The sequence below is a fragment of the Papaver somniferum genome, unplaced genomic scaffold (genome assembly GCF_003573695.1).
Source record: "Papaver somniferum cultivar HN1 unplaced genomic scaffold, ASM357369v1 unplaced-scaffold_137, whole genome shotgun sequence".
NCBI classification, from domain to species: domain Eukaryota; kingdom Viridiplantae; phylum Streptophyta; class Magnoliopsida; order Ranunculales; family Papaveraceae; genus Papaver; species Papaver somniferum.
The window spans coordinates 614,302-686,390 of record NW_020622934.1 but is presented as its reverse complement, the minus strand read 5'-3'; the positions used below and the strand labels follow the sequence as shown (position 1 = coordinate 686,390).

Here is a 72,089-nt window from a genome sequence, read left to right as displayed (position 1 = left end):
GCCAAAGGTTAGTCGAATCTTTCCTGACAACCTCTCCATGTCTTGCCCTTTTGATTTTATCCTTGTCTGCCACCATCTCATGCTTACCCCGCAACAATGCTACTGTTACGAGCTAAGTAGGGGACTTAATGTTGATGGTGGTTTTTAGTTCAGGGATAAATTTGTAAAACCCTGCATTTAATAGGCCGTCGCGCTGCAAAGAGACAGAGTCATGTGAAAGTGATGAGTGTTTAACCTCTTCACTGGCGCATTTATTGAGAAACTCAATATATATATGTGAAATTTATCCAGAATGGTGCATGTAGCAACAATCCCAGATATTCTGTAAATTTTGGCACCTTGCATGTATTATTCAATTTATATAAGTTCCTTTGAATGCCTTCTATGCTATGTTCCCCAGCTGAACCCTTAATGTTGATATGGCATGACAATTTGTGTTCACTCGCAGCAGAGTAGCACGAATTTCCAAGTATCAAGGATAAGGTATTTGCATAAAGTATTCAATCGGAAAGCATACTGCTCTCTGGCAATGAACTTAAAGAACTATGTGTCAACACATAAAATTCAATCAATTTTGTGATAATTCACAAGATTCAGATATTACCCTGATTAGTTTGCAAAAATTAGGGTTTTGCGCCTCGCGAAGTATATCAGACCTTTCCCGTCGAAATTAATCCTAGGCAAACTAGGTAATTAAATCCGCCATGGATTAGTGGGCGCAAAAGCTTTCCCGGGATCAGAAAACAAGAAATAAAGGAGCAGCATCAAAGGGAGTCGTGGCCATGCCTTAGGCCAGCCGGCGCCATTTGCCATTGGCCACTCCCCATGTTGCCAAAACCGGCCCTATTTCCCTCGACCAATCAGGTCGCCTTAAATACGCCACACACACATAAGTTGTGGTTGGCCCATACTTGCTGGCTCTATTTCCCATCGACCAATCATGTCGCTTTAAACTTGACACACCCACGTTAGAAGTGTGGCCACGCCCATGCTTGGCCGACCCTCTCTTTTATTGACCAATCGGGTTGCTATAAACCTGCCACAACATTAAGAGAGGTGGTATTGCATCAAGTGGCCGCCATACCAAATTGGCTTCACAAAGCCAGTGCCTGCGCCAACATGCCAATGGCGTACCAAACGAGCATGCCAATGGCGTGCCAAACGAGCATGCCAAACAAACATGCCAAAAGCGCATGCCAAACGAGCATGCCAAACGCACATGGAAAACGTGTCACTTTCCCGTAGTAGCACGCCAAACATGCCAACGTGCCATGAATAGCACACCTACGTGCCAACCCACCTTATGTTCGTGGCCAATGCCATAACATACTTGAACGTGGTTCCCCTAGCCGGTAGCACGACCTTTCTCTAGTAGCGATGGATGAAACCCTAATTTCCAGTCGTGGCATAAATTATGCCACTTCGGTCCTCACAACATGCCACGAGCCATGTGGATTTGGGAAACCCTAATAAAGGCGCCATACCATAACCACTCGTGGCAATACTTTCTCATGTGGCCATTTCCACATGATGGCCTGGCTATGGTTCCTTTGGCATGGCTCTGGCATCACTTGCACAAAACGACATTGTGCCACAGTCACATGTCGCATGCGCTAATTAGGGTTTCGGCATGCCATACCCTAATTTAGTCAAAGTTGCTACGCCAACCAAGCCAAATAATATTCCACAGAACATTGTGATTGATGTGGATACTAGAACTGATGTTGCCACACCACATTTGAGTCCAACACCAATGTGCCAAAATCTAGCGTCCATGGCTATGCAAGGCGCCACTTGCACCATTGTGCTACTGGCATGCGCTGAACATACCAACCATGCCACCGTGCCACTGGCATGCGCTAAAAGCGCCACTACGCCATTAACATGTATCAATGGCGCCACTGTGCTATTCACAGGCGGCAACAGGCTGTGGCCATAATTAATGGCCACCCTTTCTCATGAGATATAATCTTAGCCGTCCAAATTCTCCATGGAATTGACAGACCTGTGGAAAGTTTCTGGCGACCAGCCAAGACAAGCCTAATAGCATCACGTGCTATTATCCTGTGGTAAGTATCTTGACTTTAACTTTCCACACGTAGCAGACTGCTACACGTTTTCCACGAAAACACTCGAGATATTAAACATGTCACAAACTGGGGGATACTCATCAGGGTATTGGTCTGGCGGTTTACAACGTGCGGCGTGCAACACGCCCATTATAAGAAAATGTCAAGAAACAGGGAAGTTAGTGGTGTCAAGAAGTAATGAGTGTAAAAACATCTGTTTACTTCATCGTGGAAGCGTGGTTTCTAGTGGTTACACATTACTCCACTCTTCCATCACTCAATAACTCCCACTTCCTACGAGACCATGGTGCGTTCAATTATGACTTGTATAAATAGGTTTCACCTATTTCCATAAAATGACAAGGTTTTGGTGAGAACACCAACACAGTATCCAGAAGAAAAAAAACCCAAAGAACTGATAGCTTTCATTCTGCAAGCCAGTTCCAAATTCTGATACAAGTCATAAAATAGCCACACCTTCAGAATTAACCATTCTGGTCTCAACACCGTCTTCGCCTCCCTCCCTAAGACCAACCCTTCTCCTTCACTTTGTGACCGAAGCAAGACTGGAACGGACATTTATTGGTTTAGGCCAGGATTGTACAGATTGATCTCTTGAATCTAAAAGTACTCCCGTGCAGTGCATTTGTTTTATGTTTAGACTCGTTTGTCATCCACACACCCAAATTACCAAAACCAGCACAAACCGTTTTTACCCATAAACATAATGCAATCTTTTTCAAACCACGGCTATGATGTTCATGAATTGATTCGAGTGAATCAAATAGATTTTGCTTCAATTGTTTCTTGTATACTTCTATGAGATCTAAGCAATTGTACAACTCTCTAACTAGATTCATTTGAACTAATTATGGTAAAGATGAATAAGGTTGATATGAAACTGCTCATATGGATAACCACTGGTTAACTATTGTTGAACCTACTAAGTGTACACGTTTAGGTACGGTTACTCAAACCTAAATGAAGTTACATTTAATTTGTGTATAACAAGCTAAGTTCGGTCTAACGGTTGAAAGATATTAGCTTGAATCTAATCAGGTTTTCATCTAACGGTGAATATTGAATGCTTTGTTACCAAGGTAACTTAGATTGCAAACCCTGATTTGAAATCTATATAAAGGAGAACTCTAGCAACTGGGAAAACTAATCCCCACATCTCCTGTGTGATACTAGTTGCATAAGCTACAGTCGATTCTCCTTTAACATTAGGTTTTTCACGAAACCATGTAGGTTAATGACTTAAAGACTTCATTGGGATTGTGAATCCAGACCCAACTATTTTCTTTGTAGTTGCGTGTTCTGATCTTGTTATTTTCTATCGTGATTGAGTACTATATTCTTTAAGATTTGCTCGAGATTTTATCTTCGATAGGAAAGATTGAAAAGTAGTCACAAACATCTTCGTCTCATCGTTTATGATTCCACAATATCTTGTTTCGTTAATCGATTAAGATTATTGTGAGATGATTGATAATACTAGGATTTTCTTCGGGAATATAAGTCTGGTTTATCAATTGGTTCATGTTGATATTGATTTATCAAAAGACGGAACAAAACTCGTAGGTATTTCTGTGGGAGACCGATTTATCTATTCAATAGACTTTTCTGTGTGATACAAATTTGTTTATAAAGTCTTCGACTTTGGGTCGTAACAACTCTTAGTTGTGGGTGAGATCAGCCAAGGGAATCAAGTGCGCAGAATCCGACGTGGTTCTTGAGGCGTAAGGAACACAACTGTACCTTGATTAGTGTGAGATTGATTAGAGCTCAACTACATTCCAGTCTGAAGTTAACTTGGAGTAGGCTAGTGTCTGTAGCGGCTTAATACAGTATGGTGTTCAAATCTGGACTAGGTCCCCGGGTTTTTATGCATTTGCGGTTTCCTCGTTAAGAAAACTTCTGGTGTCTGTGTTAATTATTTTCCGCATTATATTTTGTTATATAATTGAAATATCACAGGTTTTGCGTTGAATCGATCAATTGGTAAATCCAACCTTTGGTTGTTGATTGAAATTGATTGATCCTTGAACATTGGTCTTTGGTACCGTTCAAGTTATTTCTTTTATATTCAATCAGGCTCGCAAATTCCTATTTGTTTGATTGCGGATTGAATTGAGAAATTGAGATATAACTCTTTGATATACTTTTTCTTAAGATTGAGTCTGATTGTCTAGTTGATTCTCTTGAAAGTATTGGAGGTAGTCCATACAGGTTGCTAAGTGAAATATTGGGTGAGGTTGTTAGACCCCCGCTTTTTCAGGTAGCATGTTCTTGGGTTCACTATTCTCCAATTTAGATTCCTTGGTCATAGATTCCAGTATTTTCAATGGATTTATGAAAGTTGAAACTATCCAAGATTTACTGCGGGAAGGCTTCAAGAGTTATGCACAAAAATTTTTGTAGGGTCTTGCATGGACCAAATTTTGATACTCGTCATGCTTTCTCCGAGACGGATAATGCCAGGATTATGCACTGGTCTATAAATCAGCCTCGACTCAAGACACATCTCAGTAGTGTCTTAGACAATGAGTCTGAGATTAATTTCCGTCCTTGGGTGTCGATTCCTTTCTTTGTCTCACAGTCGATCACTTTTAATAATGCTGAAGAAAATGTCACTTTGGAATCCGGTACAGACCTGAATGATGGTGAGAGATCCTTTTGTTTATGGGTGAAAACTGTTTCTGCTGGCTTTGGTAAATTTGGGTGTGTCGGGATGAGAAACGAATCTAAAACCTAAACAAATGCACTGCACGAGGGTGCTTTTGATTCGAGAGATCAATATATACAATTCCGGCCTAAACCAAGAAATGGCCGTTCCAGACTTGCTTCGGTCACAAAGTGAAAGAGATGGGGTTGATCTTAGGGAGGGAAGAGAAGAATGTGTTGAGATTGTGAAGGTGTTGGCTGATTATGACTTGTATCAGAATGATAAACTGGCTTGCAATAATGTAAGCAATTAGATCTGGATGTTTTCTGGATATGGATTACAACACTTGGTTTTTCTGTGTTTGTTCGTCCTTTTTTGGAAATAGGCGAAGGACTTATTTATACAAGTCATTGAGCGCAAACCTCATCTCTTAGGAAGTGGAGGAAGTGGAGTGACGGAGTAGTGGGGTCGTGCAAGTGATTGTCACACGATCACGTTTTTGCCCACTTTTCCCATCATCGTTAACCGTCCATACCTCCTGACACATTCTTGTGATGGTGTGTTGCATGCTGCATGCTGTAAACCTCCAGATCAATACCCCATTAAGTATCCCCCAGTTTGTGACATGCTTGATGTCTCGAATGAGTGCATCGTGGGACCCACAAGAAGTAGCATACGGTGCTAGGTTAAATAACTGAGTTATTTAGGAAATCGATATTCATGAAATATCGTGTATACTCTATGCATGTAATGCATCGAATACAATCAATATGTATGAAGCATCGCTGTTTTAAAGCTAAACGGAGTAAGTCGCAGATTAAGCGTCTTAAAATAGTTGCATGCCCAACCATCTTTGAGTGATCGTTTGGAGCCGCATGGGCGGGCCATCCCTTGGCCGATCACTCCTAGTGGTAGAGTGACAGACGGTGATTACCAAGGTGCCTTATTGGCCGTTTAACTCTTAGCCTAGGCTGTCCGACCAAGTTGGAAAAATTGGACGGACGAGATGATCTGCGACACATGTTTGCGACCGATGGATTTTAGGGTTTTAAAGAGGTGCGCAAGCATCACTCTGTAGCTTAACCGAAATCAAGCATGGACAAAGTTTTTGGTGGGACCGACCGGGCATGCATGTAGACGGCCTTCCGGTGTGCATGTCTGTACCACTTTGTCTCATGAAGGTGCGATCTAGGCCACTCATTTGACCGGCAAAGATGAGTGGTCGTGATCAGTTTGCGATACAAATCCATTGCCGCAAAGGATTTGGAAGCCGCGTGACATGCCACCTTTGGGCGCGCGTTTCGGGGCGCTCAGCCATGGTTGGCCCAGACCGGTTGGTCACACGCATAGGTGGGCCCACGCTGATCATGTTGATGCTCTCCGGACCTCCTTCGTCTATATATATACCCTCCATCCGAGCTGGCGAAGATGGATGGTCATGATCAAACTGCGACATATATGTAATGCCACAAACCCTAATTAGAGTTTTGGATCAGTCACGCGTGCGCAACTTTGGCCAAACGGTTTGGCAGGCTATGCCCCTCCTTTGGGGAGACCGACCGTGCGGGTCCCATGTTGGGACGACGGTTAACTTATGTGTTCCTGCCCTATGGTCCTAGGCGTGATCTAAACCATCCAAACATGCTGGTGAAGTTGGATGGTTGTGATCGATTTAAGACGCTAGTGGGATTTCCGTGACCCTTTAAGCATCACGTCAGCCATACTTCGAGAAAGTGTTCATTGCTCTAGGGCTAGGTCGTGAGAAAACCGATCAGGTGGGTGAGGAGTGGTCCCGCTAATGTGTGAATTATCGCTTCAGTGATCAATCGTGGGATGATTTAATCTGTCCAACCAGGCTGGTGAAGTTGGACGATCATAATGATTTTAAGACTGCTTTGAGAGGTCTTGCTCGTTTGAGACTTCCACAAAGCAACGCGGCCATCCCTCTTTGTGGCCGGCGTTTGGCAGACGTTAGGGGTATAGCGTGGTGTTCGACCGGCTACGGCATAGGCGGCTGATGGTAATTTTTAATGATGTTGTAGTAAAAGGTTAGTTGAGACTTGTGAAGGAAGATTTTTTTGGACTTAATTTTTATAAATAAAAATAACAAACTCAATTAAAAAGTGTTGTAAAAAAATATGGAGGGGCTAGGATTCCACCAATTTCCACACTCATATGGTTCATATATCAATTCTAAACAATAAAAGCTCAAATGATAAAGTTTTATTGACTCTAATTCATTACCTAAGGTAGATTTCGAAAGTAATTGGTGTAAAACTAAAGCATGGGACATCAAAACATCTAAGCTAAGCATGACCCATCAATTATAATCACAACCATTCAATGAAACTCATAAATCAATTGAATAATAGTGCAAATAGTCGTAACAAGAATTGATAGAGTTACCACATTTGTGAAACTTGGCCTCCTCCGTCGCCCCAGAGGATGGGTTTAGCTCATCATAATGGAAACACGCTCAGAAGTTGATTTCGTAGTTCAAAAGGTGTTCAAACATAATGAAATGAGAGAAAATAATGATTAAACCGGGTTGTAACACTTATATTTGTTACAAATTCAGATGTTACCAAGAACGATATAGATGTACTGTCGCTGACACTGTAGCATGAACGACTGTCACAGGGGGTCTTATGTTCTTCATGTTCTTCCCATGCAGCAGCAGAAAATTTTTCTCTGCAACTCGGTTCTCGCCTCTGTGTTCTCCCAATTCTCCCCCAAACTCCCTGTCGTCCCTCACTGATATCCCAACACCTATTTATAACCCAGAAGTAGCAAAATATCATGTAATAACTTCATATAATTCTCCATTACTCGGCATTATTCCTCACGGCCAGTTTAGGAAATAATTCAGATTTTTGATCTCTACACGCGTTCTGAAGCTGACAAATTACCATATTTAACTCCTTCGTACTCCAAATAGTTGTTAGGGCCTTCCAAACACGTGCGAACTCCTCTGCTTCTCGCGAAATCTTGTGAATATCTCCTCCGGTGCAGATGCTCCTATGTTTTCTTCTCACCGAGAATCTAACCAAATTTATCCGACGAAATCAACCATACCAAGCCTGTTAAGACTAGTCACGTCATCCCAGCAAATATCAGCCATTGAATCTCTTCATAAGATGTCCAAAAATCGAACCCTAAATCTGGTCGTATGCTGCAATATTTTCCCGTCCAAAACAAAATTTGAATGATGAAGATGGTGTCCCCCTAACCAAACTGGGAGTGCGAATAGCAGGTTCCTTGAGGGTTGCCCCTTATCCAAACTGAGGGTGCCTTTAGTACTTTTCTCCGGGGTCCAAATAGCACTTTTTGAGCAACTTTAACTTTTTCGACACAAGTGTATTTCTCCAAAAACACCTACACAAACATAAAAACACCATAATAAGTACAAAATCAAGCACTAACAATAGAAACACAGAGGACAATTCAGACACATAAATGTGTCTATCACGGGCCCGTCGGTGAACATCACGGTGATTGCATGCTCTTGTTAGGGTTCGTCTAGGCTAGTTAAATTATGCGACCAACTTGCGTGGCCTCGATCGTTTCTGAGACTGACATCGACATTCCAGATTTCCCTTAGGGAATTAAACATGCTCGATCGGGCTAATATAAGCGCACCGACACAGGGTCTTCTTGGTTAGAGAATGGTACGGACTGCGGGTATTTCGTGCATACCTCATTATTGACACTTGGATATTCGTGTTACTCTGCTGAGAGTAAACACTCAGTCGTCATGCCGCACCAATAACGAGAGTCCTGCTGAGAACAACACAGGAAATACAAGGCAACTCATGCATTAATTAATAATGCTATAAATACACAAAATATTTGGGATTGTTGCTACATGCACCATTCTGGGTGAATTTTTTATATTTAATGAATTGATTCAAATAAATAAAGCGAGAGGTTTTCTGCGCTCATCGCTTATCAAATGGCTTTACCCTTTGCAGGATGTCAGCACATTATTTTTGGTTTTACAATTTTAGCCTTAAACTAAAATCCACCATCAACATGAAGTCCCCTGCCTAGCACATAATGGTTGCACTATTGTGGGGTAGGCATTAGATGGTGACAAATAAAGATAAAACTTATGAGATAAAGTTAGATGTTACCAGGAGAGATGGTCGTCCTGTCCTTGGAACATGTCACGTTCAAGAGGCGTCCAGGTAAGCGTTCCCCTAGCATGATGTCGGTTTATGTCATAATCCTCGACTCTGATGTGGACGAGCCCTATCATGAGGAATATCCTTAAAAGGATGCTGATGCAATTTCTGAAAAGATGTTGAAGCATTTTCCAAAGAGAATGTTGTTGTAGCTTCCGGAAGGCGTGTTGAAGCGGCTTCTGAAGAGAGCGTTGAAGCGGCTTATGGAGCGAGCATCGAACCGGATCCTAAAGAGAGTGTTGACGCAGCTTCTGAAGCGAACGTCGAGGCAGACCCTGGAGAGAGTGTTGAAGCAGCTTCTGAAGCGAACGTCGAGGCGGACCCTGGAGATAGCGTTGAAGCAGCTTCTGAAGCGAACGTCGAGGCGGACCCTGAAGAGAGTGTTGAAGCAGCTTCTGAAGCGAACGTCGAGGTGGACCCTGGAGAGAGCGTTGAAGCGGCTTCCGCTGAAGAGAGCATTGAAGCGGCTTCCTCTGGCGAGCATTGAAGCGACTTCCTTTGAAGAGAGCATTGAAAAGGATTCTTCTGGAGACCGTTGAAGCGGCTTCCTCTGAAGAGATCATTGAAAAGGCTTCTTCTTCAGTTTAATTTTCCCTTGCTAAATACATGCTCCTTGATTGACCATCTTTCTTGTGTTGCCCTTGACTCTGTCCATAGTGGTTGTTGCTATGGTGAAGCTCAGAATGGTATCAATCGACGAGCAACAACGGTTCTTGGCAGCAGCTGTGATCAGAAGAGACTAGTAGGGAGAGGTGTGTTGGCAACTTGCACGAACTTGGAAATCTTCATACAATGGTAGAGATCGTCTCGTTATTAGAGGGAGAAGCTGGAACCGATGGATTTCTTGATGTTTCTTCATGGAATAGAGAAGAGGGAGACAGTCCCCTGCCCACGAGTATCCACTGAGCTCTCGACTTGATAGATGTTGTCACGCTAGGTTGATGAGGCCGTATTTACGTCTGTTCTCTTGAGTATATCCTCGTCCTTGAACATATTGGAATCATAATGATAGCGTGCTTGCATCTCTCTGAATTCACCATCTTTGAGATGGGTAGTGCTAAGCAGTCCCCAGTCATACTCCTTTGTCATTATCATCTTTGGATCGTGTCTTTGAGGAGTAGGGAAGTTCCTCTTGAGTCCTAGGTGCAATCTCCTTTGGTAACGCAACTACTTCTTCTACGGGAGACGAAATTCTGAAAGCGTCTCTCATTGATGTAATTATCGTTCATCCATACATGGAACATCTTGGACGTTGTTTCATCATTGTGGCAGTCGTGCATATGGTACTGGAGTTGGAGTTGGCGATTTTAGACGCGCAGGATGTTGTATCTTGGTGGTTTTCCTCTTGCTGCTTCAGCGAAACTGCTTACAGGAGGATGAAGCTTGTATTTCCTGTTGGTGAGATGTATGCTTCCACGAACATCATGAGGCTCTTCATTACTGGCAGGCTTGTTCTTTCTAGCAGGGCAGGTGTTGTTGCAACTTGAGCATTTAGCAGCTTCACGGAGTTCAGAGGATGTCTGAAAGCGCGGGTTCTTCGACAAAGCACGATTGACAGTTACCATCCTATTGATGCACAATTACACCACTTGTTGTTCAGTCACATTTGGATCGTGACCCTTTAATTCCTGAATTCGGGACCTCTTGACATAATCATTTGGATGTTCGATGTTTTGCTGAAGCATTCTTATTAAGTCTGACAGAGTGATTCACCCAAGCTGAGGATTCTTTATCGACATGATGATGCGGACAACGCTATATTCTTGAGGTTGCTCCCTTGAGGTGTCGGCTCCAGTAGATCTGAAGATGTCCCAGGCTCGCTCTCGTCCGGGATGACATAATAGGCGAACTCTTTATGATGATTTGGAGATGAAAATATTCGTTGAATCTTCCGAAACGCTTCCTGTTGTAGTGTAGTCCACACGAAGCTTGCTCCTTTCTTCGGAAATAGAGTGAATGAAGCAACGAGCTGGGCCAAACCAGGTATAAAACGTCGAATGTAGTTCACCTTTCCCATGAAGCTTTGGATCTACTTCACAGTCCGCGGCGGCGGTATCGTGAGGATATCTTGAGTCTTGGATGGGTCCACCTTGATCCCATCAGCAGTTAACTGGAATCCCAGAAACTTTCCTGAAGAAACGCCGAAAGCGCATTTCTTAGGATTCATCTTCAATAAATATTCACGGTACCTTTCGAACACTTTCCGTAGGACTCCTGTGTGATCTGCCCGAGCTTTCGATTTGACTACTATATTATCCACATAGTCTTCGACTTGCTTATGCATCATGTCGTGGAATATTGTCGTCATAACGCGTTGATACATTGCACCGGCATTCTTCAAACCAAATGGCATTACAATATAATAAAATTTCCGAGAGGAGTTCGAAAAGCTGTCTTACTTGCGTCATGATCGTGCATCCTTATCTGATTGTACCCGCTATATCCATCCATGAAGGAGAACATGCCGTATCCGCTGGTGGCATCTACTAACATGTCAATGTTAGGTAGAGGAAAATCGTCTTTTGGGAAGCATCTGTTCAAGTATCTGAAATCTACGCAGCACCTGATCTGTCTGTTTTCTTTTTCACCGGAACTACATTAGACAACCAGGTCGGATGATGGATGGGATTAATGAAGCCAGCAGCTAGCAGCTTCTGAATCTCGGTCTTGATTTGCTCTTCTACCTCGTGCCTGAATTTCCTCAGAGATTACTTGATAATCTTGAATCCAGGTATGACATGTAGATGATGGATGACCAATTTTTCATCTAGACCGGACATTTATTCTTACGTCCAAGAGAATATGTCCTGGTATTCTTTGAGAAGTTGCACGAGCTCCGTGTGTTCATCCGTGGACAAGGTTGAGCTGATGGAGATAGGCCTGGGAGATTCTTCATTCCTGATATTAACGATTTCGAGCTCATCGGTCGTGGAGTTGGTGTCGTCCTGCAGTTGTCGTGGAGCATCCAACACCTCTTCCTGTGGATCTTCGTTGTTGTAGAATTCCATTGGCGGGGAGACTGGGTAACAGTCTCCCCTGCTAATCACGACTTGCCACAAAGGTTCGCTCCCTCTTAGTGTGAATGTGGGTCGCGGCTTTACCAGATGAATAAGAACGCCTTGTCTGCCAATATGCATCGTGGGTCTTATCCCTCAATGATGCGAGTTGGTCCTCCTCCTGAATTGACACCCACGTGTAGAGTGGGATGCAATGAACTTTGTCTGATTCTTCCCGCGGAGCTTCTCTTGGTTCAAACAATTCCACTCCATATATCGGTGCATAAGGAGACAACGATGCAGGGATACGAATGACTTCCTTATTCAGCATAGTCTTCAGGCACTACGTCGAAGGGACAATCCTATTGTCATGAAGCCACGGTCTCCCAGTATCATATGGTAGTCTGGATCCTTTCTATGGCTTCTAATTTCTCCTTTGATTGGACGCGCCCTACAGATAAATTCAGATTGACATACCCGTACGTGTTGGTATGGTTTCCTTCGAAGTCTGTCATCGTGGTAGGCTACCGTACAATCTTTCCTGAGCGAACCTTGGTTGTCCTGGGAGTCTTCAGAGTAATCACATTCGAAGACGCTCCCGTGTAGATGAGGGCCCTCTTGAACTCTGAATCCTTGATGCGTGCAGTAACATGTAGGGCCCGGTTGTGACCTTCCTCTGCCATCATGTCTTCTTATGTAAATGTGACATTATTCACAGACATCTCTGGCGTTTTCGAGACTTCTGGACGCAAAGGAGTTAAGTGCACATCCAGGGCTATCTGTTTGATTGCAGCAAATGTCTCCGCCCGTTGATTCTTCAATAGGTGCAAAAGTTCGCATAAACTTTCCACTAAGAAGACGCTTCCTAATCCACCGGCCTCTGGTTCGTAGTGAAGCTACTGACTTGAGGAGGATCGTTGTGAGGATCAGTCCCCAGTGTAGAAATCTTGGTCACAGTAAAACCGCTCTTCTTTGATCAGGTCCATGTTCTTTGTGTGAATCCCATGCACTCGTGCCAACTCGATCAATGTTGGGATTCTTCCAGCCGCGCCGTCAGACATACCGTTGGAAAGAGGAGCATCTTCGTTGGAGGAACTCCGACCGGGATTTGAAGTTGTTGGGGCAGCCCTAAGACCAACCATTTTGAAATCAGCCAAATGGAATTGGGTATTGAAGAAATTGACTTCACAATAGAGAGATTAATCTCCCACTGTGGTCGCCAATTGTTTATGGGTGAAAACTGTTTCTGCTGGCTTTGGTAAATTTGGGTGTGTGCGGATGAGAAATGAATCTAAACCCTAAACAAATGCACTGCACGGGAGTGCTTTTGATTCGAGAGATCAATCTATACAATTCTGGCCTAAACCAAGAAATGGCCATTCCAAACTTGCTTCGGTCACAAAGTGAAAGATATGGGGTTGATCTTAGGGAGGGAAGCGAAGAAGGTGTTGAGATTGTGAAGGTGTTGGCTGATTATGACTTGTATCAGAATGATAAACTGGCTTGCAATAATGTAAGCAATCAGTTATGGATGTTTTCTGGATACGGATGACAACACTTGGTTTTTCCGTGTTTGTTCGTCCTTTTTTGGAAATATGTGAAGGACCTATTTATACAAGTCATTGAGCGCAAACCTCATCTCTTAGGAAGTGGAGGAAGTGGAATGACAGAGTAGTGGGGTCGTGCAAGTGATTTTCGCACGATCACGTTTTTGCCTACTTTTCCCATCATCGTTAACCGTCCATACCTCCTGACACGTTCTTGTGATGGCACGTTGCACGCTGTAAACCTCCAGACCAATACCCCAGTAAGTATCCCCCAGTTTGTGACATGCTTGATGTCTCGAATGAGTGGATCGTGGGACCCACATGAAGTAGTATACGGTGCTAGGTTAAATAACTGAGTTATTTAGGAAATCGATATTCATGAAATATCGTGTATACTCTATGCATGTAATGCATCGAATACAATCAGTATGTATGAAGCGTCGTTGTTTTAAAGCTTAACGGAGTAAGTCGCGGATTAAGCGTCTTAAAATAGTTGCATGCCCAACCATATTTGAGTGATCGTTTGGAGGCCGCATGGGCGGGCCATCCGTTGGAGTATCACTCCTTGTGGTAGAGTGACAGACGGTGATTACCGAGGTGCCTTATTGGCCGTTTAACTCTTAGCCTAGGATGTCCGACCAATCTGGCAAAGTTGGACGAAGGAGATGATCTGCAGCACATGTTTGCAACCGATGGATTTTAGGGTTTTAAAGAGGTGCGAAAGCATCACTCTTTAGCTTGTCCGAAATCAAGCATGGAAAAAGTTTTTGGTGGGACCGACCGGGCATGCGTGTAGACGTCCTGCCGATGTGCATATTTGTACCACTTTTTCTCATGAAGGTGCGATCTAGGCCACTCAATTTGACCATCAAAGATGAGTGGCCGTGATCGGTTTGCGATAGAAATCCATTGCCGCAAAGGATTTGGAAGCCGCGTGACATGCCACCTTTGGGCGCGCGTTTCGAGGCGCTCAGCCATGGTTGGCCCAGACCGGTCGGTCACACGCATAGGTGGGTCCACGGTGATCATGTTGATGCTCTCCTGACCTTCTTAGTCTATATCTATACCCTCCATCCGAGCTGGCGAAGATGGATGGTCATGATCAAACTGCGACATATATGTAATGCCACAAACCCTAATTAGAGTTTTGGATCAGTCACGCGTGCGCAACTTTGGCCAAACGGTTTGGCAGGCTATGCTCCTCCTTTGGGGAGACCGATCGTGCGGGTCCCATGTTGGGTCGACGGTGAACTTATGTGTTCCTGCCCGATGGTCCTAGGCGTGATCTAAACCATCCAAACATGCTGGCGAAGTTGGATGGTTGTGATCGATTTAAGACGCTAGTGGGATTTCCGCGACCCTTTAAGCATCACGTCAGCCATACTTCGAGAAAGCGTTCGTTGCTCTCGGGCTAGGTCGTGAGAAAAACGATGAGATGGGTGAGGAGTGGGCCCGCTAATGTGTGCATTAGCGCTTCACTGATCAATCGTGGGATGATCTAATCCGTCCAACTAGGATGGTGAAGTTGGACATTCATGATGATTTTAAGACTGCTTTGAGCGGTCTTGCTCGTTTGAGCCTTCCCCAAAGCAATGCGGCCATCCCTCTTTGGGGCCGGCGTTTGGCAGGCGTTAGGGTATACCGTAGTGTTCGACCGGCTACGACATAGGCGGGACCACCAGTGAACATCACGGTGATTGCCTGCTCTTTTTAGGGTTCGTCTAAGCTAGTTAAATTATGCGGCCAACTTGCGTGGCCTCGATCGTTTCTGAGACTGACATGGACAGTTCAGATTTCCCTTAGGGAATTAAACATGCTCGATCGGGATAATATAAGCGCACCGACACAGGGTCTTCTTGGTTAGAGAATGGTACAACCTGTGGGTATTTCGTGCATACCTCACTATTGACACTTGGAGATTCGTGTTACTCTGCTGAGAGTAAACACTCAGTCGTCATGCCGCACCAATAACGAGAGTCCTGCTGAGAACAACACATGAAATACAAGGCAACTCATGCAATAATTAATAATGCTATAAATACACGGAATATTTGGGATTGTTGCTACATGCACCATTCTGGGTGAATTTTGTATATTTATTGAATTGCTTCAAATAAATAAAGCGAGAGGTTTTCTGCGCTCATCGCTTATCAAATGGCTTTACCCTTTGCAGGATGTCAGCACATTATTTTTGGTTTTACAAGTTTAGCCCTGAACTAAAATCCACCATCAACACCTTCATACTGAGTTGTACTCCTGGTTACTTAATATCATTAATACATGGAAAGTTTCTGGTGGAGGAATATAACATCGATAGAGCAGATCGACAAATGGTTAATCAGTGTGTCCCGGATGTTCGGAAGAGAAAGCCATTAGTCGACCAACTTAAAGCTTCTTTAGATTGTACGCATTTGAATGGGCGTGAATATCTGTACCCTTGCTCTGACCGAGTTGCCTACGCAACTCCAGGTTACATAACTTTCTGGCATCAGCAACTTGAGCATTTACATGAATGGTTGTTCAAACCCTGGTACAAGAGCCTCCTTCTGTTGAGATGATTTCCGTTCGACCAAGATTGAAGTATCCCTCCAGTGGTGATAAAAGAAAAGTACTTCTAGGATGTTCACAAGTAAGTATTCTTCTCATGACTTCTATAGAGACATGATAATCGTATCTTAATTATTTCATTAATTTTACCATAGGATGATCGTGTAGTGAGGTCTCGGATCGATGTAGACTTCACGTAAATAGAAGAAAGCCCTCGGGGAGGAGAACCCATAAGTAAAGGTTATAGGATGTTACCAAATAGTGTACAGTCCCCAGTTGTTTCTTTGGTGAGTTGTCAATGCTTCTTCCATCATGAATTTTTCTTGTCTGGGTAATTAGTATCACAAAATAAATATTTGTTAATTTGCTTCAGTATTTTGCTCCGTAGAGCATCAATGGTCTCCATTTTTTCCTGGAAAAGTAATTCCCGAACCCAGTGTCGGTGAAGAAGAAACCCATGTACGTATCTCTTTTGTGCAAGCGATCATGGTATTTATTTGAATGAAATAATAATAATTGTTGTTGATGTATCCGGGAGGAGATTATCATGGATAAAAAAATATTGATGATAAACATTCTCCCTTGGAAAATGATGAGATGGAGAATCTTCAAAACCCAGAACCGAATGGAGGTAATAATGCTACTAATGGTGATTCCGGCAACATTAATCCTTCGAACGGCTTAGAGACTCCTCAAGTAAGTGTTATTCCCGTATTTTCTTCATAGAAGTATGAAATTTATGATTTGTGGATAAATGAATGAGAACCCATATGAATGAATGAAATTTTTTAGCGGAATACGTCGTCAGAAAATTCAGAATTCAGTCTTTTAGCAAAAACGTTGTAGAATCTTCGTCCGATGTCGGATTTTCGCGATGTACCCATGTTTTTTCATCCTCAGAAAATTTCCAAGCTTTAGTGAAGAAGCTTTTTGAGTTTTGAGCATGTTTAGGGGTCGAAATTTATGAAACAGTAAACTTCCAGGAAGTTTTCAAAAAAAATTCAACTGTCATGTTGTTCGATGTTTCAACCACATCTTTTTACTCGTTTATCCATTTTCTCTGAATTTTGTATATTGTTGTAAAAAACATCCATATGAAGAGAATGACATATGACTCAACCTTATATTCCTCACCAATTGTTCCCAGTTTGTCGTCTTATACAGGGCAGTGTAAAATCTCCTCAGATGAGTTTGTTGCAAAACGCCTTTTTATGACTTTTACACTATTTGCTCATGTATTGAATGCATAAGGAAGAAATTTAATTATGTTAGATCACTTACATTCTGAATTTAATGATTGCTTTTGATTTCCATGCTTGGAGCGTCTTAATCCCGTGTAATCTTCATATTAGGTGCCAAATGTTGAAGTGGAGAATAATGGAGCCAATAATGATTCGAACAATGTGACGAATCAAGATGATGATGTTAGTATTTCCAAATCTCAGGGTCATGAGAATGTTTCTACTGAAGTTTTTGAGGAGAATGATGCTCAAGTCGTCATTACTTCAGAGACGAAAGAAACCGGGCTAGGAATAGAAGAAACTATGATAGAAGAAACTGCTCCTGCTCCATCGATAGAAGAAATTACTCCAGAGATAGGAGAAGCCACTCCGATATCCGAGACTCGCATGGTGGTGCATAAATATTCTACTGCAGGGATTGCTTTCGTTCCTCCATTTGGTGAGTCACTCATGTATCATGAACTAGTTGGTGGATTTAGCGTTCCTACAATATATGCCGACATATATGAGGAATTATGAAAGAGATATAGTGATATTTTCGTTACCAAAGAACCCAAACGAAGTTACTTCTTGACAATGCAAGTGGTAGATATATTACGGGTTATAGACGATATACTAACCATAGATAAAAGTTACTTCTAGATGTACTCTTTAATTGGGAGTGAAACTTGAAGAATTCTGAGGAACTGGGTTTCAATGTGGGATGGCTTCGTGAGAAAATTGAATCCATTAAAGAAGTTGTCGAGAAGAATGTACCCCTGACAAGTGACGCTATGATAGAGAAGGAGGCTAAGATCGCTCAGTTGATTGAAGAACTGGAGTTGGAGAAAGAAGCCTTGCGAGACTTGAAGATTGCAAATGAGCAAAAATCTTTCTTTGTTGATTTCCTTTAGTTTCCCTTCCATAATCTCTTGAACTCTGAACTTCTGAGAGATGCGAGATTTTATTTGGTTTTGATTTTTTTTTGATTGGGTTTGGATAAGTAAGTGATTGAGGATTTTGTTTTGGATATGATAGCTATTTTCTTTTAAGCAAATGAACTTTGATTAATCACTGAATTCAAATACGGAATGCAAGTGTTGCATACATTTTGGAAGAATTGAAAATACAGGTAAGAAAATCCTAGAAATCCAAACTTCAGCAGCCTTGGAATTTGTGTGAATGTCGAACGCCTCAAACGCCGAATGTCTCAGACGTCAAAGGCTTTGATCCAATTCTCGTGTATTATTCCCACTCTTGTCTTGCCATCCATATTGATCAATTTGTAATATCCACCAACCACTGATTTAGCGACCATGAAAGGTCCTTCCCAGTTAGAGTTCTTTGCAGAATGAATATTGCGCTTAGTTTCTTTGAGAACTTGTTTTCCTTATGAAACTTGTTAGGATTGATTACTCTTGCTCTGACGATCTTCTGTTGGTTCGGCATTCCTCTCATAATGGGATTCCACGCTCGTGCGGCCATTCAAACTTTCTGATCTTGTGGTATATATGGACACTCGTGCAACATTACAGGAGGATATCCAAGATACTCTTCGTTGTACTTGTTCATCATCTCAGCGACAAATTTTTCAGTGAGATGCTCAGTTTGAAGAGGTTCCACATTCAACCATTTAGTAAAATATTGTTGAGGCGAGACTACCCACTCATAACATTTGGTAATAGCTAGGTTGTGAGCAAGATTGAGTCCCCGGACCAGGGAAGCATGTTTGAAAGTTAATAATATGGACGCATGAGGAGGAATAAGACTTGCCTTAGTGCGGAACCTTTTGACAAATGCATGCGCATTTTATTCAGTTTTTTGTGTTATCTCCATCAGGCTTTAACTTCCTCCAGGTGTTCGAACGATGGAGCATCCTATATTTCTTCTGAGTCAGAGCTTTCTTCAACAGTGAAATGTGCAATTGAAGGTGTTGTAGTTACCTTTTCAGCATGGATCCACGTCCGTCCGAGGATCATGTCATATTCAGAATCTTCCCTGATTATGTGAAACTTGATTTCCTCTCAAGTTGAACCAATTTTCATTTTGAGAACGATATATCCATACGCATCCCTGGGTATTCCTTCGTGATCTCTGACTGAGATAGGAGCATGAGTGGCTTCTTATCGAGTGATGACTGCATCTCTGAGAGTCTTCAAAGGATTAATATTGATAGATGTGCCAACATCGACCAACGCTCTCTTGAATTCATTTTATTTGAGATTGTCCGTGGTAAGAAGTACCCGGTCATACATCTCTTTGTCAGTAACCGGAGGCTCAGGTAGCGTTTCTGGAATGGACAGACGTTTCCCGGCCATTATATGACTCAAAGCTGCGAACATGTTTTTCCTTTGGACCTTTGACAAATAAATCAATTCATAGATGTGTCTGATCAACGATTGAACTGCTTCTTTGACTGGTTGTTCAGAGAGTGTAAAGGTTCTAACTGGGAGAGGATTCTTGTGTACTCCTTCAGTCCCCAGTTCTCCTGAATCTTCCTTCTTTTTGAATATGCGTTTCAAAATTCTGCAACTTGTTGGATGATTGACAAACCTATGAAAGCGGTAGTAGCGCGGATTCTCCATTTCTTCTTATGTTGTCTCTCTCCTAACAGGAGGTAGTTTGATCGCATCCTCTCGGATCCAGACTTCCAATAGTTCGATCGCCTCTTCAATGGGAAAATGAAAGTCTGGTTCTACCTGGTCGTTGTACTGACGTTGAGTCGGTGCTTGTGCATTTAGGGTTTAGTTGTCCTTCCTTAATGCTTTTGTAGGATGGTATGCTGGAGGAACGTTCTTATGATGTTGCGCCTCAACTTTCCTCTTGGTTCCTTCAGCAATATTCATGGAAGGTTGGAGATTGTACTGTTTGTTGATCAGGCGCCTGGCACTGCCTTGAGTTTCTCGTGGTTCCTCTACTTTTGTAGCTCTTGTTCTTTCCAGTAAGGCCGAAGCAGTGGTTGCTGACCGTTTGGCTGCTTCATGAAGCTCTGACTGTTTGGCTGATCATAAACATTTTCGTTGGTGCACAAGTCCACCAGCTGTCGTTCAGTGACATTCGGGTCACGATAATCCAGAGCTTGGATTCTGAATCTTTTCACATAGTCATTCGGATGTTCATTGTTCTTCTGAGACATTCTTCCTAAATCAGAGAGAGTAATCTGCTCTGAGATAAAGAAATATTTCCGGTAGAAAGCATTAACCATTTCTCTCCAACTAGTGATGCTCCCCGGTGCGATGTTATTGTACCATGTATATGCTCGGCTTGTCAGAGACTTTGAGAATTCCTTCAAACGGACGACATAGTTGTGTTTATGCTCTCCTAATGCTTTCAGGAATTGAGAAACATGTTCTCTGGCATTCCATGTTCCGTTGTAAAGTGTGAACATTGGATAAGTATAGCCCTTCGGGAGAGGAATTCTCTGTGTAGCAACATGGTACGGGCGTTGGTGGCGGTGAACATATGATGTCTTGTCTTTTCCTCGAGCCTCCAAAAAGCATTTCGGGTCTTCACGAGTGATGAAACCTGTGGATTCCTTTGTTGGTGTGTTATCTGCAGCTTTGCAGACTTCATCATCATCTACCACGTGGATTGGGGAGATTTCGGGATCAGCAACCGGAGATGTTTCTTTAGCTTTTCCTTTGTCTGTGCGAGTTTTGAGGTAAGTACACAACTCTTTCTGTGTTGCAGCCATGTCAATCTGATTCTTTGCAAGAGTCTCTTGCACCTTCATCAGATCAACTATGGTAGACGGGTTTTCCATGATGTTGATGGTGGATTTTCGATAAAGGTTAAAATCGTAAAATCATAATACTGCATGTTTCTGACCCGGCTTCAGGAACGCATGTGAAGATTCATATTTTACGATCCGTGAACCGTTTCACTATCTCTGATCTAGAGAACATTCCTCTCAGAGCCGTGATGAACATGTTTCTCAAAACGCCTCCCCGGCTGAGCGTTCGATGCTCCACATTTCATCATGACCTCTATGTAGAATCAAATAATTGGGCGGTTCTCTAGACATAATTGTTTGTTAGAGAGCTTAACGCCTTCAGGACGTCGATGCTGCAAGTTGTTCCCTGACTACATAGAGAGACCCACCTCTACATAGAATAATGATTGAGCGGTTCTCTAGACATAATTGTTTGTTAGAGGGCTTAACGCCTTCAGGACGTCGACGATGCGCATTTTTCAATGACTATGTAGAGAGACCGTGTATAGATTTAGGCGGCTCTCTAGACATAATTGTTTGTTAGAGGGCTTAAGGCTTTCAGGACGTCGACGATGCACGTTGTTCCCTGACTATGCACCCTTCAGAACGAGTATGATGCTTCAACTATATCATATCTCGATTCTACAAATAGATTGATTCTACCGTGACATTCATCCACTGAATTCCTAGAAAATAATCTATTATATCTTACTACTCCATTCCTGAAATCCCCGACTGGATTCATGGATTAGTAATAGATGACTATTTTATCTCATTGCTCCGTTCCTTGAATTCCCCGACTGGATTTATGGATTTGTAATAGATGCACAATTCATAATTATTACTCTGTTTCATGAATCATTCTCCACTAAATTTCATGAATTAGTAATAATTACTCAACAATCGGGCATTTGGACTATCACCGAGTAAGCCCCAAGAAAATGGTGCAAGTGTACTCAACAATGATGCACGAACGAGCACCCGGATGCACGAACGAGCATTTAAAAATATGGACAAACGGGGAATACTACACAAAATAGGAGAGAGAAAATAATAATAAAAAAATAAGAGAGGCGCCTAGGGACCAGGCCCACCGGCCGGACGGTCATGACGCAGTGGCAGGTCCCCCACGCCTTTTCCTTTATTTTTTTCTTATTTTATTATTTTATTTTCATGGTCTCATGAAGACTCCTTCATTCGAGCAACTTTCCTTGTTTGAGCAAAACTCACGGTTTCTCCATATTTTCCTTCGACGAAAAATAATAAAAATAAAGGAAAGTGTCATGGAACCCGGGCTACCTAGCAGGCCGGTCATGCCCTAGCCATGGTCGTTCCCACACTTTGGAATCCCTTGTTTTCACAATTATTATTTCCCTCATCTCATGAAACTCTTTCGTTTGAGCAAAAACCCTGGTTTTCCCATATTTTCTCAAATATTGCTCAAACCATGAAAAAACCAAAAAGTCAAATGGTCACATGACCAACTAGGATATTCACGAAAAAATATTAAAATATTATTATTTTAATATTCTCAAAATATTTATCAAACGAGCAAAGTTCTACTTGCTCATTCGAGCAAAATCAAGAATTTCAGTCAAAGATCAAACTCTTCTAAAAATCCAAAATATTGCTTTAACGCACACCAGAAAATACCAAAATTCTCAAAAATGAGAAACGAACATCATGGTGGCAATGGCATGCTTTCTTGACATACCAAGGCCGGCCCTAAGGCTTGCAAGGAGCCGGTCCCATACATCTTTATAATTCTGACCTAATTTTCTAATTGGGTCTAAACTCTTTCCAACCACCTAATTTTCTAATTGGGTCTAAACTCTTTCCAACCAACTTGGAATTTGCTCAAACAACCATCAGCTGGTCCCACGACCACCATGGGCCGATCTCATGCCCTCTTGGTCGGTCCCTCACCTCTTTATACATGTGTATCTTCCTTTCCCCGAGAACTAGTAATCCTCAATACGAATTGAGGATAGAATCCTATATTAAGAAGGATTCCTTGTTTAGGATAAATTCCTAGTTTAAAAAGGAGTATTGTTTTGAGCAGTATTCTTAGTTTAGGTAATATACCTAGAAAGGGAATTAGTCCTACAAAAGGAAATAGATTCCTAAGAGGTTTGGGAAACCAAACCAAGCCTATAAATAGGGATGTTTAGCTCATAACTAAACACATCCAGTTAGTATGTTCTTGATATTGACGCACCTAGACACAGATACTAGGCAGAGAAAATCTAGGAGAAGCTTGGAACAATACTTGTGCAAGCTAGCAAACAATTTAAGGTTGATCCACTGTTTAGAGAGATTGTGAGCGTAACAAAGAGAGAATTGTAATTGTTTTCTTGTTCATAATCTAGAGAATATATTTTCTTCGAATTACTACTTGTGTTCTGTTTTCTAAGTTTCTCGTCTATTATTATCCTAAATTCCGCCTTTATAGTAATAGCTACCAAGGTACAGAGATCAATACGTATCAAGTTGGCATCACGAGCAAGGTTAGTTTCTAGGGTAGATCCTTGTGGTTTATGGTTTTCACTAGATCTCTATACATAAAGATTGGTGAGGTACTCGAGAAGTTAGAGGACGTTAAGAAAACAATGGGATCAAGGATGACAAAGTCAGATGATGATCCTAAGGAAGGCGACCCACAAACTATGGAATAAAAGGTGGTTACGCTGCAAACAGACATGAAGTCTATTCAAGTTACCCTTCAAGAGCTGAGTGAATGTATTCGTTCTCATATACTTAAGACGAAGACGAAGAAAAACATTACACCTACACCTGAAGATTCGGAAGAAGATGATTCGGAAGAAGACGATTCAGAAAAAGAAGAAGAAAAAGAGGAAAAAGATGAGGATGAATATAAGAAGAAAAGTGAGCTTCTTAAAAGTTCTACATCAACTAAACCTCATGGTAAGAATCTGAAAATTGATTTTCGTGTTGATATTCCACTTTATGATGGGAGTGTCGATGTAGAAAAATTGGACGATTGGATTGAACGTCTAGAGACGTATTTTTCTTTCTTTGAATATGGTTCAAAGGAAAAGATTGCTTTCGCGTCATTGAAGCTACAAAATCATGCTCTAACCTGGTGAAAGCTTATCAAAGACAAAACCTAGGTAAGGGAGAATTGTCGTGGAAAAGATTCAAGGCAGTTGTATGGAAACAATTTTATCTGGTTGGCTACCTTGAGGACAGATGGTTCAAGTGGTACAACTTGAAGCAATCATACAACCAAACCATACAAGAATATACTTCTGAATTTCAGAATCAAGCTATGGTTTTCGATTTACACTTGGAAGATCATGTTATATATATGAAGTATATTTCCGGGTTCCATGAGTATATATGGAAGGACTTGAAGATGTTTTCGGTGGATACTATCTCCGAATCAATTATAAAAGCTAATGTCATTGAAGGAAAGCTTAAGAAAACTGATGTTGAGGATAACATCAAGGTAAAGTCAGGAAATTTCGTCGCTAAAGGAGATGAAATGAGAAAAGAGAAAGGGAAGTCTAACGACTGATAAGGTTTAGTTTGTAATCATTGCAAAACAATAGGGCATTTTGTTGATAAGTGTTGGATGAAGTATCCTAATCTAAAACCAAAAGGGTTACAGAAACAAGAAGCCATGATGGAAACACTAGTCACACAAGTTCCAAAAGAAGTCCAAGGACTAACATAACCTAATCAAAATCTCTCTCTAATGGCAGGAGGCGTGGAAGAACTTACAAAAGACGATCCTATGGAACGATTCTTCACGGTTAAGATGCAGGTTAAGACAACACTAATAGATGTTGTTATTGACCCGGGAAGTCAGACGAATTTACTTTCATATTCTTTGGTACAGAAGTTGGGTTTGAAGACTTTCAAACATCCGAAACCCTATCCTTTAGGGTGGCTTCAAAAGGAAGGTGGTCTACAGGTTGCAGAGCAGTACACGTTTAAGTTTGCTTTTGATGAGTCATACATTGATGAGGTTACATGCGACGTGGTTCCATTGGATGTTTGTCAAGTTGTACTTGGTAGTCCTTACTTATGGGATCGAGATGCGGTTTTACATAGGAGGGAGCAGAAGTATACCCTTGCCAAAGATGGGAGAACTTTTGTAATACGAGCTATTGACTCTCTTCTTGAGGGAGTAAGCTTGATTACATCCACTCAGGCTAAACGGTTGGTGAATTCTAGTACAAAATTCATTCTCCTTGTGACCCGTTCTCTTGATGAGAAGCCGAGTAGATTTAGTTTGGAATACATTACCAAACAACAAGAAGAAGACCTAAGAAGGTTAAGTATGTTTGAACCACCATTACTAGATGATGATGGAGATGACAAGATGATCTTGCCACATGTGGAAGACTTGTGGGTTGATAGAGAAGAACCACTCGAGGAGTATTTCATTACGGAGCGAAGAGTGACTAAGACAAGACAAGAAGATAATGACGCTTTTCTAATTGTAAGTCAAAGTCAAGTTCCCAGCGAAGAGAAATGGTTAAGCAGGGTGAAAGGAACTCACGAGTTCCCTAACCTACAAATATAACTTTCACAAGAGTTCAAGTTCTTGAGGGGGGCGCATGATACATGTGTATCTTCCTTTCCCCGGGAACTAGTAATCCTCAAGACGAATTGAGGATAGAATCATATATTAAGAAGGATTACTTGTTTAGAATAAATTCCTAGTTTAGGAAGGAGTATTTTTTTGAGCAGTATTCTTAGTTTAGGTAATATACTTAGAAAGGGAATTAGTCCTACAAAAGGAAATAGATTCCTAAGAGGTTTGGGAAACCAAACCAAGCCTATAAATAGGGATGTTTAGCTGATAACTAAACACATTTAGTTAGTGTGTTCTTGATATTGACGCAAATAGACACAGATACTAGGCAGAGAAAACTTAGGAGAAGCTTGGAACAATACTTGTGCAAGCTAGTAAACAGTTTAAGGTTGATCCACTGTTTAGAGAGATTGTGAGCGTAACTAAGAGAGAATTGTAATTGTTTTCTTGTTCATAATCTAGAGAAGATATTTTCTTCGAATTACTACTTGTGTTCTGTTTTCTAAGTTTCTCGTCTATTATTATTCTAAATCCCGCCTTTATAGTAATAACTACCAAGGTACAGAGATCAATACGTATTACCTCTCTATAATTAGGTTTTATTACCTAATGCTCAGACGAGCACTATTTTAATAAATGATTAAACCAGCATTTAATCATCCTCTCACCAACTGGTCAACAAAGGACTTTGATGCATGCTCACACGGTCACTTGGGCACTACATGGTCGTCAATCATCCTATGTAGGCACTCCCTCCTTCACTTAGTGGCCTATTTTCAATAAATCGTCAATTGATGAACAATTACAAAACTAGGGTTTCGAACAAATGCTCTGCAAATCATGATTTTGAGCAATTTCAAACACTAATAAATTTATGTTGACCCAGCAATCAACATCTGGATTAATTATATATTCCCTCCGTTCCATTTTAGATGAATGTTTAGGGTTATTTTTTTTGTTCCACATTACTTGATTGTTTTCATATTTTTCCCACAAAACTACCAACAATACCCTCACAATTTGCCTTGGAACCATAAGTTTATTTTTAAACACACTAATAGTAATTAATGTTTGAAGACTTTTCTCAAGGGCACAGATAGAATTTTTTATATCTCTCTCCATTTCTTAATCTGCGTGAAAACTCTTAAAACATCATCTAAATTGGAACGGGGGGAGTAATATTTGGTAGGCTACCAATATTTTAATTAATATCTTATTGGTCTCACGTTACCAATAATTCATTGAATGATAAATACTTTCTCAGTTGATCGAATATTGATCCAACTATCAATATTCAATAATTTATCGAATTGAGCAATACTTGATCAGTTGCTCGAATATTGATCCAACTATCAATATTCAGTAATTTATTGAATTGAGTAATACTTGTTCAGTTGCTCGAATATTGATCCAACTATCAATACTCAATAATTTTTCGAATGAACAATACTCGCTCAAATGCATATTGATGTAACTATCAATATTATTCCATTCAACTCAATATTCAACAATTCATCGAATTTACACTATTTTCTCAGACGAGCAATATCAACATCATTCAAGAACTATACGTCTGACATGTTCAATCCATGAATCACTGAGCATTCATCAATCATGCTAAATCCAACAAAACTTAGACTCACTATCTAATCAAGACAACGACTGACTAATCAAATACACATCTGCTTTGCAGGCTCCACGTTCAATCACGTCACATTGGGGATATCAATTAGGGTTTTGGTATGGCGGCCTACAACACGTGTGTTCATACACGATGAGAAATGTGAGTAAGTCGTGCAAGCGGTTGAAGGATTTGGAAAAGTAGTGGTGGACGATCAACCAAGTCTCCACACGACATGGAACTGATTTTACCACGATCTCCCGCTTTCCCACTTTTTCACTCAAGAAATCGCCACACTTACTGGGATCAATGTGTCCGCTAGTCTGAAAATATAAATAAGTCCAAAATCTATGACTGAAGGAAAAAAAAAAAAACAATTCTCTCGATCGAAACTTATTCACAGAACTCAGCATTCAGCAGTTCGTCAATTTGCAGAAACACACAACACATCCACAATTCTTGATCATCATTGATCCCACACAATTCTCAGCTTCCCTCCTACAGATCAACCCATCTCCCTCTTTGTGACCGAATTGACTCTGAAACTTCATTGACTTGGTTTAGGCCGGAGGCCTACAGATTTATCTCTCGAACAAAGTACTCCCGTGCAGTGCATCTGTTTAAGGTTAAGCAGTTTCCTCGATTGAGGAGTCTCGTCTGCACGGTCGTCTCTTCACTTCCCTAAAAACCAGCAAATCGTTTTTCCCCACTTACACCTAATTTCTTCAGGAAAACGGCCAAAGAGAGGATGGTCTCCAATGTTGGTTTGAGGAGGAGTGGTATCACCAGCACCGTTGTTGGAAGCTGGAATAGTTTCTGGAGTACCATCATTGTTGCCAGTGCTAGAATTTTTTGTGTTAGGATTTGTAACTGAACCTGACCTAAGATTAACCATTTTGATGAATTAAGATTGCAACCGAGAGATTAATCTCCCACTGTGATCGTCAATCTGTTGATGGGGAAAAACGATTTGATGGGTTTTCAGGAAGTGGGGAGACGACCGTGCGGACGGAGACTCCTCAAACAAGAAAACTTCCTAACCTCAAACAGATGCATTGCACGGGAGTGCTTTGAGTTCGATAGATCAATCTGTAAGACTCTGGCCTAAACCAAGAAATGGTCATTCCAGAGTCAATTCAGCCACAAAGAGGTAAGAGGGTTGATCTGTAGGAGGGAAGCTGAGAAGTGTGTGAGATCAATGGTTATCAAGGATCGTGAATGTATTGTAGGTTTCTGCAAATGAACTGCTGGGTTCTAATAAGTTTGAATTTTGCTCAATTGAGAGAGATTGTTGCTCACAAGATGATTCTTGGTTAGACGATAGTTGTTGTCTGTTTGTTACCCGTTTTCATCGATCGTGGATTCAGATACTTATTCATATTGCTAGAATGTAGACACATTTATCTCTAGTAAGTGTGATGGTTGCTCGAGTGAAAGAGAGGGAAAGTGAAAATCTTGGTTAAACCAGTTCTAGGTCGTGCGGAGACTTGGTTGATTGTCCATCCACTACTTTGCTAACTCCCTTAACTGCTTGCACGACTTACTCACATTTCTCATCGTGTATGAACACACGTGCCGTAGGCCACCAGACCAAAACCCTAATTAATATCTCCCCATGTGACATGAATGATGTCTCATGATTTGTGGAGTCTGCAAGGCAGACGCGTATTTAATTACTCAGTTGTTTACTTGATTAGACGATGAATCTAAATATTGTTGAGTCGAGAATGATTGCCAAATGCTATATAATTCATAGATTGAACATGTCTGCTGGGACATATGCATAGTTCTCGAATGTATGTTGATAATTGAATCAACATGATGAATATTGATAGCCTGAGCAAATATTGCTCGTATGATGAATTGTTGAATATTGATAGTTGAATCAATATTCCTTGTCTGAGTAAATATTGCTCGTTTGATGAATTACTGAATATTGATAGGTTGGATCAATATTCCTCGTCTGAGCAGATATTGCTCGTTTGATGAATTATTGAATATTGATAGTTGGATCAATATTCCTCGCCTGAGGAAATATTGCTTGTTTGATGAATTATTGGTAGCATGACAAAATAAAACATTAATTAAAATATTGGTAGCTGGACCGAATATTATATAATCAATTAAGATGTTGATTGTTGGGTCAACATAAAATTATTAGTGTTTAGACTTGCTCAGAATTATGATTTGCAAAGCATTCAGTTCAAAACCCTAATTTTGATCGATTGCTGATGAATTGATGATTTACTGAAAATCAATCACTGAGTAAAGGAGGGACTGGCTACATGGGATGATGGACGACCATGTAGCGCCCAGGCGCTCGAGTGAGAATGCACCAAAGTCCTTTGTTGACCAGTTGGTGAAAGGATGATTAAATGCTGGTTTAATCATTTATTAAAATAGTGCTCGTCTGAGCGTTAGGTAATAAAACCTAATTATGGAGAGATGAGGGACCAGCCAAGGGATGTGAAACCATCCCTGGGTTGTCATTGGAGCAGCTGGTGGCCGATTGAGAAAATTCCAAGTTGGTTGGAAAGAGTTTGAACCCAACATGAACTGTTGAAAGCTAATTAGGTCAAAATTATGAAAGAGTGTGGGACCGGCTCATTGCAAGCCTAAGGGCTGACCTTGGTCGGTCAAGGTGGCATTCCCGTGTCACCGTATTTTAAGTGTCTAAGTCCTGAGAATTTTGGTATTTTCTGGTGCCCGTTTGAGCAATATTTTGGATTTTCAGAAGAGTTTGATCTTGACTGAAACTCTCGATTATGCTCGAATGAGCAAGTAGAACTTTGCTCATGCGACCAATATTTTGAGAATATTAAAATAATAATATTATAATATTAGTCGTGAGTAGCCTAGTCGGTCATGTGACCATTTGACTTTTTGGCCTTTTGATGGTTTGAGCAATATTTGAGAAAATATGCAAAACTAGGGTTTTTTACTCAAATGAAGGAGTTTCATGAGATGAAGGAAATAATAATAATAAAAAAATATGGGATAATAGGGTGTAAGACCGGACACAGCTAGGGCATGGCCGGCCGGCCAAGTGGCCTGGTCCCGTGACTCCTTTCCCTATTTTTTTATTATTTTCTCATCGTTTGAAAGAAAATATGGAGAAATTAAGAGTTTTGCTCAAACAAGGATATTTGCTCGAATGAATGAGTATTCATGAGATTAGGAAAAATAATAAAATAATGGTAAAATAATGGGAGAGGCGTGGGCCGGACACATCGGCATGACCGGCCGGCCGGTGGGCCCACGTCCCTAGGCGCCTCTTTTATTATTTTATTAATATTATTTTTCTCCCTATTTTGCATAGGTTTCCTCGTTTGTCCATATTTTTGAATGCTCGTTCGTGCATTTGGGTCCTCATCTGTGCATTATTGCTAAATACACTCGCACCATTTTCTCGGGGCTTACTCGGTGGTGGCCCAGATGCCCGATCGGTGAATATTTATTACTAATTCATGAAATTCAGCCGAGAATAATTCATGAAACAAGAGTAATAAAAATTATTTGAGTACATTACTAATTCATGAAATTCAGCTGAAAATAATTCATGAAACGGAGTAATAAAATGAGTTGAGTATCTATTACTAATCCATGGAATCCAGCTGAGGATCAACCAGGAAACAGAGCAATGAGATAGAATAGATTATTTTCTAGGAATTCAGTTGATGAATGACACACTAGAATTTACCTATTTGCAGAATTGAGATATGAGATAATTGAAGCATTATACTCGTTCTGAGGAGGGTGTATTCACTACACCAAATTTAACGTTTAGCAACAACTTTGTTGCTGACTGCGCTTGCAACAGATTTCTGCCGTTGCTAAACACCCTGTCGTATACAGAAACATGGGTAAGATACATAACCATACTCGTTGTATATATACCTGAAAGCCGAACCTTGCCCTTAGACAATCAAGAATTTTCAAGTTTCCTTTCTTTTATCTTTGCTGGTCAAACGAAGAAGGCCAAGTGAAGCCACGAGTGTTCTAGAGAGCAGCCACAAAAGCCTTAACCTGGTCAAATGGAATGAGTATAACTAAACAAATATGTAAGGAAACTGCAAATCAAAGACCTAATGTTAATACTCCATCCAGCTTCCACATCCCTTGGGGTTTAATATTTTCCCTCGACCCCCTAAACAGACATTAGCACAACTGAAACAGTTAGTACCTCTCCCTAAGATGCATGATGGAATGCGAATTCCCAGTGTTTTTCTAACATACTAAGGATTGTCTATGGTTCATTCCAACTTTAATTATTTAACTAATTTAGCCCAGCACAAAAACTGATGCAAAAGGAAGCTAGTATAAAAGCACTCCAAACAAACTCGACATAAGAACAATGGATAAGACTTCCAATTGTTCACAAATTCAAGCAACTGAGCCTTAAGGTCTTCTACACAACTACAACATCAAAAACAAATTAAAAAATATTAAAACCATAACATCAACTTCATATTCAGAACCAAAGGAAGTAAGATGTGGTATGAAAAAAATAACAGACTCGATGCAACTTTTAGTTGTCAACCAAAGGAAGTAAGATGTGGTGGTCGAATTCAGACTGTAGTTTGTTAAGGGGAGTTTCCATAGTTTATTAAGGAGAGTTTGTTAGAAGTCGATGTCAGCATCTTCCTCTGCGGAGTAAAGGCATTGGCGTAAAGATTGTTAACAATGACAGAAACGAAGTAGTGTAGCTTCCTTCAATATTTGTGAACTGGCTTTCCTGATGTTGTCATCCATTTCAGCTTCTGGGTTGTAATAGTGTAGTTTCCTTCAACAATTGGTACAAAGTCAGAACTATACTCTTAAGTGCCGACAAAGACATTGACAAATGATGTAATGAATATCATAACTGACCTGCACATATAACACAGTCTACATATGGGTAGGAATAAGAGAAGAACACAATCCATGTTTATAAAAAAGCTTTTTTACGCCTACAAAAGGGATAAGCGAAACATTTCAAAGTAATAAATGATAAAGCCTTACCATCACCAGCTATATTGTTGGTGGCATTTGCTACTTGCTTTACAAGGCTGGCACCAATGTTCTTACTTCTGTCCTTGAACTAAATGCTTTCAGTAACGGTGATACCATCTTTAGTCACTTTAGGTGCACCAAAGCTTTGTTCTATTACAACAATATCTCCCTTTCAGAATCCCAACATCAAAAGTAAAAATTAGTAATCAACCATCTCATTTAAATTGTTAAATTGCGTAAGATAGTAATCTAATATATTCTACATTAATCTACCTGAAGGCACGAGAGTTAGCTATACTTCCGCAGAAATCTCAACATCAAAAACTCTACAGTTCGCTAAGCTGTGAATGTCAAACAGATTGCAGTTAGTATTAATGCAATCACCAAAATTCTCAATACAGATTGATTCGCTAATAATACTTTTGGTGTTTTATGGGTCCATTGAAATCTTAAGAAAATAACAAATGATGGTATAACTACAATCAAAAGGAGCTAACTTAAGTGAAATAAATACTCACACAAACGGAGAAGGTTCACAAATTGAAATACCTAAGGGAGTTCCTGCATCTGAAATTAAAATTGAAAAATAAGAACAATGGATAAGACTTCAAATTGTTCATAAATTTAAGCCACTGAACATGAAAGTCTTCTATCAACTGCTACATCAAAAACAAATTAAAAAATATAATAATTAAAACCCTAACATCAAATCATATCTCTCCTTCTCTAAAAAGAAAACCCAAAATCCATTGATTGACTTAGAAACGAACCCAGCAATGAAACAAAATTTGTAAAAAAAAATTAAACACAACATCGAAACATCACCTGATTAAGAACAAAATTTGGGAAAGGGTTTTCTACATGTGTTTTCTCAATTTGAATCCTCCTGTAGATTAATCAAAGTAATCTCTTGCTCATCTCTGTAATTGAAACCCTAGATAACAAATATAATTACTGGATCTACGGTATCTACTAAAGATATTCAACAAGAGATCGGGTTCTAAGAAGAAGAAGGTAGTCCTAGTGGCGGTTGAATTGGTGATGGTAGTGGTGCTCAAGCATTAAGGATTGTGCGTTGTGGATGCGGAGTTGCATCATATAAGAAGATCAAGAGAATAAAGAGGAAGAGAAGCTGTATGTGGGTGATCAAAAAAAAGGCAGGGTTTTCTTCATCACCGATTCACCGTCGAAATGGAGAGGATAAAGGAGAGAGTAAATAAGAAGAATTTGTGAATAGAATTGAAGTAGCACGATCTGAAATGGTTCTCCAAAGTCAAGAAGTCAACTGGTCAAAGGGGTGAAATAACAACACGACGTGAGATTGTTCCAACATATGGGTGAAAATATGGTGAAAAGTGTTCCCTGCTATGCATGTGACTCTCAAGCTTGTACTCTTGGTTGTTGCTAATTGCAACTGACCATGAGCAGTTGCGACTTTCGAAAACAGAATACACCTGTTGCTAAAATTTGGCAACTGAAATTAGCAGCAGAAAATTCGCAACTGCGATAGAGCTGTTGCGAATCTGAGTTGCTAAGACCTAAATTTGGTGTAGTGATTGTCATGGAACAACGAATAGCGTGATGTCGTGAAGTCATTAGGCTCTATACTAGCATGCAATATGTCTAGGAGCCCCCCAATCATTAAGAGATTCTATACACGGTCTCTCTATGTAGTCAGGGAACAACGGGCAGCGTGACGTCCTGAAGGCGTTAGGCTCTATACTAACATGCAATATGTCTAGGAGCCGCCCAATCATTTTGATTCTATGTAGAGGTGATGATGAAATGTGTGAAGCATCGAAATCTCAGCTGAGAGGCCTTTCGAGAAACATATTCATCATAGCTCTGAGAGGAAGTTCGTTCGGTCAGAGATCGTGAAATGGTTCACGGATCATAAAATATGAATTGTCACATACATTCCTGAAGACGGGTCAGAAACATGCAGTATCATGATTTTGCGATTTTATCCCTTGTAGAAAATCCACCATCAACACCTTCCCAAAAACTTCTAAAACCATCAATCTTCGTCGGAGGAATCTGAGTCTGATTCACCCACCATCATCTACGAGGAATACTCTGGAATTTTGATACCATGAAGTGATAGCTTGCATCGAATGCGAATGCTTCCCCCTTTTCCTCCAAGTAGTGCGCTTCCACAACTTCATGTTACAAAACAAAACACATACTTACTTTTTTAGTGGTGTTTAATAAGAAGATCAAACAACATGGATTACGTAAACTAAACCACAAAAAAACTTACAAATTTTTCAATGGATAAGTTAAAGTGGCTAGCGTTCAAAATCCGATGTTGGACAGGTAAATAAGCAAGTATCGCATTTTCTATGACTTGGTGCCTAGATTTATTGAACACTTCTTCCATTCGGATTCCCAAACTCTTGCTATATTTGTTATATACCTTTGCCCAAAAGGTTTCGGCATCTACCCTTATGGAGGACTTATTTTCGATTCGATTTTCCGCGTACCATTCTTTGGTGATGAATAGATCTTCATTTGAATCAAATAATGCCATTGTTGTATGTAGAGATATTGGGAGAGTTAGAGAGATTAGATTACTCAATGAGCTTTGGAGAGTATATGCAAATAGGTGTGTGTTGTTTTATAGAGAGAACTATTGTATTTATAGGATGGTGCCCAAATTTGGCGATTACGGTAGTCAATCAATGTAGTTATACTTGCAAAATTTTGAATTTTGAACTCGTCGGCTAGGTTTATGTTTCCACAATATGTCGACTAACATACCGTCGGCAAGGTCGTCATTTTATTACCATGCCGGCTAAAACAATTTTCAAACACACGAAAGGTCATATTCTGCTGCATATGGTCGGAAAGGTATTCATTTAACACAATGCCGACTAACACATAGTCGGCAGGATCGTAATTTTCTTACCCTGTCGACTTTATGATTTTAGTAACATAGGAGAAGGTCATATTATGATGCATATAGTCGGCAAGGTATTGGTTCATTAGATTGTCGACTAACATATAGTCGGCAAGGTCTTAATTTTCTTACCCTACCAACCCTGGTAACTTCATAATTTCTGTTGTCAGAGCCGCCAGTCTGCCAGTTCACAACCTTTCCGGATCTGGTTTAGTCGGCACTGTATCTTAACAAAACATTCACTCAAGACCCTGCCGGCTTAATTATTGAAACTTAACATAGCTAAACAAATCATTCATTCAACAACTAAAAATCCAACATTTGTCCAAAATAAGAAAACATATTTCTCATAAACCTTAAAAAAAAATTTGTCCAACCATTAACTTTAACATTTGTCTAACACGTAAAGAAATAAACTACAAATGTATTCATTCACGACCATGACCACTACCACCAACACGGCCCCGTTTAGCATTACCACGACCACTACCCACTGCCACCACCATGGGTACGAGCACTCTTTTATTCAGCATTCCTCTTGTCTTGTGCTTCCCTCTTTAGTTGAGCATTCTTCTTTATTTAAGCATTATCTTGCTGGAACATTTCAGTGGAACATTCATTGTCAACATTGTTATCATAGTCAATGTGCTTAGTTTGCTCTTCAATCGACAAATGCCATCCTCTTTATCTCGCGCAACACATCATGTTCACAAGGGTCTTCAAATGCTCATTCTATTTTCAATTAAAAATAAATAAATTAATAGACTGATTCGATAATGTAATCTTAAAACAATAAGAGCAAGTCTAAAATACTTACAAAGTTCTTAAGACTTTTTGTTGGGTCTTTCGGTGGCATCTTCCTCTTACGAACCGGTTGTTCAACATTCTCTTCCCTAATCACAGTAGGACGAGCAAAACCCAAGTGCCACGACATGTAATTTTCATGAGCTTCATGACCTCTGGTCACCTCATCCAAAAGACTCGTATCGATTTTACGGTCACATCTTTCATCCCAATGATAAATCTCTGGTGGTGGAGCGTAATTGACGTCAATACTTTTTGGGATGTGCTGTAGTCCTGCCTTACCACTTTAAAGAATGGATCATCACTGGGATGGGGTTCTTCTTGGACGTAACCTACTTGTCGCATTAGCCGATGTGGGTTGTACATTGAAAATCCTTGGGGGTAAAACAAGGTACCGTAGTATAATGCAACATCATCTCTCCTTAAGATTATACCTTCATTTATATCATCTCGATACGGATCAAATATTACATCATCCACAGTCAATTTGTCCAAGGCGACTCACATGTTGATAAGCTGTTGTGGCATATCCTTATCCTGGGCACGAGTAAAACTATATCGTTGTCCTCTTGGCTTGTGACTCGCAAGCTTAGTGTTCACCTTGATGTGGGGGGTGCCTTTCACCAAAGAAGGGAAGTGATAATATATCCAAACCTATGCAAACACAAAGTTTAGTAAGAATCTTATTTTACAAGCATTTTGCAAATATAAATGATTTAAACAATTGAATTACCTGGAAGATACATAGATTTCCATTAACTAGTGAGTGCCCTCGAAGCCTTTATCAACTCTACATTCAAGAAGGAAACCACCGCGGTACCCCAAGAATACTTATGCATCTGATCAAAGGATGCAATAGTTGAAGATACTTGTCGTCGACCAAGCTTCCGGAACTGTCGGGTAAGATACATTTGCCCAAGATGTATAACAAATAAGAGGATGCAGTAGCATTGATTTTCACCATGGACATACTTCCTTCCTCATCATAGATTTTTTAGGTCCCAAAGTATGTGTCCCTCAACATCTTCAGACTTAACTTCCTGCCTATATAACCATCCTTCTTCACAAACAAAGACTTCGACTGCTTCTCATCCAAACCGAACAAGGTCATGGTCAATTTGAAGATACTCTCCCAAGAAATGGCATCATCGTAGCCATCTTTGAGTTATTTTCCCTCAACCTCGAGGCCTAGAATTTTATGAGCATCATCGGGAGTTACCGCCATCTCATGGGAATAATATTGTATCAGTCTCTCCTTAGAACCTCTCACAGAATTCAGATATGGTACCTTTGTCATACTCAACAATCGAACTCTCCACCGCAATCCACAACACGGAGTTCTGGACAATCGCTTTCACCTCATCACATTCCTTGTCAGTGGCCATAACGGCATCATAGTGTTTGAAGCTTGGCGCCTCGAAATATGGATGGCATGTTTGTGATCCTAAGTACCAAAAACACAAAATTAAAACAAATACAAACACTTGAATCAAATTTAAGATAGATACACTTAAATAAAAACAAAGTTTTATTGAGAAATACTTACCATAGCATTATGGATTTCACATGCTCATATGTCTTTGTATCCAAAAAGAACATGTCCACCATCTTCTGGGGTCCCTACTGGAGGCTGACCTGGATCCAGTTGCACTTTTAAGTGACTGGGAAGCATGTGGGAATCAGAAGGTTTATTGATAACCCTATCTGGTCTTCCGGTTGCGGTTGCAGTTGTAGTTGCATCTTGAGTTTGTTGATCATTGTCTGTTTCTTCTCTACCTTCTTCTTCATCCTCCTCTTCTTTATCCTCTTCCCCTTCAACAATTTCACGTTGTCCATCATTATATTGATCTCCATCATTGTTATCACCATCACCATTGCCTCCTCCAACAGGTGGCATGTCTTGGTCATCATCATCATGCTCGTCATCTCCTCCGGCAGCCGGAGTTCTTTCTACACCATCATGATCATTACCTCTTCTACCAGATGGAATTGATTGGTCTTCATCTGGAGTTTCATATAAATCACTTGGTTCTGTTGGTGGTTGAGAATCTTTCCGTTCACGGATCTTGAGCATTCCCGGCTCAACGAATGCCCCTCGATATGTTGCAGTCAAGAGTTTGTCACCAATACGAGGAGATCTTGAAGGAGGGGTAATACTTTTCTTCTTTTCCTTTTGCAACCTAAGCAGGAACAATTAGAAAAAAAATCAACTAGTCTTCAGGGTCGACAACAATAACCAATGCCGACTAAACAATAGTCGACAGGGACGACCACAACAAGCTATGCCGACAGGGTCTTATTCAACTACCATGTCGGCTTATAACAAGTCTGAACGCAGGAAATACAAATGATTTTCCACTCAATCAGTCGGCAAGATCTATAATCCATACAGTGCCGACTAACTAGCAGCCGGCAGGGTGGTATTCAAATACCATGCCGACTTTATAACTTCATGGACTCAAGAAATACAAACATTTTCAAAGCATCAGTCGGTAGGGTAAAAATTTAAAAACCAACGATTGTTAAAACCACATTTAGTCGGCAAGGTCTTAACATTGAATACCGTGCCGACCCTGTAAATAACAGTTACAGATATTAAGAGCCGGCAAGATCTTCAACCTTGGAAGGTAACGACTAACCCTAAACATGAAAAATCGGCAAGGTCGTAGAAAAAACACCTTGCCGGCGTCGCAAATGCAGATTCACAAATTCAATTTTTCTGCCCTAATTTGCCATGCAAACATAAAATTGAAGTACTGGAGTGAGTTTAGGTAGGCCCTTACTTTCTCAATCGCGTCATTTCTTCGGTTTCGGCGGCATTGATTTCTTCTTCTTCAACAGTTTTTTTACTCCGTTTGAGTTGAACTAAATTTGCAAATCCAGGGCTATCTCGATTAGGTTTTCTATGTGTTTGTTTCATACAAGTAGCCTTTGGCATCTCCATGTTTGATGATTATTCAATAATCGATTTTTCGAATCGACGATTACGACGTATTAATCGTCGAGTTTTCGATGGTGGTGTGATGGAGAAACCGGTATGGTAGAGGAGAAGAAGAAGAGGAGAAGATGAAATGATAATGATAATTGATTAGGGTAATAAAAATTATAATGGGAAAATGTAGTTTTGTAACTTCACCCGTTCATAGGGCTAACAACGGATAAATATCCGACGGATATTGGTAGTACCGATAAGGTTAAGGTTAAGGATTATCGGATATCCGGTATCCGATAATATCCGGCGGATACCAAAAATTCCAATTTGATAATGTTAAGGTTAAGTTATCGGATATCGGATTTTTTCCGATAAAATCTGGTAACTAGGAAAAAAACTAAAAACTTAAAAAAAAAACCAGAGTCTTTGTCTTTTTGACTTCAAAATATTCAGTGAAAATTACAAAACCACACAAGCACAAGGTTTAGAGTTTACTCCCAGTCTAGTGAATGCAAAAGAAAGTACACAACAGGCTACAACAAAGCCAAAAAAGAAAAAACAATGTCTAACAAAGGCTAACATTGTCAACATGCTAGTGAGTAGTGTGATCTTGCTTGGATGTCTGGCATGTTGCATCATTGCATTAACTTCACTTCAGTCCACGATATCCATATCTGCATTCACAAAGAATCACTTGATAAGAAAAATCAAGAAACAAAAAAATATTCCACAACAGTTCTTTAGTTCATTCATGAATATGATTTAATATTTTTTCGAAGTGAGATGATGCGTAAAAATTTCAAGTTATAGAGTAGCTTGTTGAATGGGTTCTTGTTCTATCATCTAACACTGTGCAGTTTCAACTTATCAAATTGAAACTGGAATATTTCGATAGCCAAATCTACACCTACAATATATGATGCCTGATGTAACTTATCGAACTTACCACATTAAATAATGAGACCGCATAAGAGGAAGCTAAACACATTTATTCAGCTACAGAATCAGGACAATCATTTTGTGCTCATTTCCGGTACCATGTCTTAACCTTCGACAAGGGTTTGCGTATATTCTAAGATTCAAATGACTACATATTTGTGCTATTTGATAAATAAACAATGGAAACATTAAAAAAACATTCAAGTGACGACATTTCTATTGTGATCATTCTCTGTACCCTCCCTTAACCTTGGACAAGGGTTTGCATATATTCGAAGATTCAATTGACTAAGTTTCTAGTGATAATTGATAAACAAGCAATGCCAACATTAAAAAACACGCATTTTCCTTGTATCCATGAATCAGTAATTAACTTTCAGGTCAGAATCGCAACATGGCTAGTTGCTCTTTGACTTTGAGACATTCTGAGAACAACATGAATCAAGTATTAGATGATCAAACAATCATACATACAAACTTCTAAAATGTAGAACACATAAAGAAAGTAAAACAGAAATCTGCAAGTGTAAGCTAGACTAAAGTAACATGACACCAAGTATTTTGTTAAAAGGATGATCATTATAATTCACAATAAAGAACTAAACCTAAGCTTCTAGATGCTTACCATTGAGGGTAAGGAAATCTATCCACATATCATATTGCAGTTTGAAACAAAATTTGTGAGTGAAGGAGACAATATTCAATACTTCCTCATTTCTTTTCTTTTATAGCGATGGGTGTTTGGGTCATCTAAACTTGGTCTCTACTACTCTATGTTACAAATATTTTCTGTTTACCTCTTTCAAGAACAAGCATAGCATACATTCATTGTAAATGTACATATATCCTACCACAATGAGGCAGATCATTGTAATTCACAGTTCAATGTAAAACTATTAGAAGTAAGATACCAACGAATTAAAAAACTACGAAGACACAACAAAAAACGGCATATGTTGAAGATCTAGATCAAAATCAAGAGTATTATAGGCAGTATGATGTGCATTTTGATTCCATTTCCACCAAGCAATACAAATCTCAGATAACCAATTACCAGTAACCACTTGAGCAAATCGATTATACTCAGGTGATGACATAATTTGATAATGTCCTGAATACCTAACCAACCACTTTGAATCCATACAAACCCCATCATTCCACCACAACCAAGATGAACCCAGACATTATCAGACATTAAAATACCATAAACACTTAGAAACAACAAAACCAACAATCATAGAAATTGCAACCCCATGACCCTTTTTCTCAAATAAACCAACTTTAGTTAATTTAGAAACCAATTTCCTATAATCTTTAGAAACTTCAAAAACTTGATAATCTTTTAAATATCCGATGAAGAATTGATCAAGATATTTCCATGCTAAACCAGGATTAAATGCTACAAATGCATTAGTAACCCTAATTTTCTCTGGAAAAAATTAATTCTCAAAATTAAACATGGAAACATTCGTGACTTACTTAGGGTTTCGATTAGATTAGAAGAACATCAAAATATGCAATCGATTTGGGGGAAAAAGAAACCTAACTTTGAAACAATAATAGATTCATGACTTACTTCTCTGAGAGTCTCTGATAATCAAACTTCTTGATCAAATAGATATAGATCACTTAGTCACTCAGTTCCTCTCTTTCAATCTTCTCAAACTTCTCGAATCTCTTCCGTGTTGAGTTTTTTAGAATGAAAAAACGCTAGTAAGAGAGACTAGAGAACAGAGATTCAGTAGAGAAGTAGAGAGTATTAGGTTCTCCGATAGTCGATAGATAATACCTAGGGGTAGGAAATTACAAGTACACCCCTAGGCCATCGGATGTCGGATATTAACCTAACAGAAGCAGCCTATTCCGATTCCGACAGGGTTAAGAGGTAAAATCCGATAGAATCTCCGATTCCGATATTCGATATGTCGGATTAAATCCTATAGGATGTCGGATTTTCAAAAACTGATCTCGGATTTTGACTATCCGTTGTGAGCCCTACCCATTCAGACATTCCCCTTAGCCCTTAAAAAGAGTCCATTTAAATTTGGGTATACGCCATTAATCCCGGTATACCCCTCGCTAGGAATATATAGTGTATGCATAAAAAAAGGAAAAAAAAGATCGAAAAGACGCGAGATGAGAAATAACGAAGACTTCATAAACTTGTGTCATATAAAAGCCTTTCTTTCATCATTCTTCCAATTATTGATGAGAGAGAGAAAATTAGGTTTCCAATCTGATCTCCGAGTTTTGAATTTATGGCTAGTAATAATAATAATAGTTTCTGTAGAGGTTACTTAGCATTTCATCTAAAAATCTTGAATTTCTTTCAAACGTTTCTTGGAGTATCAATTGTATTATATTCTGTATGGATGTTAAATCGATGGAATCAACATACTCATGATATTAAACCAACACCACCACCTTTAGCTCCCTCTCCTCAATCATCATCATCATCATCGTTATTTTCGGTGAATTCTGAGAATGTAGATATTATCAGGGCTCAATTTATTGATAACAATTTGAATTTGGATTTTGGAGCTGGTATTGTTTCTGGGTTTGATGGTGATGTTTCAATTGGATTCAAGAAGATTCTTATGCCATGGTTAGTCAATTTTAGATTTTTTTTCTTTCTGAAGCATGAGTCAATTTTAGTTATTAGGGTTTTATCATTATAATTCTGTGTTTTAGTTATGGTTAGATATGCCCCAATTCGTAACTCGGATTCTGGGGGCTTAAACCTGTGATGTGCTTGTTTTATGTGGATATGAATTTGGATGCTTCGTTTGAATAGCACCATATGTTAGATTACTGGTACAGTTTGTTCGTAATAAATTCAGCAATGGTGCACTTTAGGTGAATTGCCATGTTGCTTTAGAAACACATATAAGCACAGAGATATGTAATGTGAAAATCTCTTAATTGAATCAACTGCAAGCTACTCTAGTTGTTATGTTTGTCAGGATTTGACGTGTTGGTTTTCAGGTATATTCAATAAGTATAAGTGCAGAAATATACTGTGGAAATCTCTCAATTGAATCAAGTGCAAGCTACTCCAGTTATAAATCTAGTCAGGGTTTGTATTGATATAAGACTGTTGTTGTCACAGGTTCATCTACACCACTATGGGAATTGGGATTTTGTTATGCTCAGTTACTTTCATTGGCCTCATTGCTGCGGAATCAGTCAATGGCTGCTGTTTATGTTTTGTATCCTTCTTATAAGTTTTGTAATTTTTTCTCCATTGATGTTCTTCCGATGAGTGAAAACTCATGAAGATCATTTGAACCTCGACCTAAGTCAATATGATCAGGAAAAGTATAAACTTGATAATGATATTTTAGAAGTTCAAGATTATATCTATATGATTTCAAGCTGCTGGAGGTAATTAGCGATTTCTATTCTGTTGCTGCATTGGGTGTTATCCAAAAAGAAGGCACCAAATTCCATATTTTGAAGCTCTTTCCGCATTAGCTTTCTCATTTCATAATATTGATTATTGAGGTAAGAGTTCTGCATATGTTATCATCCCAAGTGTTTAGATGTCCCTCCTTAACCTCATAACGACTTCAGTACTCCTTGCTCAATATGGTGCTCATATTACTAGAAGCAATTATGGTGGCTTTTTTTGTACTTGATAAACGATGGGATAAGGTAGATTCATTTTCTTTATTATGCATGCTTCCCTTCTCTAAAGATGTTTCCGTAGAATAAGTGCCTTTTACCTGAGTTGTGTTTCGTGTGTAGGATCTTCCGCGTGATTCGACCGGAGAACTTGATAGTCTTCGATCGTTTATTGAAGATAATACCGATGTATGCAAGTGGCTTGGAGTAGCTGTGGTTATAACTCAGGTATTCTTTTCTTGTACTTCTTCCATGTTATTCTTATTATTGAGAACTTAGAAATCTACGTTAGAGTAGCAACATGAACGTGCCAATCAAGCTCACACATATGTGAGCACTTAGTACTCATAAGACATCACATCATCGGGTAGATGTCATCCAAGCACCACATAAATTTGGGCTACAGCACCATAGTATCTTTTCATTTTTATGGTTTACTTGCGGTAATGTATGAAACAACAAATTTGCATGGGAATCAAAGAAAGATAGCTCAAAAAGAATCTGCATTTGACAATTAGCCGTATCACTTCTTCATTCTGATCTTTGGCCACAAAGATTCTCCAGTTGCTTTGTTTCCAAATACCCCTAACACCTAAAAACATGGTAAGTTACGATAGATCAATTGGAGTTTAAGCTTAGGGATAGGAGTGACTATGTGATTAGGCTGCAGATGATAATGTAGTAGGAATAAATTAGTAAATTTGTTCAATTTAAATTTACTAGATCGATCTTTTTAGTTTCTTGGAGTAAAAACCGATGTTTATGAGTTATATTTGTCTTCATAGGGATTGCGTATGTTAACAGTTTACTTGCATCAATCTTTTTCCATACCTCAGGCCTTGTCGTTGCTACTGTCACTAGTTCTACGAGCAATGGTCTCTACTAGGGATCCGGACGACTATGAAAGCGATGATGATTATGTAGCTATTAGAGGTAGAACATTTGAACCACTGCTAAGTCGGCAACGAAGCCACAACTCTGGTTCCACTTCGACCGACACCAAAGTAACCCATCCTGACATTTGGAGCAATCGAATTAGAGAGAAGGTATGACATCTAAGTTAGGAGTAGACTCCCAAGTGTGCATATTATGCGAAACTAAAGCATTGTGTTTATCATTTCATGCTAATGATTCAGACAGTTTATTGAGACTTCATGTTGGTTCTGTAATATATTATTATCCCATATATCTGGAATTTGTGGTGCGAGTCTTGAGTTTTCCTATATGGTTTTGGTGTAGTATGGTTTGCATGGAGGGAGGTGAAGTATAATTTGTTGGATATGAACCCAACTGTTAAGTTCAATGACTCGAAGTGAAGATCGACATAAATGCTCATTTTGTATGCTGTATGAGATAAAATGTGTTTGAGCTTGTCCCTTAAAGAACGGTAAGCACATTGTACATAGGTGGTGCCCAATTTGGGCTGTTGGTTGGGGTGGGAATAGTTACTTGTTCTTTTTAATCAATTTTTTTTTTCTAATTGCAAATTCATTTAGTCTCGTTTACTACCGGGATGGATAAAGACTAAAGAAGTGTATAGACAGAATTATCTGCATTTACAGCATATGTTTGCATTAGGAGGCGGTGTTTTAAAAAGCGTGCCCCTTTTATGCGCCTCAAAACGCTTCTCAAGGGCTGCTTTGTTGTTTAGTTTAATAAAATAAAATAAAAGGCTTGAATGGGTTAAGGCCGAAGGAACCGTTTTTCCTTTTTATTCTCCTTCTTCTCCGTCCTTGTCCTGAAAATCAATTCTTAGATCAAATCTTCAGTTAAATCCACGATTTCTTGCCAGATCTTTTTTACAAGGAACTACCATATAGTCCTAGGAATAATATATTAGAGAGAGCCTAGTCCAGTTGACCTAGTCAATTGTCTGTTTGGTCCATTTTGGCAATATAAATTATAGTTTGGTCCTGAAAATTATAGTTTGGTTTTAGGGTTTTGTTCACCCACACGGAATATTTTTTTTCTGTTACCAAAATATTCCTGCACGTGCAAAAATTATCTTTTGGTCCTAAATTTTATTGTTTGGTCCTTTTACAAACATATATAAACAAGAAACATCAATAATAAATTTCAGGTTCAAGAAAATTTTCTCTCTCCTACTCCGATCTCGTTTTTCTTCTTTTGCTGCAGATTTTTTTTCTAGAGTTTACGAAATCTTCCTCGATTTTGTTTTTGATACCAAGATCGATTCGATTTACAGAAGATTGACTTGGTTATGAAGATTGATTTGATTACAGGGTGAATTTGATTACGGTGTTTTGATTTGGAGTGAATTTGATTCGAGATTTTGATTACAGAAGATTTGATTCGAGGCTTTTTTGAAGATTTGATTCGAGACTTTTTTGAAGTGAAGATTGATTCGGTTGGAGTTGATTTTTTGGAATCACAGATTCGTAGATCGGTGTTTTTTTGGAGTTTGATTCTTGTTGCTGGTGAGTTTTCACGCTAGTCTTTTCCTTGAATTATAGATCAGCTAAGTTTTTCTTTGATTAGAATGAATGAAGTCGTTTTGTTAAGGCTTCATTTGTTAGAATGAACACTTTATTTTGTTAAGAAAGAAGCTATTAATAGCGTTACGGCTTCATTCCAAGAATGAACTCTTCTTTTACCATGGAATAAGTATTGTTGGTGCTTTGTTTTTTTATCTTTTTTAGGATGTTAACGAAATGAAGTCATTCTGTTAAGGCTTCATTTCTTGGAATGAACTCTTTATTTTGTTTAAGGAAGAATCTATTAGTGTTGTTCTGTTAAGAATATTTATTCTGTTAGGGCTTCATTTCTTGGAATGAACTCTTTATTTTGTTTAAGGAAGAATCTATTAGTGTTGTTCTGTTAAGAATCTTTATTTTGTTAAGGCTTCATTTCGAGAATGAACTCTTCTTTTGTCATGGAAGAAGTACTGTTGGTGCTTTTGTTTATCTGTTAGGATGTTAACGAATGAAGTCATTCTATTAAAGCTTCATTCCGAGAATGAACTTTTCTTTTTTTGTCATGGAAGAAGTATTGTTGTTGCTCTGTTTATCTGTTAGTATGTTAATGAATGAGATCATTCTATTTAAGGATTCATTCGTGGAATGAACTCTTTATTTTGTTAGAATGTTATTGAATGAAGCTATTTTGTTTCAGCTTCATTCCAATAATGAACTATTTTGTGTGTGTGTGTGTGTTCATTTTTCAGGTTCAGTATGGCCTTATCCAGTTGTTATGATGTTGTGTACTACAAAGGGGATGGTATTCCGTTGAAAGTTTCTTTAGATACTATGATTCGTGACTTTAAAATATCTGTTTGTGATTATTGGAGAAATTTGACTCCTTGGAGCATAAGATTTATTAGTCGTTGTGATAAAGCTCTCATTAATTGTGATTATTCTCTTCAAGGTCTAATTGTTGTTACTTGTTCAAGGGAATTGTCAAGTTTTGATCTGTTTGTTGAGGAGGCTTGTCATGGTGCTGCTTCTAGCTCTTCTTCTGGTATTTCCACGCAGTCGCTCAGTGACGATGAATTATGCACTGGGTTCACTGAGACTTCAAAGATTAAATACCTGACGGAAGGTCATGAGCAATTGAAACCTTTTTTATCCGAAGGTTGGGAGGATATTTTTAAAGGTGGTGGTCAAGTTTTTCATGGTGGTGTTGATGAGGTTCGCTTAGCTTTCAGCAAATACATCATCAAGTCTGGCTATACAGTTGCAAAGGTTAAGAATGACAGACTCAGGTTCACAGGAAAGTGTGGTAGGAATGCAGAATGTCCTTGGTATCTGCACTGTATTCCAATCGATACCGCTAAAAGTGTCTTTGCTATCAAGGAATTCAATGGGGAGCATAAATGTGGCGGTGCTTATAAGCTGAAGGACCCTCTGTGAAGAAGAAATTGATTGAGCATCTATTCAAGGATCAAATACAATCAAATCCGTTGATAAAGCCTAATGATATGGTTGCTCAGGTGAAGAGTTGTTATAGTATTGACATAAAATACCATCATGCTTATAAAGGGAAGGAAGCATCTAAGGCAGAGATATATGACGATGATTTAAAAAGTTATACAGATCTTATTTGGTATGTTGAAGCAATAAAGGCTACCAATCCTGGCAGTTATATTAAGTTTGAGTATGATAAAGAGACTAAACGTTTTCAGAGGCTTTTCATATTTTTTGGTGCCTGTATGGAAGGATACCGGTTCATTCGCCCTATGCTTTACTGTGATGCAACATTTTTCAATGGGACATTCAAGGGAACAGTGATGGCTGCCACTGGTGTGAATGGAAACCAAGGTAAATTTTCTTTCTTTTCTGAATAACTCATATTAGTTTGTTGTTTGATTTTTAAGAGCAATGTGAATGAATGAAGTTTCTCTGTTAAGGCTTTTCATTTTTTAGGATGAACTCATTTTATGTTCAAGAAGAAAGTAATTTCTATCAGTTTTACTTTTGTTATTTTGTTAAGAAGGTCTTCATTTTAAGAATGAACTCTTATTTTTTGTTAAGTTTTTAGCTGTTCATTAGCGGGAATGAACTCCTGCTGCTTTGATTCTACAGTTCATGTTATAGAATGGACGTCATTTTGGAATGAAGTGTAGAAAAGTTATAGATTTTTTGATTATATAGTTCATGCTACAGAATGGAATGAAGCCTTTATTTTTTTGATTTTTAATAGCAATGTGAATGAATGAAGCTTCTCTATTAAGTTTTTTAGCTGTTCATAAGCGGGGAAATGAATTCCTGCTGCTTTTGTTTATGTTTTACTTTGTTATTTTTCGAATAAGAAGGTCTTAGTTCATGTTATAGAATGGACTTCATTGTTGGAATGAAGTGTAGAAAAGTTATAGATATTGATTATTCTACAGTTCGTGTTACATAATGGACTTCATTTTTGGAATGAAGTGTAGAAATGCTATAGATTTTTTGATTATACAGTTCATGCTAAAGAATGGACTTCATTTTAAGAATAAAACTTTCATTTTTGTTATAGATATTTTTTAATGAACTGACACTTTTAGTTCTTTTTTGTGTTCTTTTCATTCTGTAGGATTTTTTCCTTTTGCGTATGCTTTAGTTTCTGGAGAAGACATTGAAGGGTGGGAGTGGTTTATGGAAAACTTGCAGCATTGTTTCGATTCTCTTCCTATCACCTTTATCACTGATCGTCGTGAAGGGTTGAAGCAAAGTATTCCCAAGTATTTTCCCAACTCTTATCATAGTTACTGTTTCCATTATTTGAAGAATAACCTCCCCATCAAGAAATCACATGAGAAGTATAAACAAGTTCAAGATTTGTTCCATAAAGCTGCATACTGCTATAGTGTTGCTAAATATGAGTCTTCTTTAAATGAGATGTGTATCATAGGATGTGGTTGGGTTTCCAAGTACATCAGAAATATCGATCCCAAGCATTGGGCAAATGCTTTTTTCGTAGGATGTAGGTATGGGACACACTCGTCAACTATTGCAGAGTCTTTCAATAACTGGATATAGGGCGTTCATGTCGATATTGCAGAGTCTTTTTTCCTGAAATTATATTGATAGGTTGACTCCCATCTATAAAGATCTACTCAAGTCACATGTCGATATAGGGCGTTCATGGAGTGTTACGGAGTCAGGTAATGGTATATATGAGGTTCACTCTCCTAGATCTCATGTTGTTGATCTGATGCATATGACGTGCACTTGCCATAGATGGAAAGTGTTTGGTTTCCCCTGTGCTCACGCCACTGCTGCTATTAATATGAGTGGTATTGAGATGTTGAGGTTTGTTCAGCCTTACTTTAGTTCAAATCATTTTCTCCATACGTATGCTCCTGCAATTCGACCCATTCCCAATTACGACAGGCCAGAAGCGTATGAACCTGAAGAGAGAGTCCTACCTGGTATTCCAAGGCCACCTCCAGGATAACATCAATGTTCTATGTTATGCCTTGTCTTGCTATCATTGAGCATTCTATCGTTGTTTGCAGCTTTATACTTTCTATATATATAGAAGTCCAGCAAGGTGGTATCCAAGTAATCATTGAACAACAGAGAAACTATTTCACTCCCTTGAACTGAAATTGGAATTTGCTTGTGATTCTCTGCTTTCCAAGCTGCTTGACTGCAAAAATACAAAGAAAAAATGAGCTGTCAAAAGTTTATACCAAAAAAGAATTATTGAAGAGAAACATATAAACAGTTAGTAAGAGAAACATACGTAGTCATAGCTTTGCCGAAGAAATCACCAAATACCGCCAACGCAGCATTATCAAATCTGTGGTACAAAGGAGATCCTCTCAGTTCTGGTAGATTTGTCTTGATTTCTTGTCTTACTCTTCGAGGATCTTGTGCTGCTTCTTCTTGAATACGATGTTCTTGTTGCGCATGTGGTGTTGCTCCCTGAACATTTGCAGGCTCGGATCCTCTTTTCCTCTTACCAACAAGGTTCTTCTTTATCTCTTGCTGCGCCTGTGGTACATTCTTCTTCTTCACTTCTTTATCTCTATCAACTTGAGGTGGTACCTTTGTCACTACCTTATTTTCTTTGTTCAACATCAGTCTGAATCTTGTTTTCTTTAAACTCTAATCTGATCCTGATATGAATTCATCCCCTATTGGTTTCACTGGTTTGTATGATCTAGTAGCCATTTTACTAGTTTCTTCCGGTACTACTTTCACAGGTGTCTTCTGAGTCTGCTCCATCGATGAACCAAGGCCTATTTCATTCAGTTCTGCAACTATTTGCGAAGCTGTTTCCACATCTGCGGCAGTTGTCTTTGCTTTCTTTGACCTAGTAACCACTCCAGTTGCTTCTTGTGACATAGGGGTGGGCTGGTACTGTGTCATCCCAATCGACAAATTAGGAGGACTACAGTCATCATTGATCGCCTTTAGTGTATCTTTGATGACGGTGTCAGCTTCTTCATCATTCAAATCCTCATTCTTCTCATTCTTGTCATCAATAAACTGCAGACTCACATGCTCTTCTCTATCTAATATATCATCTGTGTCACTTGTTGTTACAAATAATTCAAGAAGCATAAATCAAACAAATATACACTTTCATTCTAAAGAATGAACTCATAAATAAATCTAACTTCATTCTACAACATCATCATATAGATCTACTAACTTCATTATATAAAATGAAGTCCAGCAAACATCAAAGGAGAAACATGATTCACTGTAGGAATGAGATCTTTACAATTTTTCTAGACTTCATTCTAGAAATGAAGTACAACAAACATCAAAGAGGTAACTTGGTATACACCTTCATTATAAAGAAGGAACTCATGGAACACGGTATACACCTTCATTCAGAAGAATGAACTCAAACAACAATTTTCAGTACAATTTTTCTAGACTTCATTCTAGAAATGAAGTCCAGCAGACATGGTATTATTCATCAAACATCAAACATGGTATACACCTTCATTCAGAAGAATGAATTCCAACTTTTATAATTGTAGCCATAGTTCATCCATGAGAATGAACTCCAACCTCTGCTTGAAAAGTCAGAGTTCATTTCCATAATGAAGTCCAACTTCTATACTGTAGCCAGAGTTCATCCATGAGAATGAACTCCAACCTATGCTTGAAAAGTAAAACTAAAATATTTGTAGAAGGAAGAAAAAAATTTAGAATTCTTACCCAGGTTCACACATTGATCAATACTCAAAGGAGATGCGGTGTTGTTTGGAATTGAAGGAATCTCTACTTCAGTCATCTCATCAAGGAGATTTTGCTGAATATCACTTGCATCAACTTCTACAGAAGGATCTCCAACAGAGAAGGCGGAAAAGAGATGATCAGAACCTCCAGCAGCTTCATTTACAACATCTGGTACTGCTTGCATTCCATCATCCAAAGAAACATCTGGGTTTGCAATTCCAACATCATCATTCATATTTCCAACACCAGCTTCCACGGCCTCATCCACAACAGCATCTGATTGCATATCTTTAGCATCCTTATGCTCATCAGTGAAAAGTTTAGTACACATGTACTCTGATGCTTGGTCTGCCATGAATTTCGCCACATTCCCTCCTTGAGCTAGCAATGCATCAACTTCAGTTTTCTTTGAAGCCAAGTATATTTCAAGGCATTCCATCTTTCTATCAAAGAGTGTCTTCGAAGTTGTGGCTTCTGCAAGTGATTTGTCAAGGTCTTCCTGCCTTAACAAAAGATCCAACATCTCCTCAGTATGCTTCTTTGTCAACTGTTGTATCTCTTGAGCATGTTTACCTCTCAGTTCCTCTATTTCTTGAACATGTGTAGCTTTCATATGTTCTATCTGGGCATTCATTTGATTGAATTCTTCCTCAAGCAATTCAGCCTTTGTCTTGGCTTTTTTCTTTTGCAGGAGCTTGTTTTCAGCATCAGTATATTCTTCCAAGAACATATCCGACAGCTGCACACAAAAAAAAGAGAGTTCATTATAAACAATGAACACACTCATTAAACATTCCTTGTAGGTATCCATTACAATACAAGGAGAATGAACCAGAACATCAGATGATTCGACATTAACAGTCAGAATTCATTTTGTGGAATGAATTCCCAGTTTTATCTTAAAGCAGCATAGTTCATTATATGAAATTGAATAAAATATAATGGTACTAGATTTTTACCTCTCCAAAATCATCAACATTCATCTTAGACGTTAAGTGTTTGCAAATGGTATCGATATTCCACCTTGCAAATCTTGGACGGTAGTCTACTATTTTTTTCACCTGCCACTTGGGTTTTAATTTCTTTGAATGCTCATCAAACCAAGGCTGTAAAATAGAAGAATTATACTAGTCAGTTATCAGTAACAATTCATTTCAACATCAAACCTCAAAATGACAAAATGAACAGTATTTCATCTCACCAACAAGTAAAGGTAACACCCTTCATAAGAACCTCTTCTCAATCTTTCCATCAAATGCTTGTGTATGAGATGCGGCAGAGATACTCTATCTATTGTCTCTAGGAAGGCTAGGTACTTGGTGTGGATGGAACCTCCATCACCAGTAGTAAGAAAAATAGTAGACAATAGAAAGAGCTCAAACATGGTTACAAGATCTTCAGTAGATCCTCTACTCCTAATCAACTCAGCGATTTTTTCTTTCAATTATGTGTTCTTTATATCAGAAAGTTTCTTTTTAGGTGGAACAAATTCGTAGTTTCGATATAACCTTCCAGTAGTGTAGTTAGATACGTTTCTAGTGTCCAAGAAAGATTCTTCTATTCCACCTCCAGGAATACATGGTATTCCAAACACTAACGACAACTTTTCAGGTGATGATCTTAGCACATATGTTTCTTCCCCTACTTTGAAAACGAACGTATGGTCATTTGTTTCAGGAATGAACTGATGTGCATCGCAGACAACTTGGACAACAGGTATTGACTTAATCCATTTAGTAGCAACAATCTCCCCTTCCAGAAATACTTTGGCTACACTCCCCAACGGACTCCTATACAAAGCATCTCTCTGTTCTTCATTCAAAGCCTCATGTTTTGGAAGAGCTTTAATTTTAGCAGCAAGAGCAATGGCTCCACCAAAGCTCCACTTTATCTTCTTATCTACAATTTTTTTAAAGACAAAAGAAAAGAAGATTAATGGTTACATTTTTTTTATATAGTAGCTTATAAAAAAAGATAAAGTGTGGCTTGAGAAGGACCAATACTTCAGTTCATTTTACTTGGTGAACTCTCAAGCATTTCGAAGTTCATTCAATAAAATGAGGCTTTCAAAGAAGAACCAACACAAGAATGAATCTAGATAATGTCAACACCGGCTTACTTCATTTTTGTACAAAATCTAGGTAGAATATGCAGGTATAAGAATGTAGATAATGAACTGTAAAATCTTGAAGCGCAATTTTTCTAGACTTCATTCTAGAAATGAAGTCCAGCAAACATCAAATGAGAAACATGGACTCAGTACAATTTTTCTATACTTCATTCTAGAAATGAAGTCCAGCAAACACCAAAGGAGAAACATGGACTCAGCACAATTTCTAGAATGAAGTCCAGCAAACACCAAAGGAGAAACATGGACTCAGCACAATTTTTCTAGACTTCATTCTAGAAATGAAGTCTAGCAAACACCAAAGGAGAAACATGGACTTAGTACAATTTTTCTAGACTTCATTCTAGAAATGAAGTCCGGCAAACACCAAAGGAGAAACATGGACTTAACACAATTTTTCTAGACTTCATTTCTAGAAATGAAGTCCGGAAAACACCAAAAGAGAAACATGGACTCAGTATAATTTTTCTAGACTTCATTCAAGAAATGAAGTCCGGCAAACACCAAAGGACAAACATGGACTTAGTACAATTTTTCTGGACTTCATTCTAGAAATGAAGTCCAGCAAACACCAGAGGAGAAACATAGACTTAGCACAATTTTTCTAGACTTCATTCTAGAAATGAAGTCCAGCAAACACCAAAGGAGAAACATGGACTTAACACAATTTTTCTAGACTTCATTTCTAAAATGAAGTCCGGCAAACACCAAAAGAGAAACATGGACTCAGTATAATTTTTCTAGACTTCATTCTAGAAATGAAGTCCGGCAAACACCAAAGGAGAAACATGGACTCAGTACAATTTTTCTATACCTCATTCTAGAAATGAAGTCCAGCAAACACCAAAGGAGAAACATGGACTCAGTACAATTTTTCTAGAATGAAGTCTAGAAAAATTGTACTGAGTCCATGTTTCTCCTTTGGTGTTTGCTGGACTTCATTTCTAGAATGAAGTATAGAAAAATTGCAGAAATGAAGTCCATCAAACACCAAAGGAGAAACATGGACTCAACACAATTTCTAGAAATGAAGTCCAGCAAACACCAAAGGAGAAACATGGACTCAGCACAATTTTTCTAGACTTCATTCTAGAAATGAAGTCCAGCAAACACCAAAGGAGAAACATGGACTTAGTACAATTTTTCTAGACTTCATTCTAGAAATGAAGTCCGGCAAACACCAAAGGAGAAACATGGACTTAGCACAATTTTTCTAGACTTCATTTCAAGAAATGAAGTCCGGCAAACACCAAAAGAGAAACATGGACTCAGTATAATTTTTCTATACTTCATTCTAGAAATGAAGTCCGGCAAACACCAAAGGAGAAACATGGACAGAGTACAATTTTTCTGGACTTCATTCTAGAAATGAAGTCCAGCAAACACCAAAGGAGAAACATGGACTTAGCACAATTTTTCTAGACTTCATTCTAGAAATGAAGTCCAGTAAACACCAAAGGAGAAACATGGACTTAGCACAATTTTTCTAGACTTCATTTCTAGAAATGAAGTCGGCAAACATCGAAGGAGAAATATGGACTTAGCACAATTTTTCTAGACTTCATTCTAGAAATGAAGTCCGGAAAACACCAAAGGAGAAACATGGACTTAGCACAATTTTTCTAGACTTCATTCTGGAAATGAAGTCCGGCAAACACCAAAGGAGAAACATGGACTCAGTACAATTTTTCTGGACTTCATTCTAGAAATGAAGTCCAGCAAACACCAAAGGAAAAACATGGACTTAACACAATTTTTCTAGACTTCATTCTAGAAATGAAGTCCAGCAAACACCAAAGGAGAAACATGGACTTAGCACAATTTTTCTAGACTTCATTTCTAGAAATGAAGTCGGAAAACATCAAAGGAGAAACATGGACTTAGCACAATTTTTCTAGACTTCATTTCCAGAAATGAAGTCCGGCAAACATCATAGAAGAAACATGGACTTAGTAAAATTTTTCTAGACTTCATTCTAGAAATGAAGTCCGTCAAACACCAAAGGAGAAACATGGAATTAGCACAATTTTTCTAGACTTCATTCTAGAAATGAAGTCCGGCAAACACCAAAGGAGAAACATGCAGACAGCAGAAAAATTGGAATACAAAATGAATCAACAACAAACAGATCAAAATTCAACTTCAGAAGATCAAAAATCAACTTCGAAATAGTGTTTTTACCTTTCGCTGCTTTCTTTACTCTTGATTTCTTTGTCACTGGTTCTTCTTCTTCTTGACTATCTCCTTCAAAAACAACTAATTGGCTATTTCTTTCTTCAACTTCTTCATCTGAAGATGTATCTACTACTACTTTCCTCTTCGATGTACCCAATTAGGGTTTTGATTTCTTCAATTTTTCTAGGGTTTTTCGATTTTCTGGGTTTGGTTTTCTGATTTTGAAGACTGTTTTGATTTTGGTTTGCGAAAATTGAAATGATTTCGACTGATTTTGGTGGATTCTTGGTTTTGATGATGTTCGTTCTCTGGGTTTTGGAGTGAAGAAGACGAAGAAATTGTGGTTCTCTGAAAATGAAACTGAAAAGAAGGAGAGAGACAGTTGACGCGTTTTTAGGAGATCGTGGGTTGAAGGAGGTAACCGTTAAGGTAAGGGTATTGTTGTCTGTTTGGTATTTTTTTTAATTATGGACCAAACAGTAAAGGCGTTTGACCAAAGGACTAAACAGACATGGGCCCACCTAAAAAAGGACCAAACGATATTTTTCTCTTTTTTTATACCTAAAAATCTGGGCAGTATTTAGTATTAAATGTATATATTTCTACCATTTAGTATCAATAAATCAAATCGTAGTATAAGCTTTGGGTTTTCTTTTTGTATGTCTAATAATTCTTATGAGTTACTCATCCAAACAAGATTACTATCTATATGCTTTCATAGCAGTATTTTATAGTCTCAAGGGAGTTTCATTCATTTGTTGCAATTGTGTCAAATCCATTAATGGAGGCGGTTCACTTCAACATGACATGATTTTCTATTCTCTTGAAAATTCATGGCTATTGGTGATGATCGTTGTGACGATGTTCTGTGCATATTATTCTCTCTGGGGAGACTTTAATTTTAATGAACGAGAAGATAAACCAAAATGGCAGGATCTTAATCTACAAGCCATCTTTCAAATATCATTAAATTCATTTTTGAAATTCATATAAGAAGGGGAGTCGATTACTCATCTTCTGTTCAACTGTCCATGGGAGAAGGAAAAAACTATTTGTAATAATACGCCAATGGAATTTGATATAAGTTTGAATGTTGAAGACATGAGAGAAATATTTATTCCATAGAGCATTCACTCCCTTGTTATGGAGATCAAAGACATCATAATCATATTTGAAGAAGTTAGACTTATCGATGTCTTTAAAAATGTAAATTTGGTTGCTCATGATTTATGTCAGTTTGATTTTCATGAGAATGTTTCAGAATGGTGGGATTCATTGTCAACTAATGTTTGTATTTCTTCAAATCTTAGTTAAGTGAGATTTTGAATGACTTCTGGGGAATTCAAAAATCTACTGTTAGTCCATAGAGACTTTTGGAGAGTCTCTTAACGTCTCTTGTTATTGGTTATAGACTTTTTTCAAGTCATTCTAATTCTCTGAAACTCCTTATTATTGGATTAGGATTTTATAAGAGTCATTCCAACACTCTTGTTATTCGAAAGAGAATCGAAAGTCATTGATTTGTTGTTTCAGAGATTTGGAGAGACTTTTTCTTGAAAATAGGCATGATAGAAATCTCTCCTCAAGAGGTGATATTTTTGGAGACTTGGAAATTTGGAGATTTTTTGGTTTTGGGAGTGAACCATCTATTTCTTTCCCCGTGCAGTAATACACTTAAGGGCCGTCTGGGAAGGGGTAATCAAGACAAAATGTGGGATAAAGTGATTTTTTAAATCGGAGAATATATATATTAAAATATGTTATGTGAGTCTTTGTGATATATATCGATTTTAAAAAATATATTTTAAAAGTTATGATTTTTTTTCCCAACTTTAAGTTGTTGGAAAACTCCACATAGAAAATAAGTGGTGAGATATCATAGAAAATACATTGTGGGACGAGTGGAATAAAGTGAATGAAAATTTGGCATAAGACAGCTGTTAGAGCATTGCTTGGTCGAACTCGCATGCGTTGCTATCTCAAGCATGTTTTTCAATGTTAGTGATCAAAACTACAAGTTTTGATTTCTAGTCTACTATAGCTAAGGTCTCGGACTAGGATAGAAAGTGTAGTTGAGCTCAAGAACTCCACGGCAATCATCATACAAGACGAAGGATTACTCAAGGAACTGGTGGATCTTCATCGTCTAAAATGTATGTGGAGACTTGAACTTATGTATCACTCAAAAGTCTATATATCTCATATCTTGAGACAAAAGTTGTAGACTTAGATTATACACATTTGGTATTTCGAACCGAGTTTACCTCGCTTATCTATTTCTCGAAATATGTGTTGGTAAAGCTTTCGCTTTAGCCAAGTTCATCTTTACCTAGTGACGAAAGTCATGTTATCTTTCAATCACTTTGAAAATTGCTCTGACAAGAAATGGTTTGTGAATAACAACTATATACGGTCCTCTGAGAATGTTTCAATGATTGAAACGAGAGTTTAGACTATATAACCATTTGGAGGATATGAGCATTGTTGTGGAAACACATATATGTATAAGTCCTTATTGCTTGAACCGAAGTTTGCGAACTTTGTTGATCAAGTGAACCAGAGAAGTGCATGAGCTAAGTCCGCGAACTGGCGAAGTTCTCAAACCCGAGAATTTCTGTTGGAGTTTGTGAACTCCATCCGGGAACTTAAGGCCGTGAATCCAGTTCGCGAACTTGAGTAGGTTATGTCTAAAAACGATGTTTAGTGAACTTGTCTTTATAAACTAAGGAATACAATTGCAAACCATGGCTATAGAGTTCATGAACCGATTCATGCGAATAAAATCGGTTTTGCTTCAATTGTGTAGTACATAAGATTTCCTTGCAATTGAAAAACTCTCTAGCTAGTTCATTTGAGTCATTTGAACTAGTTATGGTGAAGAAGAATATGGTTGATATGAAAGTGATCATATGGCTAACCATTTGGTTAAATATTGTTGAACCAACTAATGTACAAGTTTGGGTACGGTTACACAAGCCCAGGAACGTGCATTTCATTTGTGTAAAACAAGCTATGTTTTCGATCTAACGGTTGATAAATATTAGCTTGAAACTAAATCAGGTTTTCATCTAACGGTGAATATTGAATGCTTTGTTACCAAGCATACGTTGATTGCAAACCCTGATTTGAAAGACTATATAAGGGAGAACTCTAGCAACTGGGAAACCTAATCCCCACACGTTTTGTGTGATACTAGTTATGCTAAGCTAGAGTCGATTCTCCTTTAACCTTTGGTTTATTCTTCTAAACCAGGTTAACGACTTAAAGACTTCATTGGGATTGTGAATCCAGACCGATACTACTTTTCTTGTAGTTGTGTGATTTGATTTTGTTGTTTCTATCGTACAAGTACAATTGTAATAATTGGCTTGAGATTTCTATCTCCGATAGGCAAGATAAAAAGTAATCACAAACATCTTCGTCTCATCGTTTGTGATTCCACAATATCTTTTTTCGCAACGTCGATTAAGACTATTGTGAGGTGATTGATAATACTAGGCTGTTCTTCGGGAATATAAGTCCGGATTATCAATTGGTTCTTGTTCACCTTAATTTATCAAAAGATGGATCAAAACTCGTAGGTATATTTATGGAAGACAGATTTATCTATTACCATAGACTTTTCTGTGTGATATAGATTTGTTTATTAGAGTCTTCGACTTTGGGTCGTAGCAACTCTTGGTTGTGGGTGAGATCAGCTAAGGGAATCAAGTACGTAGCATCCTGCTGGGATCAGAGACGTAGGAGCATAACTATACGTTGGATCAGTGTGAGATTGGTTGGGGTTCAACTACAGTCCATACTTTAGTTAGTTTGGAGCAGGCTAGTGTCTGTAGCGTCTTAATACAGTGTGTGTTCAATCTGGACTAGGTCCCGAGGTTTTTCTGCATTTGCGGTTTCCTCGTTAGCAAAATTCTGGTGTCTGTGTTATTTCTTTTCCGCATTATATTTTGTTATATAATTGAAATATCACAGGTTGTGCGTTGTTCAATCAATTAGAATATCCGACCTTTTGGTTGTTGATTTAAATTGATTGACACTTGGATATTGGTCTTCGGTACCATCCAAGTTATCTCTCTTTGATAAAGACTCACCGATTTCTATTTTCTTGAGTATAGATCAAATCCAGAGATTGAGATATAAACTCTTTGATATACTTTTTATCTAAATTGATTCTGACTGTCTAGTTGATTCTCTAGAAAGTATATTGGAGTTTGTACATACAGATTGCTAAGCGAAATATTGGGTGTGGTTGTTAGACCCCCGCTTTTTCAATTGGTATCAGAGCAGGCAAACACGTTCAAGACCTCAAAAGTCTCTGTGTGTGGCGATCTGACTAGATTGACAGTAAAGTCTCTATTAGCGCTTCACCAGGAATAAACCACAATCTCAGGGAATGTTCTAAAACCCCTGTTATTTTCAAAAGGAATATTGATGAAACTCTTAGCGACTCCTCATGGGAAAATGCAATGCGTGAAGAGTTATCTCAATTCCAAAGACAAGACATATGGAAGCTTGTATCTTGTCCTTCAAATGGAAATCTCAACTCTATAAAAGAATTGAATCGTTTTGATAAAAGTTTTGTACCCATCAAGTCATGTTCTAATGATGTACAAACTGTTCCAACTACCAACTCTCTTGAAGTTGATAAAAAGATTTCCTGTTAGGGTTGTATAGGAACCATTTATCAGAAAAAGTCATCTCTATGTCATAAGAGACCAATGGATTCTGAGTTTTCTCTCTACGATTTTACTCCTAATTCTGGCCACAAATGTCAACCAAAGAATGTGCATGACAAATTCTCTGCATCTCACACCACCTAATCTCAGGAATGGCGTCGCCCCAGTTGTATATAATACTTGAAATGGGGAAAGTAACTGGTTGACTTTGTTTATAAATTATTTTTCATATTTTCCTTATGACAAAATATTTTCAAAAAGTTTGTACAGGTATTCTTTCTTCATACTGGTATTCCAGTGTGTGTACCTCTAAAAATCCTACATTTCTTATGTAGGTCGCGGTTCGTGAAAGAGCCCAAGAAATTCCCTTCAGGTACTGTGTAATCTCTCTTCATATAGCCATGTTGCTTGGGATTTTGTGGACCCTTCTTCCAAGTTCACGTTTGTTTTTGGGTTCTCACAAACCGTTCTTGTAAACCCTAAGTCTGTTCAAAATCGTTTATATGCCCTTCCTATTGAGTTGAAATGTCTCACTCTAGGCCTCTTATTATCAATGGCATCTTCTTCTTGCTCTTCGGATTTACCTGAAGACTTCGTTGATAATGCGGTATATTTCGAATTCGATAAAGAAAAGGGAATCTTTGTTGAAGGATCTTTTCCTCAATCTCCCGATTCCTAATCGGATATTGAGGAGGTTGAAGAGATGTCGTCTGATGTAGTTCTTGACTTCCTCAAAAGCTTTGAGGATGCAAAATAGCAGCTTGTTGATACAATGAAGTGTCTTGATGTGGTAAGAACTGAGTTGAAAACGGTTAATTCTGACCTTGTTCTCATGAAAACTCGTGTTAAAGAACTTCCCAATAGGGATATTCTCTCCAAAGTTGTAGAGGATGCTGTCGTTCACAAGCTCAAAGACCTCAAGACTCATGAGGATCCTGAACCGTTTACTTGACTTCAGTTCGTGTCCGGTTTTGGAATAGGAGTCTGGGTTTGATTTTGCTTGTTGATTTTTTATTTTCCTAGTAAATCTTCTATTTTTTTTGTTTTACTTAGAAGAATAACTAGAGTTTGGAATAACCATTATTGTGATTACACATAGCTATGTCCAACATTTTCATCTTCATGTTTTTTTATTTATTGGTTTAAATTCTAAATTTGTTTGGAAGATGATTTTTGCAGTATTAATCTTTATGGTTTTATATATTGCAATATTGTTATGGGATATGTGTGTTTACGTCCGTGAACATGATTGTCCCATACTTTGTCAAAAGTAAAGTCGTTCGTGAGTTGATGTGAATGTATTGATGAAAGAATGAATTGACTTTTGACAAATACATAAGTTAAGCCTATTATGTCAATTTTTGATGGAAGATAGGTTAAAATCTTTTGTGTTCAAGGATTATGTCTATTGGATGTCATTGTGAAAATGGTGATGGAAAATAGAATGAGTCATTGATTATTCCACGGTATTAGGTCGATCTCCGATCCACAATTTGTGTACATATTGTGTTGTTCCATAAGGTGTCTTATGTTGAGCTCTATCGACTGAGTCATTGTTTTGACATAGTTGTTGTTCCATGAGATACTTTGTGTCGAGCATGACCAATTAAATTGATTACTTTTGTGATTAGTTTGATTGTGTATTTCGATTAGATTAATTATGGGTTTTCTTGTGATTAATCTAATTGAGTGTTTTTAAGTCTACCAGTGTTGAGCATTTCCGATTAAGTTAATCATGGATTTTCTTATGATTAATTTAATATTTTGGATTCAAATTCATACTTGTATGTAATTTGTTATGTCCAAATAAATCCTTCTTTTCTTTTTGAAATTAAGGTCGCTCGTGGGGAGTGTGGCTGTGGAATATTTTAGGGGTTATCTTGTATCTTAATAAACTCCTTGATAAATGCATTTCGGCTTTATGATTGCATCTAAATAAGATGATATATGCTTTCTTTTGTTCATGAAATGTATCTTTCGGAAATTTCATTAGGATCCCGTTCTTGTACCTTTGCAAATTTTATTGAGAAAAAGGGGGAGAATTAATATGTAGTTCACACTACAAATACATATGGTTTTCGGATCATTATGTAAGAGGGAGTGGTTTCCATGTGAGATGGAGTATTGACTAAGGGGGAGTGACATATCACCATAGTATTGTTGTTAAAGTTGTGATACAATTGAACTTTGACGTTGTGTAATGATACTATGACACTGTATAACAATGATTGAGAACTCTTGTTTTCTCGTTGTTATAGCTACGGATTTTCAACAACGATGATGCTAAACTTACAACCTTTGGGATCATTGGATTACTTGGAAATGACGAAGATTTCAAGTAATGTTGAAGATTAGGCATGTGGAATAGGAGCTACAAAAGTTTATTTATATATTTTTTGTATTCCATATGTATTGATAGTTTTGTCACTAAAATTGACAAAGGGGGAGATTGTTAGAGCATTGCTCGGTCGAACTCGCATGCATTACTATCTCAAGCATGTTTGTCAGTGTTAGCGATCAAAACTATAAGTCTTGATTTCTAGTCTACTATAGCTAAGGTATCGGACTAGGATAGAAAGTGTAGTTAAGCTCAAGAACTCCATGGGAATCATCATACAAGACGAAGGACTACTCAAGGAACTGGTGGATCTTCATCGACTAAAAGGTATGTGGAGACTTGAACTTATATATCACTCAAAAGTATATTTATCTCATATCTTGAGACAAAATTCGTTTTGCTATATAGACTTAGATTATACACATTTGGTATTTCGAGCCGAGTTTACCTCGCCTATCTATTTCTCGAAATATGTGTTGGTAAAGCTTTCGCTTTAGCCAAGTTCATCTTTACCTAGTGACGAAAGACATGTTATGTTTCAATCACTTTGAAAATTGCTCTGACAAAAAATGGTTTGTGAATAACAACTATATAACGTCCTTTGAGAATGTTTCAATGATTGAAATGAGAGTTTAGACTATATAACCATTTTGAGGATATAAGCATTATTGTGGAAACACATATATGTATAAGTCCTTATTGCTTGAACCGAAGTTTGCGAACTTTGTTGATCAAGTGAACCGAAGAAGTACGTGAGCTAAGTCCGCGACCTCAGTCCGCGAACCCAGTCCGAAAACTGGCGAAGTTCTCAAACCCTAGAATTTATACTGGAGTTTGTGAACTCCATCCGGGAACTTAAGTTCGCGAACCCAGTCCGCGAACTTGAGTAGGTTATGTCTAAAAACGATTTTTAGTGAACTTATCTTTATAAACTAAGGAATGCAATTGTAAACCGTGGCTATAAAGTTCGTGAACCTATTCATGTGATCAAATCGTTTTTGCTTCAATTGTGTCTTGTGTAGTACATAAGATTTCCTTGCAATTGAATAACTCTCTAACTAGTTCATTTGAGTCATTTGAACTAGTTATGGTGAAGAAGAATATGGTTGATATGAAAGTAATCATATGGCTAACCATTTGGTTAACTATTGTTGAACCAACTAATGTACAAGTTTGGGTATGGTTACACAAGCCCAGGAACGTGCATTTCATTTGTGTATAACAAGCTATGTTTTCGATCTAACGGTTGATAAATATTAGCTTGAATCTAAATCAGGTTTTCATCTAACGGTGAATATTTAATGCTTTGTTACCAAGCTAACATTGATTGAAAACCCTGATTTGAAAGACTATATAAGGGAGAACTTTAGCAACTGGGAAACTTAATCCCCCCACATTCTGTGTGATACTAGTTGTGCTAAGCTAGAGTTGATTCTCCTTTAACCTTTGGTTTATTCTTCTAAACCAGGTTAACGATTTAAAGACTTCATTGGGATTGTGAAGCCAGACCAATACTACTTTTCTTGTAGTTGTGTGATCTGATCTTTCCGTTTCTATCGTACGAGTACAATTGTAATAATTGGCTTGAGATTTCTATTTCCGTTAGGGAAGATAAAAAGTAATCACAAACATATTCGTCTCATCGTTTGTGATTCAACAATATCTTTTTTCGCTGCGTCGATTAAGACTATTGTGAGGTGATTGATAATACTAGGCCGTTATTCAGGATTATAAGTATGGATTATCAATTGGTTCATGTTCACCTTGATTTATCAAAAGACGGAACAAAACTCGTAGGTATATTCTTGGGAGACGGATTTATCTATTACCATAGACTTTTCTGTGTGATATAGATTTGTTTATTAAAGTCTTCGACTTTGGGTCGTAGCAACTCTTGGTTGTGGGTGAGATCAGCTAAGGGATTCAGGTACGTAGCATCTTGTTGGGATCAGAGGCGTAGGAGCATAACTATACGTTGGATCAGTGTGAGATTGGTTGGGGTTCAACTACAGTTCAGACCAAAGTTAGTTTGGAGTAGGCTAGTGTCTGTAGCGGATTAATACAGTGTGTGTTCAATCTGGACTAGGTCCCGGGGATTTTCTGCAATTGCGGTTTCCTCGTTAACAAAATTCTGGTGTCTGTGTTATTTCTTTTCCGCATTATATTTCGCTATATAATTGAAATATCACAGGTTATACGTTGTTCAATCAATTAGAATATCTGATCTTTTGGTTGTTGATTTAAATTGATTGACACTTGGATATTGGTCTTTGGTACCATCCAAGTTATCTCTCTTTTATAAAGACTCGCAGATTTCTATTTGCTTGAGTATAGATCTAGTCGAGAGATTGAGATATAAACTCTTTGATATACTTTTTACCTAGATTAAGTCTGACTGTCTAGTTGATTCTCTATAAAGTATATTGGAGTTTGTCCATACTGATTGCTAAGCGAAATATTGGGTGTGGTTGTTAGACCCCCGCTTTTTCACTTTGGTTTATACATCAGCTAAATTTCTGAAAACGTGGGGGTACCAAAATACTCCACCAACTTTTTCTTAGGAAACCTGTATGGACTAAACTCGAATACAATTCCGAAAGTTCAACTTAATGAATCTCAATCAAGGAATTATATTCAGAGCTTAAATATCTTTCTCTCATAATCAAAAATTTTACAGAACCAAGTCCATGAACCTGACTACGTGTGAGAGTACTTGGACGATCTCAACAGTTAATATCCAAAAATCAATCAAGTCGTGTCCAACAAACAAGGATGGATGTATCTACTTTGATTGATTTACGTACAACCTGTGATATTTAAATTATAAAGATAAACAATATAATGCGGAAAACGAAATAACACAAACACCACAAATTTTGTTAAACTGTATTAAACCCGGGACCTAGTCCAGACTTGAACACCAAACTGTATTAAACCGCTACAGACACTATCCTACTACCAATTAACTTCGGACTGGAATGTAGTTGAGACTTAATTAAACCCTCACAATAATTCAGTTACAATCGCGCTCCTTACTCCTCTTGAATCCTAGTAGGACTCCGCGCAAATGATTCCCTTAGCTGACGTCCTTTACAGTCTAAAAATTGCTTCAACTCAATCGAAGACTTTAAACCAATCTCCTCCCACAGATAAGATTATATGTGTGATTTCCTATTTGACCATAGATCAAGGTAATACTGGAAATCGATAGCAGTAGACAAAGTCTAGCTAACCTCAAAATCCGGACTTATGCTTCTCGAAGAGAAGCCTAGATTATTATTCACCTCACAAGTATTAAACATGTGGAATCACAAAGTCTGACACGAAGAGAACTTTGCGATTTTTATCTATCTTGTTCGAGTGAGCAGCTCAACAATCAAACAAGATCAGAATACATGAACTATCAAGATAAAAGATAGTTTGACCTGGATTCACGAACCTATGAAGTCTTTTTAGTCGCTAAACCCTAGAATGGTTTTAGGTAGAGGACGACTCTAGTTTACAACTAGGACACACTAGAGTAGTGTCGGGATTCAAAGATCCCAGTTGCTTGAGGTTCCCTTTAGGATATGCATTTATCGGGAAAGTACATGATTTTATGATTTATATTTGGCTGTTGAGTACGACTGAAGAGGAAATAATCTCTTAGGTTATGCATTTATCGGGAATTTGGAGCTACAAGCCGCGTAAGAAGAAGAGATAAGAAAATAAACCACCGAGAATTATGATGCAAGAAAATAATCGAATATTTCTTGAAGTACATCCACCTGTTGTGTACAAATAATGTGGACGAGACTCACAAAAGGATAATCGGGAGTTTTGGGAAAGTTTCGGAGGTTGCAGAGGCTTGGGAAGAAGATTGCAGAGAAGTTCTATTGTTGTTGCGAAGAAGAAGCTGAAGAACAAAGACTTACAGAGTCTGTCGCATATTCCACAACAGTAGTTATGTATCGTTTATTAGAAGTGCTTTCCATTGACCTTTAGCCACTCTTTTCATTCTTAACAGTGGGTTATGCAACACTCATATTGAAAAAGCGGGGGTCTGACAACACCACCCAATATTTCGCTTAGCAATCTGCATGGGAAAACTCGAATATACTTTTAAGAGAATCAACAAGACTCAATCAATTAAAAGTATATCAACGAGTTTATCTCTCTCTCTTGATTTGATTTACTCAAGCAAGAACTGCGAGTTCTAATCAAATGCAAGGAATAACTTGGATGGTACCAAAGACCAATATCCAAGGATCACTCAACAACCAAAGGTTGGATTACTCTAATTGATGATCTAACACACAACCTGTATTATTTCAATTATATAAACAAATATAATGCGGAAATAGAAATAACACATACACCAGAAATTTTGTTAACGAGAAAACCGCAAATGCAGAAAAACCCAGGGACCTAGTCCAGATTGAACACACACTGTATTAAGCCGCTACAGACACCATCCTACTCCAAGCTAACTTCAGACTGAACTGTAGTTGAACTCCAATCAATCTCCCACTGATCCAAGGTACAGTTATGCTTCTACGCCTCTGATCCCAGCAGGATACTGCGCACTTGATTCCCTTAGCTGATCTCACCCCACAAATAAGAGTTGCTACGACCCAAAATCGCAGGCTTTGACAACAAATCTGTCTCACACAGACAAGTCTATCAAAGGATCAATCTGTTTCCCACAGAATAAACCCTAAAGGTTTGTTCCGTCTTTCGATAATAATCAAGGTGAACATGAACCAATTGATAATTCGGTCTTATATTCCCGAAGAACGTCCTAGAGTTATCAATCACCTCACAACAATCTTAATCGTATGGTAGCGAAACAAGATGTTGCGGAATCACAAACAATGAGACGAAGATGTTTGTGATTACTTTTTATATCTTGCCTATCGGAGATATCAATCTCAAGCCAATCAAGATCATATCACACAACTACGATAAAAGTAGTGTCGGTCTGGCTTCATAATCCCAATGAAGTCTTTAAGTCGTTAACCTGGTTTTAGAAGAAAAAAACCAAAGTTTAAAGGAGAATCGACTCTAGCACGCAAACAAGTATCACACGTAAGGTGCGGGGATTAGTTTTGCACAATACTAGATGTCTCATTTATATAGTCTTTCAAATAAGGTTTTGCAATCAATGTTAGCTTAGTAACAAAGCTTCAATATTCACCGTTAGATGAAAACCTGATTTAGATTCAAGATAATATTTCTCAACCGTTAGATCTAAAACTTAGCTTGTTACACACACTTGACAATGCACACTTCTAGGTTTGTTAACCGTACCCAAACGCATGCACTTGCTGGTTCAACAATAGTTACCAAAAGGTTAGCCATATGAGCATTTCATATCAACCATGTTCTTCTTCACCATAACTAGTTCAAATGACTTCAAATGAACTAGTTAGAGAGTTGTTCAATTGCAAGGAAATCTTATGTACTACACAAGACACAATTGAAGCAAAGATAATTTGATTCACTTGAATCGGTTCATGAAATTTTATAGCCACGGTTTGCAAACTGCATTCCTTAGTCTTTTTAAGTTTAAGTTCAGAAATCATCTTCTGATATATAACCTTCTCAAGTTCGCAGACTAGGTTCACGGACTTAAGTTACCGGGCAGAGTTTACAAACTCCAGCAGAAATTCTTGGGTATGAGAACTTCTCCGGTTCGCGGATTGGGTTCGCGGACTGAGTTCGCAGACGTAGCTTCATGCAAGTAGTTTGTCAACTCCATCAGAAATTCTCGGGTTTGAAAACTTCGGCAGTTCGCGGACTTGGCTCACGCCATTCTTCATGTTCTCTTGATCAACAAAGTTCGCAAACTTTGGTTCAAGGAATAGGACTTATACATAAATGTGTTTCCACATCAATGCTTATGTCCACCATTGGTTATGTAATCTAAACTCTCATTTCAATCATTGAAACATTCTTAGAGGACGTTATATAGTTGTTACACCATTTCTCGTCAAAGCAATTTTCAAGATGATTGAAACATATCATGACTTTCGTCACATGGTAAAGATAAACTTGATCGAAGTGAAAATCTTACCAACACATATTTCGAGATATAGATATGCGAGGTATACTCGGCTCGAAATACCAAATGTGTATAATCCAAGTCTATATATATAGCATACGACTTCTTGTCTCAAAGAGTAGGAGATAGAATAGATAGACTTTTGAGTGATAGATAAGTTCAAGTCTTCACATACCTTTTTGTCGATAATTTCCACCGGTTCCTTGAGTAGTTCTTCTACTTGTATGACGAATCGCCATGAAGTCCTTGAGCTCAACTACACTTTCTATCCTAGTCCGAGACTTAGCTATAATAGACTAGAAATCAAGACTTATAGTTTTGATCACTAACATTGACAAACATGCTTGAGATAGCAACGCATGCGAGTTCGACCGAGCAATTCTCTAACACATATTCGTTGCAAAATCGCTGCGTTATCCCTTTTCACCTTTGTAAACACCTTTTTGAGCAATAGAAAAGTATTTTGAGCAAGTTTTCACCATGTGGAGCTAAACCCCATCACTGGGATGACAGAGGAAGCCAATTCTCATCACTATGGTAACTTATTTAATTCTTTTTATGACTTTTGCATTAATATAAATTGAATTATGATTTTAAATTAATTAGTTGTCATTTAGTTTGATGGGTTATGCTTAGATTTAGTGTTTTGATAACCCATGCTTACCATTTGCAATTAATGTTTTATAAAATCTACCCTGACAAAGATTAAGAGTCAACAATTGTTGATTTTGGAGCTATAATTGTCTAAGAATTAATATTCAAACCATAGAATCAGATTTTGGTGAAATCCTGATTCCCAGTAATCTCTCGATATTTTCATTATCTTCTCTTATATTTGCTAGGTTAATTTTATTTAAGTCTAAAATCAACAACTTCACAAGTCCAAGAATCAAACCCTTATTTACCACTTCAAAACTACATCATTTTTTTTGTACAACAATCCGCTATTCGTATGCAGACAATTACAGTGATGGGATTTGGCGATCACACATAAATAACTACCGGGATCGTCAACTTGGTAACGAAAGTTGGGCCTATTCGAGCGCTCACGCCATTCTACGTTTTAGAGGACGATACCACGTTCCACGTGCTACTAGGGAGAGGATGGTTACTCAATCATAAGGTTATGGCCTCAACGTACCATCAGTGCGTTTAGATTAACATAGGAGGTAAGCGGTATCGAATACCTGTGACAAGCAATCCTTTCGACCCGGAGGAAGCATACATGGAGGATGCAGTCTTCTACGACAATCCTAAGGAATCAGATGAGATATCTGAAATACAACCCATTCCACTACCCAAATGGGAAGAAGAAAAGGTCAATCCAGCTAAGTCCGTATTCAGCCATTCCAGAATGGTATTCCCATCGGAGAAGAAGGGGAAACAGGAGGAGCAACCTAGATTTCGACGCTTCTCAAAGATGGATGGGGGTGGGGTGGGGGGACGTATACCGATTATAGAAATTATCCGAGGGAAAGCCCGTGGATGAACACGATTGTGCCATGTCACCAATCGACAAAGAGGCGGAAGTTCCCTTAGAAAGCGTCATCCAGGAATTAGCCGAGTTGCCATACGGAACACTCAACGATGAAGACTTTCAGATTCAACACGCGTAAACAGTACAAAATGCGTTAAAAGAAGGGAAACCCAAAGACCTCACCATGGATGGAATGAAGGAGATCAATGTCAGAACTCAGGAAGATAAGCGCCACATTATGATCGGCAAAAATTTAAGCAAAGAAGAGAAGGAAGAGCTGACTGAACTACTCAGGGAACACAAGGATTTATTCGCCTTCAATTATGACGAAATGCCGGGACTTGACAACAGCCTCGTCACTCACAATCTCAGTGTATCACCCGAATTCATACCCGTAAAACAAAGGAGCCATGAATTCCCAAGGTCTACAGCTCTCGCAATAAAAAAACAGGTGGAACGTTTGTTAAAGGCTAAATTCATCAAGCCCATCCAACACCCAACTTGGCTAGCTAACATTGTACCCGTGACAAAGAAGAACGGAAAAATCAGGTGTTGCGTGGACTATAGATACCTAAACCCGGCATGCCCTAAAGACGAATTTCCCCTGCCTAATATCGACATGACAGTAAATGCGACAGGGGGTAAAAAAATATTCAGCTTCATGGATTGTTTCAGCGGGTATAACCAGATAAGGATGGCCGCGTCAGATGCAATGAAGACTGCTTTCCAGACCCTGTATGGGAAATTATACTACATCGTAATGCCATTCGGCCAAAAATGCAGGCGTCACCTATCAACGCGCCATGACATTCATATTCCATGACCTACTGCATCATACGATATAAGTATACGTGGACGATAGTGTAGTGATATCGCAGGTCTCTGAGGACCACATTTCGCACCTGAAAACATTCTTCGAGAGATGCAGGAAGTTCAATCTCAGAACGAATCCCCTCAAATGCTCTTTCGGGGTGACATCGAGAAAGTTCTTAGGTTTTGTGATAACCAACGAAGGAATTCAAGTGGACCCGGACAAGGTCGAGGCTATTACAACCATGGTACCGCCAGCAAATGCCAAGGAACTGCAAGCATTTATCGGGACGATATCATACATACGATGTTTCATACCAGGGATCGCTCATCTATCATCCGCTTTCTGCGGTTGCTAAGAAAATATGCTATATTTACATGGGGAGAGGCGCAATGTACAACGTTTCAAAAACTCAAGCAATGCCTCGTTAGACCACAGGTCCTTAGGACACCAACAAAAGGAGTTGCCCTATGTTTGTATACGGATTCTACCAACTTGGCGATACGGGACGTACTGGCGCAGGATATGGGAGGCGACAAGTTATCACCTATCTATTATGTCAGCCCGGTCCTGCTTGAAATGGAACTGAGATACCCAAGAGTAGAGACAGCGTATTTAGCACTAATTTATGCTACACAAAAGCTACGCTCGTACTTACTAGCGCATGAAACGATCATAGTAACCGCGGTGAACCCAATCGCATATTTATCCTCCAAGCCTGTCTTGATGGGAAGAACTGCCCGTTGGTTGCTACAGTTATCTGAATTCGAGCTCAAACATCAACGACCGAAGGGAGTATGCTGTCAGGCGATAGCTGATCTAACATAAATGTTCCCAGGGAGAAGGAGACGACGAGGTACACGAACATATACCTAGTGAAGTATCAGCCGCGGAAGCTGATAATCTTTGGACCATGTTTTTTGACGGGTCATCCTATGGAACTGGAGGCGGATCCAGGGTGGTATTCGAAGCCCCATAAGGCGATCTGCTGTCATATTCGTTTAAAATAGATTTCCCGTGCAGTAATAACGTGCTGAATATGAAGCGCTGATTTAGGGACTAAGAATGGCAAAAGAACTTTACCTAGGAAACATGGAGATAAAAGGAGATTCCAAACTAGTAACAAATCAGGTAAACGATGAATTTCATGTCAAATAGGCGCACCTGGCACCCTACCGAGAAGAAGCACAGAGCCTGATTCACCAAACAGGGTCAACCCTATATCACACGGGCAGAAGTGAAAATCGACATGCGGATTCCATAGCGACTCTGGCAAGTAAAATGCAGCTAAATGGCGAGGATGAGGGCACGATAACGATAAAAAAAGAGATCTGCCCAGCATCTGAAAGAGCTTTCGACGAAGCAGATGACTGGAGGAAAGTATACATTGAAGATCTAACAAAGATATGCGATGACTGATTCATCCCCACCAAAGTTCTAAAACAGTTTATGGTAATACAATGAGACTTTTACTATCGAC

The 72,089-nt window shown here is 38.6% G+C and overlaps 4 protein-coding genes and 1 long non-coding RNA gene across 8 annotated transcripts; 3 read left to right on the top strand and 2 right to left on the bottom strand.

The window, feature by feature from the left end:
* The first annotated feature begins 16,608 nt into the window (after window positions 1-16,608).
* On the top strand, window positions 16,609-24,481 carry LOC113334925 (endonuclease 4 homolog). The gene is made up of 6 exons (XM_026581148.1): window positions 16,609-16,707; window positions 17,364-17,691; window positions 20,790-20,892; window positions 23,495-23,519; window positions 23,706-23,868; window positions 24,375-24,481. The coding sequence occupies exons 1-6, from the start codon at window positions 16,609-16,611 to the stop codon at window positions 24,479-24,481; spliced, it is 825 nt and encodes a 274-aa protein (XP_026436933.1).
* A 6,946-nt stretch (window positions 24,482-31,427) lies between these two features.
* LOC113334426 lies at window positions 31,428-33,333 on the bottom strand. 3 transcript variants are annotated; one of them, XR_003352785.1, is made up of 5 exons: window positions 32,946-33,333; window positions 32,639-32,687; window positions 32,394-32,461; window positions 32,130-32,289; window positions 31,428-32,015 (listed from the first exon to the last, which is right to left on the bottom strand). It is a non-coding gene; the product is annotated as an uncharacterized LOC113334426 (long non-coding RNA). The 3 variants fall into 3 exon arrangements; XR_003352784.1 differs by having other exon boundaries at window positions 31,428-31,997; XR_003352783.1 differs by having other exon boundaries at window positions 31,428-31,911.
* A 4,060-nt stretch (window positions 33,334-37,393) lies between these two features.
* On the bottom strand, window positions 37,394-38,767 carry LOC113334924 (histone chaperone RTT106-like). Its single transcript, XM_026581147.1, has 3 exons — window positions 38,607-38,767; window positions 38,337-38,396; window positions 37,394-38,003 (listed from the first exon to the last, which is right to left on the bottom strand). Exons 1-3 carry the CDS (start codon window positions 38,765-38,767, stop codon window positions 37,394-37,396), a joined length of 831 nt encoding a protein of 276 aa, XP_026436932.1.
* A 3,093-nt stretch (window positions 38,768-41,860) lies between these two features.
* On the top strand, window positions 41,861-44,799 carry LOC113334855 (tetraspanin-18-like). Its single transcript, XM_026581079.1, has 6 exons — window positions 41,861-42,299; window positions 42,804-42,903; window positions 43,268-43,348; window positions 43,442-43,546; window positions 44,155-44,364; window positions 44,558-44,799. Exons 1-6 carry the CDS (start codon window positions 41,953-41,955, stop codon window positions 44,579-44,581), a joined length of 867 nt encoding a protein of 288 aa, XP_026436864.1. The 5' UTR covers window positions 41,861-41,952; the 3' UTR covers window positions 44,582-44,799.
* Window positions 44,800-45,619: 820 nt separating this feature from the next.
* LOC113334856 lies at window positions 45,620-51,855 on the top strand. 2 transcript variants are annotated; one of them, XM_026581081.1, is made up of 4 exons: window positions 45,620-45,756; window positions 46,503-47,595; window positions 48,350-48,497; window positions 51,650-51,855. In XM_026581081.1, exons 2-4 carry the CDS (start codon window positions 47,256-47,258, stop codon window positions 51,726-51,728), a joined length of 567 nt encoding a protein of 188 aa, XP_026436866.1. In that variant the 5' UTR covers window positions 45,620-45,756; window positions 46,503-47,255; the 3' UTR covers window positions 51,729-51,855. The 2 variants fall into 2 exon arrangements, with proteins under 2 accessions (XP_026436866.1, XP_026436865.1); XM_026581080.1 differs by lacking the exon at window positions 51,650-51,855 and having other exon boundaries at window positions 48,350-48,828.
* Window positions 51,856-72,089: the final 20,234 nt, after the last annotated feature.

Coding starts and splice junctions, on each gene's coding strand:
- LOC113334855 (XM_026581079.1), top strand. CDS start 41,953: ATGGCTAGTAATAATAATAATAGTTTCTGTAGAGGTTACTTAGCATTT. Junction 42,300..42,803: donor AAGAAGATTCTTATGCCATG/GTTAGTCAATTT, acceptor TTGTTGTCACAG/GTTCATCTACACCACTATGG. Junction 44,365..44,557: donor GCAATCGAATTAGAGAGAAG/GTATGACATCTA, acceptor GTTTTGGTGTAG/TATGGTTTGCATGGAGGGAG.
- LOC113334925 (XM_026581148.1), top strand. CDS start 16,609: ATGGAGAATCTTCAAAACCCAGAACCGAATGGAGGTAATAATGCTACT. Junction 16,708..17,363: donor ACGGCTTAGAGACTCCTCAA/GTAAGTGTTATT, acceptor TCTTCATATTAG/GTGCCAAATGTTGAAGTGGA. Junction 23,520..23,705: donor TATACATAAAGATTGGTGAG/GTACTCGAGAAG, acceptor CATATACTTAAG/ACGAAGACGAAGAAAAACAT.
- LOC113334856 (XM_026581080.1), top strand. CDS start 47,256: ATGGTTGCTCAGGTGAAGAGTTGTTATAGTATTGACATAAAATACCAT. Junction 47,596..48,349: donor TGGTGTGAATGGAAACCAAG/GTAAATTTTCTT, acceptor TTCATTCTGTAG/GATTTTTTCCTTTTGCGTAT.
- LOC113334924 (XM_026581147.1), bottom strand. CDS start 38,767: ATGGAGATGCCAAAGGCTACTTGTATGAAACAAACACATAGAAAACCT. Junction 38,397..38,606: donor GAAATGACGCGATTGAGAAA/GTAAGGGCCTAC, acceptor TGTTATTTACAG/GGTCGGCACGGTATTCAATG. Junction 38,004..38,336: donor TGTGGTTTTAACAATCGTTG/GTTTTTAAATTT, acceptor GTTCCTGCTTAG/GTTGCAAAAGGAAAAGAAGA.